The sequence below is a fragment of the Miniopterus natalensis genome, chromosome 3 (genome assembly GCF_054644295.1).
Source record: "Miniopterus natalensis isolate mMinNat1 chromosome 3, mMinNat1.hap1, whole genome shotgun sequence".
In the NCBI taxonomy this organism is placed as follows: domain Eukaryota; kingdom Metazoa; phylum Chordata; class Mammalia; order Chiroptera; family Miniopteridae; genus Miniopterus; species Miniopterus natalensis.
The window spans coordinates 74072029-74132357 of NC_142083.1; the positions used below are offsets into that span (position 1 = coordinate 74072029).

At 47.9% G+C, this 60329-nt stretch overlaps 2 protein-coding genes across 2 annotated transcripts in view; both read left to right on the top strand.

Annotated features, from left to right (window-relative positions):
• The window catches only part of LOC107526549 (uncharacterized), a 17888-nt gene extending 11161 nt beyond the window's left edge, over positions 1–6727 (top strand). Inside the window, exons 3-13 of the mRNA XM_087815198.1 lie at positions 1–2373; positions 2461–2649; positions 3611–3726; positions 3842–3900; positions 4517–4662; positions 5092–5160; positions 5478–5640; positions 5849–6019; positions 6105–6199; positions 6465–6517; positions 6686–6727. The exon at positions 1–2373 is cut by the window's left edge and continues 4383 nt beyond it. Of these exons, the coding sequence (XP_087671324.1) occupies positions 1–2373; positions 2461–2649; positions 3611–3726; positions 3842–3900; positions 4517–4662; positions 5092–5160; positions 5478–5640; positions 5849–6019; positions 6105–6199; positions 6465–6517; positions 6686–6727 (3476 nt within the window). The remainder of the gene's footprint in view (positions 2374–2460; positions 2650–3610; positions 3727–3841; positions 3901–4516; positions 4663–5091; positions 5161–5477; positions 5641–5848; positions 6020–6104; positions 6200–6464; positions 6518–6685) is intronic.
• Positions 6728–25673: 18946 nt separating this feature from the next.
• Positions 25674–49654, top strand: LOC148093522 (uncharacterized). The gene is made up of 12 exons (XM_087815199.1): positions 25674–25755; positions 33496–36801; positions 39238–39426; positions 39932–40062; positions 40435–40493; positions 42858–43009; positions 43490–43558; positions 43647–43809; positions 44849–45010; positions 45174–45271; positions 48126–48205; positions 49613–49654. Exons 1-12 carry the CDS (start codon positions 25674–25676, stop codon positions 49652–49654), a joined length of 4533 nt encoding a protein of 1510 aa, XP_087671325.1.
• Positions 49655–60329: the final 10675 nt, after the last annotated feature.

A 60329-nucleotide genomic window follows, 5' to 3' on the forward strand; every position in this document is an offset into this window, starting at 1 on the left:
CCTCATCTGCAACCGGCATCAACACACTGAGCACAACCACTGGATCCACCCCGGCCCCCACCACAACCGGTCCAGACTCGACAGCCACAACCACAACCCCAGGAACACCGTCCTCCACGGCAACCCCTACAAAGACAGACAAGACGACCGTCACAACCTCTCATGCCCCATCTACCTGGAAAACCACACCGACCCCTACCAGTGACGTTTCTACAGAGTCTGCCACGACACAGGCAACCTCCACTCCCCCAACCACGTCCTCAGTCACACCCACGAGCACAGTCAGTTCTCCGACATCCACCACCTCTACTGCAGTGAGCGCCAGCACCTTGACAACGACCACCACTGTGCTTCCGACTTCTTCACCTGTTTCAACCACCACACCAGTGTCGACTCTCACCCCAAGCACCACCCCCGTGTCTACAGAGATTACGACGCACTCTACTACCCAGGCCACGACCACCCCTACATCTCCCTCCAGTACCGTCACCATGGCCACAACTGATTTGACTACTTCCGCTGACACTTCAGCCCCTGCCACCTCGATCACAACCACGTTGCCCCCTCCCTCCACTCTGGCAACATCCCCGACTTCTACCACCAACGTGGGAACAACACTCACCACGCATGCTACTCAGAGTACCCCAGGCGTCACTGCTTCAAAGAGCTCCTCCACAGGTAGCACACCCACGTCCACAGTGACCCCAACTGCCTCTACGTCTGGCACCGTGCAGACATCCACAACCGCAACTCCGTCTGCCCCCATCACCCACATTACCGAAACAACCTCCGAGGGCCGCTCAACTTCTGCCACGACGCCCTCTATGACAGCCACGCTCACCACCACCCACAGCACTCCAACTCCCAGTCTCCCAACAAGCACTTCAGTGACATCTGCAGACTCCTCTTCCATGTCCACCAGCCCTGGCAGGACCACTCACACAGTGACTCCCGCCTCATCTGCAACCGGCATCAACACACTGAGCACAACCACTGGATCCACCCCGGCCCCCACCACAACCGGTCCAGACTCGACAGCCAGAACCACAACCCCAGGAACACCGTCCTCCACGGCAGCCCCTACAAAGACAGACAAGACGACCGTCACAACCTCTCATGCCCCATCTACCTGGAAAACCACACCGACCCCTACCAGTGACGTTTCTACAGAGTCTGCCACGACACAGGCAACCTCCACTCCCCCAACCACGTCCTCAGTCACACCCACGAGCACAGTCAGTTCTCCGACATCCACCACCTCTACTGCAGTGAGCGCCAGTACCTTGACAACGACCACCACTGTGCTTCCGACTTCTCCACCTGTTTCAACCACCACACCAGTGTCGACTCTCACCCCAAGTACTACCCCCGTGTCCACAGAGATTACGACCCACTCTACTAACCCAGTAACTGTTAATGCTACCATCAATAATGCCACAAGTCCCACCTCGGTAACATTGCATAGTTCTTCAAGTGTTTCTTCAAATTCATCTCTTCCCACAATGAGTACATCCACAAATGCAATAACCACCTCCTTTAGTACCATTGTCTCCTCCTCAATACCGTATATAACAATGTCCTCTCCTGTCTCCCTCACTAGTGAAAATTCAATGCTCACTACTACCATTAACCTCACTCCTCCTACTACTACCTCCTCACATTCCCTCAGTACAATAAGTACAACTTCTTCTGTCACCGGTTTTCCTACTTTTTCCTCTGAAACTACAAGGACTTCTCCAACTACGCCTTCTCTTATACCCTCTTCTACTAAAGTAACCAGCAGTGTTGTAATTTCCCCCACTACCCCTTGTCCAGAATCTATATCTGTTACAATAGTGCTTACTTCTCCCACTACTCCATGCATAGAAATTGATTCAAATGAAGTTACATCTACACCCACCATCCCATTATCAGTCTTTACTTCTACTACTGAGAGGGCCACCACCTCTTCTCAGTCCACCAGTATGACAATTGTATTTCCCACACATACAGACACTTCTACTTCATTTCAGGAAACTGACCCCACAAGCATTACAACTGACGCTCCTAGTTCTATCAGCACTGGAACTGTCCCCATTAATACAAGTTTGACGAGCACACCAAGACCCACCAGTGGGACCAGGATGAGCACCTACTCTGTAACCACATCACATGTGTCCAACTTCACTAGCCTCCCACTGACCACGAAACCAAGCAGCAGTTTTCCAACTGCCATGATGACATCAAGCAAGTTTACGCACCCCACCCCAACCATCCCAAGAACTCCAGAGACATCAGTGGCCACCACTCAGACTCTCACCACTTTTACATCACCCAGGACAACTTCGACCTCTACTCAGATGACCACACAGTCTAGATTGACCACCACTTCAGGTTGGATTTGCTCTTTCCCCTACTAAATTCCCATGTCACCAATGTCAAGCTCTATCCTGAACTTCCCTTTCTTCCTGTGTTGCCCAGGCACCTGTTACAATGGTGGCACCTGGATACAGGGTCACTGCCTCTGCCTCTCGGGGTTCTCTGGGGACCACTGTGAGCTCCAGGAGATAATTTGCCAGAATGGAGGTCAATGGGATGGCCTTAAGTGCCGCTGCCCCAGTACCTTCTATGGCATCCACTGTGAGTTTGCTGTGGAACAGGTGGAACTGGGTAAGTAACCAGGGTCCTACCCTATGCACTTTATCTCCCTGGGCCCAGTTCTGTGGTTGGCCTGGAGGCACCCATGCCTTTTTGCCCAATACCTCCATTCCTGCCTTCTCTCCCATGCCCTCCCTTATCCCATCTCATGCCTCTTCTCTACCCTCACCTTCAGGAGATGGCTGCAACCACAGTACTTTTGGGGCCTCCTCCCAGTCTGGGCTGCTCAGAGCTATATTAGTTTCTAATTACTGTTCTAACAAATTACCACAAACTTAGTGGCTAAAACAAAACAAATTTCTTATCTTATGGTTCTGTAGATTAGAAGTCCAACATGGGTCTTGCTGGAATAAAATTAAGGTTTTGGCAGGGCTGTGCTCTTTTTCAAAGAATCCATTTCTTCTCCCTTTCCAGCTTCTGGAGTCTTCCACATTCCTTGTCTCAAGGGCCCCTCTCTCCATATTCAAAACCAGCAACATTGCATCTGTGATTTTTTCCTTACTCACCTCATCCTCTGATTCTGACCTTTCCCACTCCCTCGTCCACTGTTCAAGACTTTGTGATTATATTGGGCCCACCTGGATAATTGATGTTAATTTTTACATATTAAAGTGAGCTGATTAGTAACCTTAATTACATCTGTAACTTTGGTTCCTCCTTGCCACATAGCATAACATATTCACAGGTTCTGGAGATTAGGAAATAGACATTTTTGGGGATCATTATTCTGCCTCTCACTGGGGCAGACAAGGGAGAGACCACAGGCTTGACTTCTGTGCGTCCTAACTTTATTCCCCCCCCCATCTCAGGATAACTCATCCCAGAATTCCTACCTCTATGCCTCCTGCTATTCAGTCAGTACTCAGGGAACATGAAGAGGGGCCATGGGAGGAACCTCTGGGTTGGGGTGGTGGTGGTGATGTCAGACAGGAGTGGAAGGTGAAGTGACTAGAGCAGGGCATGCTGTGTGTAGACAAGGTGGATGCTGAAGTGGGCATGGAGGTGTCTATACAACAGGAATTCTCCCCGGAGCTCAATGACAACACTTCCAAGGCCTACATGGATTTCAGCAACACCTTCAAGAATCAGGTGAGGGGAAATATAAGGGGATTCAAGGGTTCTCACCTGGAGTTGAGCTTGGACTTCTGGTGACCTTAGGTCTACAGTGGTTCAGATGTGAGCCCAGGGATACTTGGTATTTCAGATGCAGAAGGTTTACCAAAACGTGCAGGAGTTCAAGGATGTGGAGATCCTGTCCCTGAGGTAGGAGACTCTTCTGGGGCTGTGGAAGTAGTGTTAGGTGGGAGGAGGGGGTGTGAAGAAAGGCTGGAGAAGCCATCACTTGCTTTTGGAATCAGAGTTCACAAAGAGAGGGACAAAGGGAGTATGCAAGGGAATCACTCCATGGGGGACTTTTGAGATCATTTTCTGGGATAATTTCTCTGTAACAGGGAGACCATCCCTACTTTTTAAGTGCATTGGAAGGAAAGGGATTGCATGGGATATGCAGCGAGGTGGTGCATTCAGGTTGGTGGAAAGCCTAGTATCTGAATGGTAGCTGGCCTCTCTCTGGCTGGCACCTGGTCTGCTGGGTGGGTCAGCATGAGCAAGGTAGAGAGCTCAGGATGGCCTGGTTTGATAATGGCTTGAGGCAATGCAAGAGAATGACAATCATTCCTTGTCCTGCCTTCCCAGGCTGACCACCTCAGGGATGCTGGCAGCTCCTTCTGGATATAATGTGTCTGGCATCTCAACTCATTGCCTCTGCTCCCCTTCCTCCCAACACCTGTGCACCCATGGTTTGTCCTGTGTCGTACTAATGATCTATGTGCCCCAGGCCTGGACACCTTTTAAGGCTCTCTGACCTCCTTGATCTCAGGAATGGCAGCATCATGGTGGACTATCTGGTTCTGTTGGAGTTGCCCTTCAGTGTCCACCTGGAGAGTGAGTATGAGAAGATGAAGACAGTCCTGAAGGAGGAGCTCCAGAATGTCAGCCAGAACCAGGATCACTGCCAGGATGACAGTGAGTTGAGGCTGGTGGCCTCAGGCTGGAGGGATGGGTCAGGGTCACAACCACCATCCCAGTCTGCTCCAGCTTAGACAGGGGCCTCCCGGGCTCAGGTGTCAACCCTGTGGTACCTCCAGCAGGTTTTGAGAAGGGACACAGGCCAACAGCCAACTAGGTAGGTAAAGAATGGGGCTAAGGAGAAACTTGCCAGAATTTGGGTGCTGGGAAAGATACCCCCTGGCAGTTCTCAAGGTTTCCAGGATGGCTGAGGATCCCTAATTATTCGGGGGACATGAGGGAGGCCAAAGGAGACTTCCTTTGCAGCCCACCCACACATCCCCCTTACTGACAGAGCCCTTGGTGTCCTTCCCTGTGCTTGCCCTGCTTCCCTGGCCCTGAACCCTTGGCCTTCCCTACCCAATTCCACCTGTGCCTGTGTCCCAGCAGCCCTGTGTTTTAAGCCTGACTCCATCAAGGTGGACAACACCACCAGGACAGAGCTAACTGTGGAAGGTAAGGGAAGGGCAAAGGTCTGAGTGGCCCCACGAGGCCAAGACCCCTCCCACCAGGGACATCGGCCCATTGAAATTCCCTGGGGAGGATGGGGAGATCTTTTGGGGCGGCAAGATCTTTTGGGAGGGAAAGGTGAGAAGAGGGTGAGGATCTTGGGGGCCTGCCCTCCCTTCATCTAATCCCAGGGTCTACCCCATGACATCCCACTATATCGGAAATGTAGTCCTCCCACCCATTTTCAGAATAATTATAACCTGGCCCCTGAGCAGAGTGGGTAAGATCCCTGTCTGTCTGCACCTCCTGTCCCCACCCCACAGCCATCTGTCGCCGCTCCGCTGCCCCGGGTTATGAGGATTTTTACTTCCCCCTGGTGGAGGAGAACAGGCTCCGCTGCGTCACCAACTGCACCTCAGGTGTGGCCGGCGCCATTAACTGTAACCAGGGCCAGTGCCTTCTGGAGAGGAGTGGTCCCACTTGCCGGTGAGGCCCCGGCCCAAGCCCGAGTCCTGTCCACACCCCGCTAGGTCTTCCAATAGGCCCCGCCCTCCCAGCCCCCCTTCTATGTCCCCCCTCCCATTGGCCTTAGGGGGGAGCCCCGCCCACCCGCTAGCACCTGCAGGGTCTGGGCCCTGAATGGACCTTGCCAGGGAGGTGGTGAAGGTCTGTGACCTGCGGCTCCCTCCTCCAGCTGCTTCTCCACGGACACGCACTGGTTCTCGGGCGCGCGCTGTGAGGTGTCCATTGCCTGGAAGGCCCTGGTTGGGGGCCTAGCGGGGGCTCTGGCGCTACTGCTGCTGCTGGGGGCGCTCAGCGTCTTCATGGTGCGCTCCCGGGAGAGGCGCGGCCGCGGCAGAGGCTGGTGAGTGCTCTGGAGGTTGGTGGTGAAGGTGGCAAAGGGGTCTCAGACGAGCAGCCCTGCCCTGACTGCATGCATCCTGATCCAGGTCCTGGGACTACAGTGACAGGAAATGGTTCGAGATATGTGATGAGAGCACAGTGGGGACTTTCACAAACTTGGGCTTAGAGGAGGACGGAACAGGTGAGTCCTGGCTCCTGGAGGAGTGAGCGGGGCAGGGGCTTCCTTGGACACCATTGGGGCCTGGACACGACCCCAAGGCTTCTCTTGCCCAGGATAGACATATATCTCTTGCTAGGGAGCTTAGCTTGCTGCTTGCCCACGTCCCTCCTGCAAAAGGCCAATGTCCTGCACAAGCCACCGCAGCAGCAGGCACAGTGGCACCTGCTTAACTCAGGTTTCTTTCCCTCCACGTGTTTTTTCCTTCCTCTTTTCTCTCTCTCTCTAGACAAGGAGGAAAACTTCCACGTGGCCTTGGAGACTGTGGACACCAATATAAGGGTGAGGGGGCCAAAGGGGGATGGATGGTAAGGAGCTCTCCCAGGTCCAGCTCCACATGCCCTACTCCCCCAGGGCAGGGTTCTGAGTTATAGGAGGCAGAGACCTCCCAGCCAGTCCAAGCAGAGTGGGTCCCTCTTCTCACTCCCTCTCTCACACACTCTGTGGCAGGTACACACCCAGAGACCTGAGGTGGATTTGTCCCATCTGTGAGCCCTGCGCCACCCCCTCCACACTGCTCCAGACAGCAAGAAGGAACCACCTACACTGCATCCATTTCAAAAGATGACCCAGGTCTAATGCAGCTCAGTGTCCTGGTTTCCTTGGGCAAAATCAGACCGTCCTCTGACCTCCATCCTTCTCGCGCCATGGGTGAAACCCACCTGGAGACCCAGTTCAGATCCAGGCTCTTCCACTGTTGGACCTTGGGAAGTCAGTAACTTCTCTGAACCTGTAGAATGAGTATATAGCATACTTGTTCTAATATCTTATATAGTTATTGTGAAAACCAGAAGTGCTCAGTCAATTCTCTGTCCCAATACCCCTTGTTGTGTCAGCCTTCAAGCTTAGATGGCTTCTCTCAGGCCCTCAGTCCCCACATCCTTGGCTGGGTCTCAGGCCATAATCTTTATTTTCGTACGAGCATTCCATACTACCTATGCCTCACCCTATACCCGTAGGGAGCCCGCAGCCCATCCCAGACTCCTTCCCTCCTTATATTACTCCCTGCCATACCCCTTGCTCCTATTCCTTAAATCCTCTCGCCCTTTGAAGCCACTTCTCCCCCACATCCCAGTCCCCAGCCCTGATCTCCTCTAGTACCTGTACTCTCCCCTCCCCCATCCTTGTACCCTCAACCCTAAGTCTTTACTCTCCACCCCAGTGTCCCAGTCCTTCCTCCCCCACACCCCTGTCTCTAGTTAGGTACAGATGCCCTCGTCATCTTAGAACCCCCCAGCTGTATTTCCCAGACTCTGGCCCCCCATTCTGAGGCTCCATTCCTTTTCCTCCCCCCTAAGGGCCCTGGATTCCCATGGGTGGGATGGTTGGGATGCGGGTTCCCCCAGGTCCTCAAGGGTGAGGGAAGTGGGGCCCTGAGGTAGAGAAGCTCCCTCAGCCCCCTTCTCCTCATTCCCCTCATTCTCCCTCCCCTCCTTACTGCCTCACTCACCTTCTACCCTCTTCCCAGCTCCTCTTCCTCACCCTCTTCCTGCCCCCACCCCTGTCCCTCCAGTAACCTCTGAGGCCAGAAGCCCCCAGCCTCCTCGGCAGGAAGGTCTCTTTTGGGGACCAGAAGTCTCCAGTTCTCTCATGGAACACAATATAACATTTATTGCAAAAGAAGCTGTTCTGTGTCTTTCTCCTTCTCACTTCCTGGTGCCTTCACTTGGCTACAGAACGGGGTCATCTGGAGGAGATAGATGTAGGAGAGCCTGGGAAAGCTAGTTTCTCCCAGTGAGGAAGGAAGGGGTCCCTCATAGGGAATGTAGAAACTGGGAGGCCCATTGTCTTAGGGAGTGGGAAGCGTCTCCATTAGTAGCACATGGGGCCTGTTGAATTTGTTATCTGTTTCCTTCCCTTCTTGACATCAGGAGTTTAGGGTTGGGTCAGGGAGGTGGGTAGTCCAGACTGGATGAGCTGCCATTTGCGCTGATGGGTAAGCTGGGCCTCCCTAAAGACCTTGAGCCTTGAGTCTCCCCAAGCCTGGGTGGCGGACACCCTCACACGAGGGCATGCCATGCCCAGGACTTGGGCCCTTCTGTTCCCCCTATTGTGGGTAGCTAGGCCTGCTGGACTGGAGCTGAGCATGGTCTGGGCTGACAGTGTGAGGTTCTTTGGATGGGGGTTTGGGACAGGTTCCTGGGAACTTTTCCTGGGACAGTCAAGGGACTGGCAGTGGCCAGGGGTGTAGACCAGGACCATAAAGGCTCAGGTGTGAATGGAGCCCCACTCCGGAGAGGGGCTGGTGGTTGGAGGCTCTGGGGAAGGTGTGCACTACTTTGAAAGGGTCCAGCTTGAGGTGGATGACGGGAAAGGAAGGCTGGAGGAAAGAGGAGCCTCTCAGGGGTTGGGGTGGAGGGTCCTTCATTAACCCCTGCCTGTTGCTGGCTGCTTCTCCCAGAGTTTGTCACCCCCTCCCTCTCCCTGGCACTCACCCTCTCCCTGGTATTTCTTGGCCCCATCACACACTCACACCTCTGGCTTCCTGTCCCTCCTTCTGGCTCTGCCCTACCTGTGACTCTGGCTTTCTAGAAAGACCCTGGCTCTGGGGGGGTCAGCTCTCCAGGAGTTAGAGGGGAAGAGGGTTGACAGGATGCCCTTTGTGCAATTCCTTGTGCTCCATTACTGCACCCTCACCCTGGGCCAGGCTCTGTCTTTCCTTAAAGCAAAGATCCCCAGGATCCTTTTTATAGCTGACCCCTCCCTGGGAGGTGCTCATTTCTTTGTCTCTCCTGATGGGGAGGGATCCTGCAGCCAGGGCCCCCCTCTGTAGGGTATGTTGGTGATTTGGATCTTGTCCCTGGCTCTCTGGCTCTGGGCACCCACTGCTGCCACAACACCTGTGAGTGAGACCCAGCCTGGCCTGGAAATCTCTGGTGGTCCCAGCAAGTGTGGGCCTCAGGCAGGGCTGCAGGTGGCTGGCCTCCCTACTTCCCCCTCTCCCACCCTTTGCAGGGGATGGAGCTGCTAAAGGGCTGGATACCAGCTGTGACCTCATCCTGCCTTTGGGGATGCAAACGTGGTCACCCTGGACACCTGTGGGTGCAGAGGAAGGGGCATGGCTGGTTGTGCAGTTGATGGCCAGTACCAAGCCCCTTGGTACTAAGTGGGGGCTGGAATTCACCCCCTCTGCTCTCCAGGTTTCCCCTGGGATAAGGGACTTTTTCCTTATCTAAACAGTGGTCTCTGCCTGCCTCATCCTCGGGGCTACCTCTGTCCAGAGGGCCAGGTTTTTCTGACCTCACAGCTGTACTCACTGTACAAGCTGCCAGCCCTGGATGGGGAGTGAAGGGGTCCACGGGCATTTGACAGCATCCCTGCTTGCTTGGGAAGAGCCTCAGAGGCCCCTAGTTAAGCCCCTCTAGTTAGACATTGCTGAAGGACTGAGGAGGAGACAGGTTCTGGGGTCCTTGTTGAACCTTGTCAGGGCCATTTGTCTGGGAAGTGACTGATTGCAAGCTGATTTCCAGATTAGAACACTCTTGATTCCCCAGAGATAAGGAGGAGATCTGGAGAAGGGGTGGGCAGGGCAGATACTGGAGCCAGGAACAACGGATAGAACCTAGAGTCCCAGGTAAAAGAGGCAGCTCTTGAGTTAAAGGACCTGCAAAGTGTGTGGAGAAGGACAGCCAGTAGGCAGGGGTCTCTGCAGGAGGGAACGTAGGCCCTTGGAGTCCACCTTAGCCCCCTGTGCCCTGACATACCTACTTTTGCCCTATCCAGACATGCTGGGGGGCAGTGGCAGAGGCCAGGAGCTAAGGGAAGAGGAGCATGGGCTGCGAGTGTAAAGTATGTGAATTTAGGGACATTATAAAAATACATTAATTACAAATATATTAGCTCTAAGGTAATAAACAGAATAGGAAGCTATGGGGGGGTAGAGGGGTCCTCCCTGCCTCCACTCCTCCAGCAGACTCCGGACCTCTCTCTGGCCAGGTTATCTGAGGAGAGGGATGGTGGTGGTGGTGGTGATGATGATGAAGGGCCCAACAGTCAGCAAGTACACAGCCTCTGTGTGTCCAGCCATGCATTAGAGACAGCCACCATCAGAAGTAAAGACTCTTTGTTACACCCAACTTACCTGAGACTAATTCACACAGAGACTAAACTGAGCGTTTGGAAATTTATTAGCTGGCGGCTGCGAGCAGACTCCTGTCCTAAACAAACTCGCAGCCCCGAACAGTCTTTGCAGGGAGAATATAAAGGCAAAACCTATGTCCTGGTTGGCATGGAGACTGGTGGTAGCCTAGCAAAGCAATGCACAGAAGCCAAGGTGAGCATTGTTTAATCATTATGGTTGGCTATTTCCTAGCACTAGCTTGTAACTGTTAGTTCAGGGTTATAAAACAGGGTTGGCAGTTAGATTAAAAATGAGGGTTACATGCTTCATGATTAAAAAATGAGAGTTACATGCTTCACTTGTTCCTAAGCATTGACACATGTGAATCCATCAGCATGCAAAAGAATAAAAAAGCATCTCTCTGTGATAAGTGCAGATAGCTGCCAGAGGAGGGGAGGTCAGGCAAATAGAGCCATTCCAAGGGGACTCCTGAGAGCCCGATGATTACCCAGAGGCCACCTGTCCCCACTCACAGAAGGCTCTGCTATTTACAAAGCCATTTCAGAGGAGGTAGCTCACAAGGAAGACCGTGTAAGGAAGTGAAGACAGACAGGAAATTAAGGCTCAGAGAGGGTGAATGATCTACCTGGGCCCACACAGCAAATAATTAACATGACGTTACCCATTCAATATCAGGTTTGTGCTTCTCATCCCCACACTGGAGGACCTCAGCCCTCTGCAACATCCCCACCCCCTGAATGTATTCTGGGTCCTCAGGGAGGGGTTCAGATGGGTCAGAGATCACAGTGGCATCTGTAGGTTTCTTTGTTTCTAATCTGCACCCGCCTCTGGATACTCCAGTTCACTATGAGGACTGATGAGGTTTTGGACAAGTAAGGAGAAAGAATTCCAGTCTGAGAAGGTAGGAAAAACACATGCATGACTGTGCAGGGGAACAGAGGCTTAGGAGTGCCTGGAAGGCAAGGGGGCATGTACTGGGTGGGTATAAATTTCGGTATAAATTCACGTTTAGTGATGAGGGAGCATCTTTGGGTGACAGGAGCATTAAAGCCAAGTGGAGGCTTTTAGACACCAGAGGACCTCCTTGAGTGGGTTGCCCCTGTTAGAGCAGATCTGAAGAGAGGCACTGAGAGCCATCCGGGCATGAGGCCAAGAGGGTTCAGCTGGGGACCCAACTCCCCTGGAAATGAAGAGGAAGTTTCTCTTTGATGATGGGTTGTGGGGGCACCAAGGCAGATGGTTCTAGGTCCATCGTGACTGGGATGGCAGGGGACTCTTTTTGGTGGTTGACAATGGCCTCTAGGTGGGCCTGTCGAGTTTGAGGTGACCATGGGTTTCTGGGTGGAGCTGTCCTGGAGGCCTGGGGCTCAGCAGGGAGCACAGGAATAGAATTCTACATTCTCCATAAGCTGCAGAGGCCACAAAGTTCCGACAATGCAGGATCAACTTGAGGATTTGAGACTGTATCCTGATTTGTGTACATAAAGTTCCAAAGGGCTTACAGTAAGGGTGGGGAGGGGAGATCCTCAGGATGGCAGTCAGGGACAGGGACTGTCCTGGAGGGGTTGGGGCAGGAGCTGAAAGGAGTCAGAGAAATAAAAATTATGAACAAGTAAAAAATCAGGAAGAGTGTGGTAACAGTGAGAACAGATTTGTTTACAGTAAACAGAGAGACAGCCTTTGAAACTTGTGTGATGTAAATTTGGAGCAGTTAAACGCAAATGCTATCTTATATGATAGTAATAAACTTACTCATTCAGCAAACATTCCCAGGCTGGCTTGACCTGGCCAGGTGCTGGGTGCTCTGGATGAGGCAGAATGAATAAAAGTTTATCACTGAGTTTTGAGGTGGGGACATGTGAATGGCACCGAAAAACCCACAACCCAAGCCTGGTGCTGAGGCTCTGAAAGGGGCCCAGGATTATGGAGGAGTGTGGAGATGGGCCTCAGGGGCTGCTCTTGCCTAGGCTGATCCGGGAGGCTGCATTAGAATTTGGAGGGAGAGGTGGCATTAGAGTTTGGTGGTTGTTGAGTAGTAGAGGGAGAAAGTACTAATAGTTGCTCAAAAACCTTAAACAAAATCTGAACCCACAAAGCCATATATAGCTATAGAGAGAATTGGAATATTGATTTAAAAATTCCCTGGGGTACAGCAAATTGGGAAGCCATACTGACCCTGTAGTCTGGCTATTATATTAATCATCAAAATTGCTGACGTTCACTGAGGGTCTGCCACCGTTCTAAACATCTATGATCTCATTTAACTTTCGCCACAACCGAAGAGGAAGTGTTACTGATTTCTGTTTTATATGTGGGGAAACTGAGGCTCAGAGATGTTAAATTACTTGTTTAAGGTCACCCATCCAGCAAGTGGAGGAACCAGAATTTAAACCCAAGCTGCCTGACTCCAGAGCCCACATTCTCAACCACCTGCTATAATCTAGGGTGCCCATGTTAGTTAGTTTCCTGTGGCTGCTATAACAAATTACCACAAACTTGGTGGCTTCAAAGAACAGAAATATAGTCTCTCACAGTTGTGGAGGCCAGAAATCTGAAAAAAGGTATCATCAGGGCCCACTCCCTTCGCCTAGGGGAAGCTCCTTCCTTGCCTCTTCCAGCTGCTGGTGGCTCCTGTGTTCCTTGACTGTAGTGGCATAAACTCGACTCTCTACCTCTGTCATAGCCTTTCCTGTGTGTTGAATCTCTTTTTTTCTTTTATAAGGACACCAGTATTTGGATTTAAAGCCCACCCTAAATCCAAGATGATCTGATCTTGAAATCCTTAATTACATCTGCAGAGACCCTATTTCCAAGTAAGATCACATTCACAGGTACCAGGGGTTAGGACTTGGACATAGCTTTGGGGGATCCAATTCAATCCACTATATCATGCTTCAGCAGCAACCAGCTGCTCTCTCTCCAGAAAGGCAGGGGGCAAGGGGCAGGTGGCACTGTCAGCTCGCACTAGAAAGCCAAGAAACCCATCCATTTGACACAGATGGGTGCAGGGAGGAGGAGAAAGAGCCAACTCTGCCAGGTGGGAATGACCTTATAGAAAAGGAGCCAGGCCCGAGCCACTGAGCTTGATCATGGCACGGCTGAATGTGCACCCAGCACTGGGTGACTGAAACACATCCCAGTGGCCTCACTGCTTCTCTTGTAGAATATTCTAGAATGAGCAGTGTGGTCAGGGCAGCCATCATTCATCACCATTTCCCAGAGGAAATGACAGTTCAGAAAGGTTAGCTGCATAAGACCCCCAGTAGCCACTTAGCTGCTGATCCTGGAGCCACTCCCGGGCTCCCACACTTTGGGGCTGCTCCTGTGAACCCAGCTGACTGAGTTCACCACAAGCAGAAGTGTGTTTTGGAGGTGGTAGGAGGGCCAGTTTTATAGTACAGTAGTGGTCTTCAGACTTCTTGTCCCGAGATACCTTCCAGGGCCTTTCCCCATGTGAAAGACTTGCCCGCAAACCAACTGCCTTACTCAAATGGTTATCTTTTAAATAAAAATCTAAATAGATGTATTGTGTAGAAGCAATAAAAACCACAAACAGAGCAAAGAAGTACCAAATTTTAATTGTTTGGTCGGAGAGCTTGTGTCTTTGATAGCAAGTGTGGTTACACCCCAGGCAAATCATTTTTTGTTAAGCCTTTTGACCACAGGGGTGTGGAGAACTCCAGTGTGGGAATCATTCCAGTGGGTGATTTTCCCTGGGTTCTCCAACATACTGGGCACACCTTATGTTTTTTAACAGCATATACATTTTATTGTGTTTTAAACGTTATAACATGAATGCATATTTGTTGTAGAACATTTAGATAATATAGACAAACAAAAGGAAGAAAATCTTGCTCAACCTTACCACTCAGTTAAACATTGTTAACATTTTGGTCTATTTCCGAATATGTATTTAGGTTTACTCTACACGCAGTTCATATTTTAATGGCTGGTTAATATTCCATCCTATGGAATGCCATCGTCATCTAACTAGTCTTCCATTCTTTGATTCTTGGACATGTTCACCCTAGTTTTTCACTGTAATAAATAATGATGTAATAAATGTGCTTTTATAAAAGTTTTTTTGACATGCACCAGATTATTTTGGGATCAGTAACTAGAAATGGAATCATTAGAATGGTATGCCTCTATCCATGGCCCCTGATATATATTTTCAGATCATCCTTTACAAATATGATACCAAATTAACAACCATTGGCATCCTGTGAGAATGCCCCCACCAACACTAGTTATTATCACCTAACATCACTGAAGGGGCACAATTTTTAGGGAAAAAGAAATAATATCTTGCTTTGTTTTGAATTTCTCTGCTTACTGGTGAATTTGATTTACTATTTTCTTATCATAGGCTTGTTGGCCATTTGAGTATCTTTCTTTGGAAAGAAATGTCTATGCCTTTCTTTGCTCAGTTTCCTACTTAAGCATCCCTGACCCTGGAGGTTAACTTTGGGAAGGACAGCCTCACCTACTCTGCTACATCCTTTGAGTATGCCATTGCCATCAACACTTGGACAGGAAGGGGTCTGAAGGTCTTCACCCAGGACACTGTTTAGAGCAGCATTTCCTTGTCCCTCCCAGGAATGAGTGAAAGCTTTGGGCACAGAAGGGTTTGCCTGCCTGGAGGCCGGGGGTGCAACAGAGCCTTTAGCTTAGGGCTTCCACTTAGACAGTAAACAGGGAAGAAGAGCAGAAGTGAGGAGAAGGAGGAGTAGGAGGCAGTGGTGTCTTGGGACCTGAAGGAGCAGAGAGATTCCAGAGGAGGAAGGGCAGCTTGGTGAGATGGACCTGGACTAGGGCCCTCAGAGCTCATGGGTGTTCCCTGAGAGGCAGCTATTGTAGAAAAGTGGATGGTTAAGGACAGACTGAGTAGCAACAAAACAGAGTAAGTAATAACTAGATCAGTAACTAGAAATGGGATCATTAAAATGGTATACCCAGGGATAAATACAAGAGAGTAGGGTGTCCAGAGCCCATCCCTGTGAGTATCCTGGCTTCGTTGGGCCCCAGGTAGCCCAGAATGTCGCTGCCATGGTCTCATCGATCTCCCTGCTTCTGCCTTCATTGCCCTGTCAGTCCAGGCACAGTTGGGATCATGGCATTTTACTGGACATTCTTTTTTTTTCTTTTTTTAAAATTTATCTTTATTGTTGGAAGTATTACAGATGTCTCCTTTTTCCCCCCATTGATCTCCTCCACCCCACACCACCCCCAGGCCTTCCCCATACCAATGTCTGTGTCCATGGGTTATGCTTATAAACATATTAGTTCTTTGATTAATCTCTCCCCACCCACTCCCTCACCCCCACCTTCCCTCTGAGATCTCTCAGCCTGTTCCATGCTTCTATGTCTCTGGATCTATTCTGTTCATCAGTTTATTTTGTTTATTACATTCCACATATGAGTGAGATCATGTGATATTTGTCTTTTGCTGCCTGTCTTATTTCACTTAGCATAATACTCTCCAGGTCCCACCATGCTGGCTCAAGGGGTATGAGATCCTTCTTTTTTACAGCTGTGTAGTATTCCGTGGTGTAAATGTCCCACAACTTTTTTCCCACTCATCTGCTGATGGGCACTTGGGCTGTTTCCAGCAAAAATGTTTTTTAAAAGAAGAGCCTTGAGCTCCTGAGAGTGAGGACTCTGAGGGCCTTTGGGAACCTCTGGGGCGGCTGCCGAGGTTGGATCCAAATGGGAAGCAGAAGCCATTCATGTAGGTGTACTCCTTGCAAGTTTGGTGCAGGGTGGGGCTGCAGGCCAGCAGCCGGAAAAGGTTGCTGGCAAATGCCAGAGACAGACCCAAGGACGTGTTCACAGCCTCTGGGGGTACCTGCAGCTGGACGGGCTCACAGGTGGCCGTGCTGTAGTCACACTGGTAGAGACCTCTTGTTTGGTTGGCAGTCTTTATCTCCTGGGGGGCTCCAACCACCACCCGGGATCCCTCAAGCTGGACCACACTTTGCCCGAAGCTCCTTGCATTATCTTGAAAGATCACTGGGTTTTCAGTGTCCAGTTGAACCCATGACACAAGGCCAAGGCACTTCTGTTCACATTTCATTGGCCAGAGAAGTCAGATGTTCACTCCCAACTTCAGGGAGCAGGGAAGTGGAACTGTCTTCGCTCTCGATGCTCCTTCAATTCCCTGGTTGTAGGGCTTCTGTTCAGCCAGATTTCAGGAGGCTCTGAGTGATGGAGGTTCTGTATTTTAGTTGTAATTTTGATGTGGTTGCGGGAGGCGGCGGGTGCAGCTGTTACCTACGCCGCATCTTGTTTTTCCTTGCTGGACATTCTTAACTGCTGCTCAGTCAACTCCAAAGTTGGTACCTACATTGTTAGCTTTCCCTCTGCCTCCACTCCTCTCTCAGTGTTTAGCTGGACCCCAAGCACCCTGGGCTTCTATACATGCTGTTCTCTCAGCTTGAAAACTTTTCCTTCCTCTACTCTCCAAACCCTTTCCCTGTGCTAAAAGTAAAAGCACCTTTAGATTGTACTTAAATTCTAACTTACCAGCTGGCTGAACTAGGAAAGTATTTAACCTTCAGAACCTCAGTTCATGTGTAAAACAGAAATAGTAATGTCAACCTCACAGGATCATATGTGTGTGTGTGTGTGTGTGTGTGTATCCTCACCTGAGGATATGTTCATTGACTTGAGAGAGGGAGAGAGAGAGAGAAACATCGATGTGAGAGAGAAACATTGATCAGCTGCTTCCTATACACATCCTGACTGGGAATTGAACCCAAAACATTTTAGTGTACAGGACGACCTTCCAACCAACTCCCCCACCTGGCCAGGCTCACAGGATTATATTAAATAACTAAGAGAAAGCATCTGGTAGAATTTCCAGTATTCAATTACTTCAGAAGTGCTCCCTGAGCACCTGCTCTGGGTCAGGCTAAAGGGAATAGGAATGTCCTCTCCTCTCAGGGAGACTCCCTGCTCCCAGAGGGGCAAAGGTGCTCCATAGGCCACGGAGTCCACAGTCATTCAGTTACAGCCATGACGGGACAAATATGGGAATCTGATAGGCGGCCAGCAAGTTCCACCTCACCCCACCCCTATTCATTCTTTGTGATTCACTCAGGGACATAACCATAACCGCCTATATATGCCTTTTCATTGTTTGACTTGTTTACTTTTATAACTTAAAAATCCATAAAATTTATAATGCCTAAATTCCTGAAACTCCTTTCTAAAGAGGAGGAGGAGGAGGGAGGAAAGAAGGGGGAAGAGGAGGGGGATGGGGAAGAGGGGGAGGAGGAGGAGGAGGAAGAGGAAGAGGAGAGGAGGGGGGAAGGAGGGGGGAGCGGAAGAGAAGAAGAAGAAGGAGAAGAAGAAGAGGAAGAAATTACTTTCTTTTTGAAGCTTTCCTCAACAAAAAAGGCAGAGGGGATATTCCTTCCCCTCCTCCCTCCCAGACCCGTTGTCTCCCGCTCTCCCTTTATGAGGGCCTCAGCTATACCTGCATTGGGTCAGGAGCCCAGTGAGGAGTGGGGGCTCATTTGTCTTTGATCCCCAGGGCTAGCGTGGTTCTGGTGGTCACAAGTAGCTGTTGTTGAATGAAAGCCTGAACAGGTGGGCTGCAGAGCTGAGAAGTGGCTTTCCTGTGGGTGCACAAAGGCAGGGAGGCTGAGGACTGTGGCTGTCTCTAGGTGAGATCCGGAAGGTGCTTCCGAGGGGCAAGTGGAGGAGGCCCCCTCAGAGGCCATGAGGGCAGAGTGGCTCTTCGTTCAAAAGAGAGACAAGTGAGAGAAGAAGGCAGCTCTGAAGTCCTACCTCCTGGCCTGGGTTTACTCTGAGCCCTGTTACCCTCTGCTTTGGGTTGGCCGGAGCCCACTAGTGCGCTTTCTCCCTGATCCTCCTCATACCCATGGCTCAGGGATTCCCCACCGCCATCCTTCACAGCCTTCCCAGTTCAGCGTCTCTGCTTCCACAGCTAAATTAGACTAAACCTAACTCAGAAGATTGAGCAAAACGAACATAACTACTGGCTTACAAACAACCAAGGAATCTTTTCAATTATTTTTCATTAATTTAGAATTCCAAAAATCTTAGGCATTATTGCACCTTCCACCTCAACTGCATTAATCAACCATTGATGGTGCTCTTCCCCTGATGTTTTTTGTTTTTTAAAAAATATGTCGTGCTTGGCCAGGCGTGGCTCAGCGATTGAGCGTTGACCCAGGATCCAGGCGATCGGGGTTCGATTCCTGGTCAGGGCACATGCCCATGTTGCTGGCTTGATCCCCAGTTGGGGGCGTGCAAGAGGCAGCCAATCAATGACTCTCTCATCATTGATGTTTCTATCTCTCTCTCTCCCTCTCCTTTCCTCTCTCTGAAATCAATAAAGATATATTTTAAAAATAAAATAAAAAAAAATAAAAATATGTCTTTATTGATTTCAGAGAGAGGAAGGGAGAGGGAGAGAGAGAGAGATGACCTCCATCTCCTGGGTCAGAGGTTGATGCTCAACCACTGAACCATGCCGGCTGGGCTCCCCTGATGTTTGATGGTGGTCTACAAAGACAAAGATCCAGAACTGTTGATGTGGATGAACTGTTGACTAAGTTGTTCACTCCCTGCCTATCTTGGCGTCCAGTCCTGGTCCAACTCCCGGCCTCTCCATGAGACTGTCTGTCTCTTTCAGAACCCCATGAAAATGGGGTAATATGGGATGGTGGAGGATGCCACTTCCTCCTATCTTGAATAGTCAGAGTATCAGTACCAGTTGCTGCAGGGCTGGGGGCCATAGGGGTCCCCAGCCCTGCAGCAACATCTGAGTGCTCTGAGGCCAGTCTTTCATTCATTTATTCATCATTCATCCATTCAACAAACATGTATTGAAAGCCTACTCAGTGTTAGATGCTGGGAACACAGTGGTCCCAGTGTTCATGGAGCTTAGAATGGCAGAGCACAGAAAGCAAAATTGTTGTGCAGCCTGCTTAGAGTTATAGTAAGGATGCACGGGGTGTAATGGGAGAGGTCCCGGATGCAAGCTTGGTGAGGTGGAGGAAAATCTTCCTGGAAGAAGTAACAGCTAGGTTGTAAAGATAAGGAGAAATGGGCCAGGTAGAGGGAAAGGAGGGGGAGGGTGTTACAGCAGAGGGAATGGATGATGAGCCTAGAGGTGAAAGAGAAGAGGGCAGATTGCAGGAATATAAAGAATAGTTGGCTGCTTGAGGGCAAAGGGGTCATGGTGAGATGGGGTTGGAAAGGTGGCGCCTATCAAGTTATTCAGACTTCAAGAATCAACAGTTTCAGCCCACGTGGGATAGTATCTGATTTGCACAGCAGACAGCACAAAGTCTGGCTGCTGGACTGAAAATGGGTGGAAGGATGAAATGATGGTGGCCTAGACCGAGAGATGACAGTGCAGAAGAAAAGTAGTCTGGTATGAAAAGTCTTTAGGAGGCAGGACCAACAGATCATAAGGTTTTGATGGGTGAGAGGAGAGGAGAAATGACACCAGATTTCTGGGGTGCTAGGAGTGTGAAGTGCTTTTGCTGAGACGGGAAACCTAAAGAGGAGTAGAGTGGAGGAAGAAGACGGTAAATTCAATGTGGGCCATGTCAAGTCTCAAGCACCCAGGGCCCAGCCATATTGAGTGATTGAGTGATGGAGCAGCCCGCAGTCGAACATGTGATGGACAAGTGTCCGAGTGGAGACACTTGTGTTGGCTTCCCTGAAATCCCTGGGAGTAGATGGCCCAGCAATGGTCCCAGCACAGTAATGATGTTCCAGGAAAGAAGCACAAGAAGCACCAGCACCTAAGGGATAGGCAGGAGAAACAAAGCTCCCATAGGAGAGTAGAAAGAAGCAGACAAAGTGGGTGGAGAGAGAGCAGCCAACTATTCTTTATATTCCTGCAATCTGCCTTCCTCTCTCTCACCTTGTCATATTCCAGCATCCGGGGGAAGAAAGGGTTTCAGGAAGGAGAGAGATCCACATTGTCAAGAGCCCTGGGGTTCCATGGCTCAGGGTCTTCCACCCCTACCATCTCCCCCCACCCAGCATCAGCACCATTGTCTCCATCTCCATTTTGGCTCAGGATACTTTTGGTTCAAGTCTTTCTGGGTCCTGTTCCTGACTTCTCTGTCACAATGGCTGTGAGCGATGACTGATCTTCTCTCAAGGTCTCTCCCCTTAGCAGCATTGCTGGCCATCTAACAAGAAGCTTCTATGTTGGAAAGCAATGTTTCTAAAGTGACCTTATGGGGGTTTCAACATCACCTGCTCTGCCTCCTGTCTCTCCTCCCTCTGGAACTTCAGAGACCTCCCTAAAAGGATCTAGAAGCCAGGCCCGGGTGCCTTCCCAGACCCTGCAGTGCTCCCAGCAGCCCCTTCCAGTCCCAGACTGAGGTTGTCACCAGCCTTGATGTCCCCATTTGAGTTTGTTCCCAGGCCCAGGCTCATCTAAGGTTGGGCCAAGACCCTAGTAGTCTTGTTTCAGCATGGAGTGCATAGTACAGAAGAAAGAGGCTGACTACCCCCAGGGGTGAGAGGGCAACATCTCTGTTTTGTGCCTTTCCACCATCCTTGGCAGGCTCCCCTGTTCTATGCTTCCATGAGGAGGTCACCACCATGAATGAGACTTTGAAGTTGGGCTGTGATCTGTAAGGTAAGCAACCCCATGGAGTAGTGGGCATGGGGGAGCAGAGTGTGGGCAGTAAACGTGGGAGCTATGGGCACATTAACCAGACTAACTCTTGCTGTCCACCCCTCACCCCAGAGAACTGCACTCAGAAGTCTGCAAAAGACTATGCCCAATTCTACTATGTGGATGAGGTGGACGGAAATGCACCTGTGTGACCAAATGCACCTGTGGACGAAGTAGAAACTGTGTCTATTGTACGTTTTCTTATGTCAACCCAGCCACAGTGCCATTGTTACTTCTATCAGTAAGTTCAGGAGACCATAAATTAAAGTACAACAACCAAAACATGATAACAGGCTCAGAAAGGTGACTGCCAGCTACTTAGAATTTAGATGTGTGAATATCCTGTGTGTGAGACGAAACACCCAACTTTCTCAGATTCTGAATTCGTGCTCTGCAGTCCTGGAGCCTGTTTACCCCCTCACTACCCCTTAGCCTTGGGGAGTCAGGGAGGGCACTCAGCACCTATCCTCAAATGGAAAGCTGGTTTCCTGTGCTTCAACATTGATTTTTTTTCTTTTGAGAGAGTGGGTGTGAGGGATGTCGCTGGGCTGGCACCAGATGTCTGAACTCAGGCATGCACTGGTACTGGGGAGAAACCTTTGAACTAAGTGCCGACAAAAGCCTCATGTATGGGAGTGTGGGGGCCCATGCTGGTACTGCTGTTGGTCATGGTGGTTGTCCTGACTGTCTTCTTTGGATGATCCTAGAGGAAATTGCACAGGTGAGATTCTGGCACTGGGCCTTGTAAGGAAATCAGGATGTCAGCCAAGGGCCACATGGTCCAGCCCCTCCCAGTTCTGGGTACAGCAAAGAACAGACTGCTGTTCTGGCAGAGAAATGGAACCTAACACTTATGTACTGAAACTGAATGCTATAATAAAACTACCTGGAATTTGTAATCACCTTGGCTGCCACAGAGTCAAGGACACTGGGACACTTGGAATGCACTGACTGGTGTTACTTTACCCAGCTGTAAAATAAATAAGATCCACCCAAGAAGGTTGCTGTGAAATGCAACTCAGCACAGGCCTTGGTCAACAGTCAGCAAAGGGAGCCTCTCTGACTCTAGTCCAATGCCCCATCTCACAGATCAGGGAACTGAGGCCCATTGAGGAGAGTGAAGGGGAAGCAGGTCATGGTGATTCCCACAGGCAGACTCTTTGTTTTGAGCAGCCCCTCCCTGACTTAGGACTTGGTCATGATCAGATCCATCTGGAAGCTGAGTGTTAGGGCCTCCTGAGCACCCTCTTCTGCCTCCCTGCCACCAGCTGCCCACAGCCTTCCTCTTGACAGGCAGGAATACAATGTGTCTTGAGAATGGCAAAGAGAAGCCATTCTTGGCAGTTTCAAGAACACAGGCATCTGGGAAGGTACCTCTTGTCTGAGGCAAAGGTGAGAGCTAAGCTGGAGGGTGAAAGGCTGAGAAGGCACCTCAGCCAGAACTAGTGTGGCTATGGGTGACACTCATCCTGCCAACCCACCTCACATCTGCTCTGACAGCAGTTACTCTCCTCCTAACCTTGAGCTCCCTGATCACCTCCAGTCTTTTCTTGGCTTCTCCAATTCGTGCACAGCCCATGATTTTCCCTCTTCCATATCTTTGCTCTACCACATTGCTGTCTGGAAGGTACCCCTCATCCAAGTCTCTGTACCCCCCAACCCCACTCTTTTTCCAAGATCAGGTTCAAACACTGCCTCTCCATGGAACCTCCTGTGTGTTAAGCCTCCTCTGGCTCCCAGAGTCCTTTGCAGTCCCTGGCCCAGCTGCTATGGAAAACAGTCATGTCACTGCTGTCCACTCCCATCCCCACCCCTGAGAGTATCCTGCCTCCCCAGTTCTTCTTGAAAAACACTATGGAGGGGCTGCAGGGAAGGCTGAGAGCTGGCTCCTGCTCCCAGAGACCACCCCTGGTGAGGTCATCAGACACAGACAGTGAATGGGATAATGGGGTTATGCCCAGAGGTCTGCCTGACCCAGTCTGGGCAGAGGATGTTGCCAAATTCTCTGATTCACTGTGGGCCCGAGGCATTGCTACCTACCCACTGGTGTGTAAAGCTGTGTGCTTTCTGCTTCCATAAATGCAGAGCCCAGTGAGGAACAAGGCCTTATCCCAGTGAGAAGGGAAAGGGCTTTCCAGGCATGGAGGTGAGAAAAAGCATGGCCTGTGCTGGAACTATAGGCAGGCCAGTGGACATGAGGTTGGTAGAGCCAGGTCATAGAGGTCTTTATGGGACGTGATGAGGGGACCCACTGCAGGGGTTTAAGGGCGGAAGCCAGATGTGCATTTTGAGCAGTTCACTCAGGTGAATTTGAGGAGATAGCACTACAGCGGGGAGACCAGGGGAGTGGCTTCACAGTAACACAGGTGAGGGACTACAAGGCTAAGTGGAGGTAGTGGGGGTGGGGAGAAGTGGACAGCAGATGAAATAGTTAAGCTGGGCAGGGCTTGTTACTTGCAGGCATGGGGAAAGAGAAGGCCTGGATGCAGCCGTGGGGGTGAGGGGTGGGAGGTGAGGGGTGGGAGAATGCCTGAGACAGAGCACACGAGGGAGAAGCAGCAGGTGAGGCATGCTGAGTGGGGGTCTGGTGGGGGCTGACAGAGGATGAGGTGCCACAGGCTCTGGACTGTCTGAAACCTGGGACGAGGCCTGTGGCTTGTGGGCAGAATGTGGGTATGGTAAGAGAGGAGGGCACAGGCAGGGGAGACCCTGAAAAAGGCTGAGAGGAAGGTGCCCTTGGCCTCAGACAGATGAAGGAGTTGCCTGAAAGACTTAGGAAGTGGGTGCCAAACATGCGCCCATCAAAGGAGAAGATTCCAGGCACAGCTGGTTTCTGCGTGCCCTGGTAACAGTCGCTGTGACTGTGCACTGGTGACCCCTGAGCAGTCCCTTCCTCCTGCTCCACCCTGATCCCAGTCACCTCTGCACCCACCCATGGCCCACGTTTGTCATGGCCATGACTTTTGACACCAAGGCACATTAGTGTGCTGCTGCTCTGGTTCCCTCCTGTTCCCTCATCACACTGGGCCTGCCTTCCAGGCTCCAGAGTTGTCAAGACCCCCCCCTAATAGATAAGCTACAATGGATGGGCCGTGGGATGTGCAGCTTAGAGCAGATATAGGACTATTCCTTTTACTGGAAAAATTCCCAGCCCCGCGCCCCCCCACCCCCGTGTCTCTCCAGCCTCCCCCAGGCTCACTCTCACCCCAGTACCTCTCCCCACAGATGAGAATATGAAGGACAAATTCAGCCTTGAAAACGCCTATAGCTGCTTCTCACCCTCCCGGAAGAATGTTGACTGCAGAGGTGACTCAGGCCCCCCCCCCCCCCCCCCCCCCCCCCCCCCCCGCAGCTAGGAGCTGCTCCCATTTCCCCACCCCTGCCCTGCACCACCCTGGGGCTTCCAGAAAAGGGAAGGGCACACAATGTCACTCTAACTAGACATTGCCATCACTGCAGGTCCTCTTGGCTTCACCTCCTCTCTCCCACCCCCCAGCTGCACATTTAGAGGCCCAGGGAGGTGACAACTTCTCAGCGAGTGGGGCAAGGGCTCCCAACCCTCACCCAGATCTGGACAACAAGACAGCAGCAGACAGAGAGCCCACCACAGGTCAAGAGGAAACAGATGTCAAAGCCAAGGCTTCAGCTCAGAGCTGGCAGGCTGGGCCTGACCCCTGCTGCGAGTCCCTCTCAGTTCCCTCCCTCCACGTAGGAGTCCCAGGGCTGCCCAGATACTTCCCCATCCTTGTCTGCTCCATCCACGGTGACTCCACACTTTGGAATTTTCCTTACTATAAAGAAAGTCTAAAGAGCAGAGTGTGGGGTGTTTTCTTCCTCTCCTGCAGGGGCCTGATGCAAGCCTGGGTCTCTGGAAAGATACTTCCTGGGACAGCACTCCTCTAAGAGTTGGGTGTCAAGTCTGGACATGGGATGCTTTCGGCCCCTTCTTGTGCCCACATGTGGAATATGGAGCCCCTCGCCTGCTTTAGGCTGGGCAGGGCCAGGCCCACCTCTGCCTGGGGTAGCTACGGCAGAGGGGTCTAGGGCCAGGTTCAGGGAAGGAAGTGGACCTCTGGTCCAGGGAGTCAGGGGGAGAACAAGGCATAAACACTTGGCTCTGCTGACCTTGAGGGGGTGTCCAGGTCAGCCCAGGTGGCCATGGGGGGCTATGTCCACCTGTGAACCCACAGATCTCTGAGCTCACAGGCACAAGAATTCTTAGTCATCCCAGAATGATGTGGCAATGATCTATACCCTATGTCCTGGGGCGGGGCTGAGGGTGATGCACAGGAGCAGTGAAGAGGGCTTGAACAGAGGGATGGAGTCAAACACAGGGTACCTTTCTATTTTGGGGCTCAAGCCCATTCCTCTCTCCTCCACTCTTCACCTCCCCCAAGGGGCCTCCTCAGTTCTCCTAGGCTGCTTCAGATCCCATGTCTACCCCTTTATTGGGAGGTGCCTATGTGCTGTCTGTCTAGGGAGAGTCTCCCCATCCCACTGCCCTTTGGCCTGTCATGTGTAAAGCTCCCAGACTGGCTCAGATTCAGCCCTGCCCCCAGATCTCCAATGTCTCAGGGATCAAAGTGCTCTAGGGCTTATTTATTTCTAAGGTTCCCTGGCTGATGTTTATTTCACTCACTTCTGATAGGGTAGAGGACAGGTGCGTGCCACTCTGAGCATCGATGCCGAGACTGATGACACTGAGAGTCTGCCTGCTGCTCCTTGTCCTCCAACTCCTGTCTCTCCATGCAACTGCTGGGCAAGGTGAGTGACTCCTGGCTTTGCTACCCTGGCAGCCCCAGCCTCAGCCCCAGCCCCAGCCCCAGCAGCAACTCTCAGATCTGCTAACACCCTAGGGAGGGCTGCTGCCTGCTGGCAGAGGGCTACTCTCTGCCTGGAGCACAGCTTCATGTCCCTCCTTCTCTTCTACCCTCCCCAGTGAGATCTGAGGGAAGAGCAAGGGCTTTGGAACTCATCCAAGTTAGCTTCTCTCAGCCTCAGTTTCCTCTCCAGAAAGCGAGAATAAGAAGGCCGACTTGTGTGCCGACCAGGTGGCTCAGTTGGTTGGAGTGTTGTCCCCTACAAGAAAAAGGTTGTGGTTTGATTCCTGGTCAGGGCACATACCTAGGTTGTGGGTTCCATCCTGGGGCGGGGCGCGTATGAGAGGCAACAGATTGATGTTTATCGCTCACATCGATGTTTCTCTCTCTCTCTGTTTCCCTCTCTCTCCCTTCCTCTCTTTAAAATAAAATCAATAGAATATATTCTTCGGTGATGATTTTAAAAAAAAAGAATGTCAACTTGTTAGTACTAGAGAATTAGATGGAACCCCCTGGGCACAATCCCTGGCCTATGACAGATACTCTTAAGATATGTCCTTACCTTGTGAGTGTGCTCTTCCAAGCCCCTCTCACCTCTCATCCCTGCACCAAATGCCCATGGTCTTTTTTATATAACATGATACAAATGCCTTAAATCTCTGCTCGAACTCTTGTCCTGGTCATTTCTGCATCATCCCACCCTGCTTCATGTCCCAACGATGTCACAAGCCTGTCAGGTGTCCCAGAACCAGGAGAGAGGCCACTGCTGTAGCCAAATGGGCACAAGATGGAGTTTCAGGAGCTCCAGATTCTAATCCTCTTATGAAACTGCTGTTGCCCAGTGGGGCAGCTTGGTTCATCTCGGGCCTGTTTCTTACCGTGAAGGACAAGGGCCCTTGAGGGTCCTTACAACTCAGCTGCTCCAGGCTCCATGACTGTGGGGAACATACTTAGGTTGGCAGAGGACAAAAGCAGGTCCTTTCTGGACCTTCCAGGAGCTCCCTCTGCCCCTCCCTGCCTCCAGAGGAAGAGGGACAGGAACCAAGGCAGAAACCAAACCAAGGGACTCAAGACTCTCAGCGCCTTGAAATGCCTTCTTGGGGTGGCCTGAGCAAGGATGGAAGGGAGTTTGGAGGCAAAAGTAGGGACTTCATACTAGGTTCTGTGAATGTCATTTAAATCATCATGTCCTAGACTTTGTCCTGCCCTGAACTCAGACACTAGGAGCAGTGGGAGCTCCTGGTGCCCTAGCCCCAGACCCTTGCCAGCTCTTCTCCCAGGAGGAAATGGGGTGGGAGAGGGGAAGAAAGTACACCTGAGCTTTTGGAACCTGTATGCTCCTTAGCCCAAACCCACCCATAGGGGCAAGGCCTTCTGAGGACCAAGCTGAGGGCTGACCAGGGGAATGAAGAGGATGGGGGAGGCAGGGGGAGAGAGGCTGGGGCAGGGTGGGGCAGTGGCTTGGCTTGCTCTAAAGGCCTGGCTCACTGATCTGAGCTCTGCACCATTTGGCACAGAACCACCAATGTGACATTACCTGGGGGTACTATTTTATTAGTATTAAGAATGACACCCTTGCCTGGCTAGCATGGTTCAGAGGTTGAACATCACCCTATGATCCAGGAAATTAAGTTTCGATTCCCAGTCGGCACAGGCTGGGCTGCAGGCTCGATCCCCAGTAGGGGGTGTGCTGGAGGCAGATCAATGACTTTCTTATCATTGATGTTTTTATCTCTCTCTCCCCCTTCCTCTTCTCTCTGATATCAATAAAATCATTTATTTATTATTTTTTTTAAAAATGACACCCTGTTCTTGGAGCCCTTTCTAGATCTTCTGGGCTCTTAGTCACTTGATCTCTAATGGCATTTTAGTAGGGGAAGATCTTTCCAGGCCCCTCTCATCCCTCCACCTTCCTTCCCTCTCCTTTCTCCCTGCTTTTCCCTTCCCTCTCCAGTTCTTCTCCCCCTTCCTCTCCCTCTCTTGGCTTTATTCTCCTCCTTCTTTCCCCCACTCCACCCTTGGCCTCTTCCACATATTACGCACTCTGTGGTTCATTGCATCTCTAGTTTCTGTGAAATGGGGCCTTTCAGATTCTCTGTTGTACTCTTCAGGATGCTGTGTTCAACCTCTGGGCCTGGCATTGGCTGGTCTATAGAGCCCTGGCCAGCTTTGAGTGGCATCTGACTCTCCCCTGTCCCCTCTCTGGGGACCCAGATACCACATCCTTCCTCAGGCTACTGAACTGGGGAGGCCTCCACCTGGCTTTTCCTGGCAGATACACCCTCTTGCCACTGCCCAACTCTCCTCCTTCTAGCACACCTGGTTATATTGTAAACCAACAAAATGCAATGTCCTCTCCACCCAACCCACCCCTGCCCAGGCTTTGGAAGGGTTCTCTCACCTCCCCACCTAGCGGAAATGCTCAGCCACCTGTCTTTAACGTGTCCCTCTGCCTTTTCCACCCTCCCCTGCCCACGCCTGTCCTGGGGCTTTGCACCCACCATTTCCACCACCATCCTACCTTTGTTCTCCTCCTGAGGGAGTTTAAAGAGCACACACTCAAGTGCCAACCCTTTCCACTCTCCCACCCCTACTCCCACTCCATCAACAAGGCCTACCTCCTCTGAGGAGTCTTCCTGGGTATCTCCGCTAACTTCTCCCCTCAAAGTCACCCCTGCAACCACAGGTGACCAGAAAGAAAGTGCAATAGCTTCCTAGAGCTGCAGTAATAAATTAGCACAACCTGGGTGGCTTAGGACAAGAAAGTTTTTGTCTCATATTTCTGGGTGCCAGAAGTCCAAAACCAAGTTGTCAGCAGAGCTGTGCTCCTTCTGAAGGTAACAGGGAAGGATCTGTTCCAGGTCTCTCCCTTGGCTTCTGGTGATTTGCTGGAGATCTCGGCATTCCCTGACTTGTAGGCACATCACCCATCCCTACCTTTGTCTTTACATGCCGTTCTCCCTGTGCTCATGTCTGTGTCCAAACTTCCCCTTTTTATATGACATCAGTCCTTTTGGATTAGGGTCCACTCTACTCCAGTGTAACCTCATCTTAACTAATTACAGCCACAAAGACTCTATTTCCAAATAGGTCACTTTCTGTGATGCTAGGGGTTAGGATTTCACCATACAAATCTAGGGAGAGGGACATAATTCAACCCATAACAGAGGCCACAGAGGGTTTAAAGCATGGAAGTAATCTGATGCGTGCATATTGAAAAGATCCCCCTAGCTGGGGTGTGGAGGACTGGTTGGCATGGAGTAGGAAGCAGGGAGAGGAGGAGGGAAGCCATGGCAATACTCTGGGTGAGAGCTGATGGCATCACTGACTCAGCACTTACAGGAGAAATGGAAAGAAGTGGATGTGTTCAGGGTATGCTCTGTAGGAAGCACCAGCAGGCCTGGTGGATGGAGCAGATGTGGGGTGTGAAGGGGGAAAGAGACCTAGGATGCCTTCAGAGGAGCTGGGATGATTTCTGAGAGGGGACTAGAAGAGTAATCAAGGGTCTTGTTTTGAATAAGTCTGGGGTACCTAATTAATATCACTTGGAGATGTCAAGTAGAAAATAGGAATCACAAGTCTGCCATTAAGAAGGGAGGCCAGAGCTAGAGACACGCCGGAATCGTTGGAATGTGGATGGTGTGAAAAGCCGTGAGCTCCCCCTGGAGGGGAGAGTAGGCAGGAAGCTCAGGGCAGAGCCCCAGGATAAGCCCAGATCTCCCACAAGGAGGTCTAGAAGGAATGGCCCAAGGGATGGGAGGAAAACTGAGAGACTGCAGTAACCCAGAAGCCAAGAGAAGACAGTCTTTCAAGAAGGAGAGGGTGTAGACAAGAGATTAAAATCCACACTACTGTCCTCTACCCATGATATGACTGGAACCCATTAGTTTACTAAGGCTGCTGTAACAAAGTACCACAAATTGTGTGACTTAAAACAACAGAAATTTATTGTCCTACAGTTCTTGAGACCAGAAGTCTCAGGGCCCCATTTCACCTGATGGCTCTGGGTTGGATCCCTCCTTGCTTCCTCTTCCTGGTGTTTGCCGGCCATTCTTGAGGTTCTGTGGCCTGCAGAGGGATCCCTTCTGTCGCATGGTTGTCTTCTCTCTGTGTGTCTTCACACTGTCTTCACTCTCCGTGTCCAAATTTCCTATTTTTCTAAGGATACCAGACATGGGTTAGGGCCCACCCTAATGACCTGACTTCAACTTGACCACCTCTGTGAAGATCAGTCTCCAAATAGGGGCATTTTCTGAGGTGCTGGGGATTAGGATTTAAATATATCTTTTTTAGAGGACACAATTCAACCCATAATAATTGCTCTAAATCAAAAGGCCTATTGGTTGTTGAGGGTGTGAGAAACAGGCACTGTCACAGAGAGGTGGAGGGAGTGCAACTTGTACAATTTTACAGAAGGTCATTTAGAAAGAAGTAACACAGTGTTGAGTGCTTCTGCTCTTTCACCTGGAAGTTTCCATGTTTAGGAGTTTACCCCGTGAATATACTCGCACACACCCGCACAAAGTCATGTGTACAAGGATATCCATATTCACCTGACAGCACCTGCCTATTGTTTTTCTATTGCTGCCATGACTAAGTGCTGAGCACTTAGTCACATAAAATACTGTTTGATAATCTTACAGTTTCATGGGCCAGAAGTTGGGACGCAGGTGTGGTTCAGCTGGGTTTTCTGCTTACGATCTCACCAGACTGAAATCAAGAGATCTGCAGGCCTGTGTTATTTTCTGGGGGCTCTGTGAAAGAATCCTCTTCTGAACTCACTCAGGTTGTTGGCAGGATCAAGTTTGGCCCAAGGTCCCTTTCATCTGCAAGCCAGCAATGGCCTGTCCTCATGCTTCAGATTTCTCTTCTGCTCCTGCCTCCCTGCTTTTAAGGGCTCATGAGATAACATTGGGCCTGCTCTGATGATCCAGGATAATCTCATTTTAATTGTTTTTTAACTTGAATTGTACCTACAAAGTTCTTTTTACCATGTAACATATTCTTGGAAGTAACATCAGGGGGTGGAGATAATGGGGGCCAAAATTTTGCCTATTTCACAGCTCAAATATCCATTTCTAGGAGATTGATTAAATAAATTATATAATAAGTTATTGATTATTCAAAAATCAAACCCTTTTCCTCCCCTTCCTCTTCTTCTTCCTCTTCCTCTTGATTCTCAAGATAATTTCCTAGGTCGGTCCTGAGAAATCTCAGGGTAGGGCTGTATTTCCCTTTACTGAATGACCTTCCTGAATACTCTACCCAGCGGCCTGTGAATAAGTTTCTCTGGATTGGCTAGTGGGAGCAGCACTGTTTCCATCCCTATGTGAGCGCCTGGTCCTGGTCCTTCTCATCTTTTCCAGTGGTGTTTCCACGGTCCTGAGTAGTTTCTTTATAAGCAAGCTCTAATCAGTACAGTACTTAATACTCAAAGGACCCTTTGTGGATCCTCAGGGAGCTCTCTGTGCAGCTCTTTCTTCTCCAGTAATTCTGTCCTATGAACTCAAGCTGCCTGGTCTCCTAAGACTCTCCTCTGTATCCCCTTAACTCGGGAAACCTGCTAGGCTCTCCCTGGGTTCTCTCTCCCTGCACTACTGCCTGGAATCTGTTCTTAAGTCAGTAAGCTAGGGTGATTGCAGGGCTCACCCCATTTGTTTCCTGTCTCTCAGGAACCACTGTCCTTTGTTGCCTGACATCAAGTGTATTGAAAATCATCGTTTCATGTCCTTTGTATGCTTATATGGCTAGTTAGGGGCTGGGTGTTGTTTTAGGCAGTAGGGTAAAATTATCCCCCATTACCACTCCATCTTGGCCTGAAGTGAAGTCAGTCCAATAGCTTTGATAAGGATCTTTATTAGTGTTTAATGTAATTTACATACTTGGCTAATTAAGTTCCTTTAACAATTCAAAGTTGCATTTATAAAATGAACACATTATATTTTCTATTTCACGACTTCAAGTGTTTGATTAATAAACAAAACCTTTCCAAGTATACAAGAAGCTCCATGAATCTAATAGTTTAAAACTTCCCCAAAACTTAAGCAAATTTACACACCTAATAAATTAAATATATATGGTGAATCTTAAGTTCTCTTAAATGTTCAAATACTATTTACAACCCTAACAAGATTTTAATGTAAAATGACAAGTCTAAACCCATCACTCAATTATGTATTTTAAGTTGAAACTACAAGGTTGGCATGTTATTCCAATAGACCAACTTCTCTTGAACATTACAAATATAAAGTAATACAAATAAAATATAACACAAATCCTTAATGTGAATAGATTATTTAATACAAAAATATTAATACTAAAGGTTTGAATCTCTTAAGGATGGTGAGAGTAATTGTATCTGTTCTAGCTCTTCCACTATATTAGGATATTTTTGTATCTGCTGTAATATATATGCCCCAAATATATAATGGTTTGACCACAATAGAAAGTGTTGTCTTGCTCATGTAACAACATAAGGCAGATGTTCCTGGTTGGCAGGTAGCTTTCCTTCATGTGCTGATCCAGGGATCTACGTTTCTTCTTTCTGAGAATTCCCTATTCCCTTGGGCCTCTTCACCATTGGCCTCCAACAGGTAGAGCAATTGGGATCATGAGGGAAGTTTTATGGGCCAGGCCTGGAACTGGCACCCATTAATTGTGCTCACATTCCATTGGGAAGGACTTAGTTACAAGTAAACACTTATTTCCCTGAAATCTGACTCCTGAATTGGGCAGGAGTTTTCTGTCCTATACCTGCACCAAGTGACATTGCCCCAACCTCCCCAAAGACCTGTGAAGCCTCATCGCCCACTCCCAATTTTCTTGCTTCACCTGCATGTGGACTTGGTCCTGATGACTGATTTCTAGACTGTGAAACAAGCAAGGTGGTCAAGGTACCAGGTGCCCCTTCCAGAAGAGGATGGGGGAACTCACAAAAGTTTGAAAGAATGAAGGGTCCCTTGCCTGGGAAAGAATGTTATAGCTACAGGAGACTAACTTCCCTTTCTCTCAGTCTTCAGTGAGGGCAGAGCTGTTTGGAATAGAGGACAGTATGTATCTCAGGAGGGCCTCCAGGACCTCCAGTGCCAGCAGAGCAAAAAGCAGGTGAGGCACTGCAGCTCTAGGAGCAGAGCAAAGAGAGCCTCAGCATTCAAAGAATTGGATTAACCTTTGATAGGCTGCCATGGGAAGCAGATTTTACAGCCCATGGCTGATTGGTTGCGGGGGACTTACCAAGAATCTTTAAGGGTGGAGGGAACCAGCCACAGTCTGTGGAAGGGAGGTTAGGCTCAACCTGACACAAACAACTTAGAAGACAGGGTAAAAAAAACAAATATGCCGGCAAAAATATTTCCAGTTAATGTCAGACAAACTTTGACACCTAAATTTCTCTGAAAAATATCTTTTACAGGCAGCAATGCAACAGATATTATACTTTCAAAAGCTGATGCTGATGGATCCAACTATACAAAACCTATTAGAAACACTAGTACACTTACTACAACTCCTACTGACAACAAAACACAGATGGAAAACAATACAGGCACAAGTACATTTTCAGGACCTCTTACTCAGAAAACCATCCCTACGACACAATATAAAGAACCTAATTCACCTTCAACAGCTCAGACTGGCAGCACCTCCTCTGGTTCAACCTCAACGGGAGATAACACCTCTTCTACAGAGCCTACTGCAACCAGCAGCCCTGTAACATCTACTGCAGAGGCTACTACATCCTCAACAACGCCTTCTGGTGGCACCACTTCCCTCACAACCTCTACTGATGCCACTGTCTCTTTAGCATCTTCTACACCTAGTGCCACCACTATGACAACGTCTACAGATGCTGGTGCAACTTCAGCAACTTCTGCTGAAAGTGCAACTACCATGACAACGTCTACACCAGCTACCACTGCATCCGCTACCAATCCTACTGACACCACCACCCAGATGACTACTTCTACAGAATCCAGTTCATCTTCAACAGCTCAGACTGGCAGCACCTCCTCTGGTACAACCTCAACGGGAGATAGCACCTCTTCTACAGAGCCTACTGCAACCAGCAGCCCTGTAACATCTACTGCAGAGGCTACTAAATCCTCAACAATGCCTTCTGGTAGCACCACTCCCCTGACTACCTCTACTGAGGCCACTGTCTCTTCATCTTCTACACACAGTGCCACCACTATGACAATGTCGACAGACTCTGGTGCATCTTCAGCAACTACTACTGACAGTGCAACTACCATGACAACTTCTACACAGGCTACCACTGCATCCGCTACAACTCCCACTGACACCACCACCCAGATGACTACTTCTACAGAATCAGGTTCATCTTCAACAGCTCAGACTGGCAGCACCTCCTCTGGTACAACCTCAGCGGGAGATAGCACCTCTTCTACAATGCCTACTGCAACCAGCAGCCCTGTAACATCTACTGCAGAGGCTACTACATCCTCAACAACGCCTTCTGGTGGCACCACTCCCCTCACAACCTCTACTGAGGCCACTGTCTCTTCATCTTCTACACCTAGTGCCACCACTATGACAACGTCTACAGATGCTGGTGCAACTTCAGCAACTTCTGCTGAAAGTGCAACTACCATGACAACTTCTACACAGGCTACCACTGCATCTGCTACAACTCCCACTGACACCACCACCCAGATGACTACTTCTACAGAATCCAGTTCATCTTCAACAGCTCAGACTGGCAGCACCTCCTCTGGTACAACCTCAACGGGAGATAGCACCTCTTCTACAGAGCCTACTGCAACCAGCAGCCCTGTAACATCTACTGCAGAGGCTACTACATCCTCAACAACGCCTCCTGGTGGCACCACTCCCCTCACAACCTCTACTGAGGCCACTGTCTCTTCATCTTCTACACACAGTGCCACCACTATGACAATGTCGACAGACTCTGGTGCATCTTCAGCAACTACTACTGACAGTGCAACTACCATGACAACTTCTACACAGGCTACCACTGCGTCCGCTACCAATCCTACTGACACCACCACCCAGATGACTACTTCTACAGAATCAGGTTCATCTTCAACAGCTCAGACTGGCAGCACCTCCTCTGGTACAACCTCAACGGGAGATAGCACCTCTTCTACAGAGCCTACTGCAACCAGCAACCCTGTAACATCTACTGCAGAGGCTACTACATCCTCAACAACGTCTCCTGGTGGCACCACTCCCCTCACAACCTCTACTGAGGCCACTGTCTCTTCATCTTCTACACCTAGTGCCACCACTATGACAACGTCTACAGATGCTGGTGCAACTTCAGCAACTTCTGCTGAAAGTGCAACTACCATGACAACGTCTACACCAGCTACCACTGCATCCGCTACCAATCCTACTGACACCACCACCCAGATGACTACTTCTACAGAATCAGGTTCATCTTCAACAGCTCAGACTGGCAGCACCTCCTCTGGTACAACCTCAACGGGAGATAGCACCTCTTCTACAGAGCCTACTGCAACCAGCAGCCCTGTAACATCTACTGCAGAGGCTACTACATCCTCAACAACGCCTTCTGGTGGCACCACTCCCCTCACAACCTCTACTGAGGCCACTGTCTCTTCATCTTCTACACCTAGTGCCACCACTATGACAACGTCTACAGATGCTGGTGCAACTTCAGCAACTTCTGCTGAAAGTGCAACTACCATGACAACTTCTACACAGGCTACCACTGCATCTGCTACAACTCCCACTGACACCACCACCCAGATGACTACTTCTACAGAATCCAGTTCATCTTCAACAGCTCAGACTGGCAGCACCTCCTCTGGTACAACCTCAACAGGAGATAGCACCTCTTCTACAGAGCCTACTGCAACCAGCAGCCCTGTAACATCTACTGCAGAGGCTACTACATCCTCAACAACGCCTCCTGGTGGCACCACTCCCCTCACAACCTCTACTGAGGCCACTGTCTCTTCATCTTCTACACACAGTGCCACCACTATGACAATGTCGACAGACTCTGGTGCATCTTCAGCAACTACTACTGACAGTGCAACTACCATGACAACTTCTACACAGGCTACCACTGCATCCGCTACCAATCCTACTGACACCACCACCCAGATGACTACTTCTACAGAATCAGGTTCATCTTCAACAGCTCAGACTGGCAGCACCTCCTCTGGTACAACCTCAACGGGAGATAGCACCTCTTCTACAATGCCTACTGCAACCAGCAGCCCTGTAACATCTACTGCAGAGGCTACTACATCCTCAACAACGCCTCCTGGTGGCACCACTCCCCTCACAACCTCTACTGAGGCCACTGTCTCTTCATCTTCTACACCTAGTGCCACCACTATGACAACGTCTACAGATGCTGGTGCAACTTCAGCAACTTCTGCTGAAAGTGCAACTACCATGACAACGTCTACACCAGCTACCACTGCATCCGCTACCAATCCTACTGACACCACCACCCAGATGACTACTTCTACAGAATCAGGTTCATCTTCAACAGCTCAGACTGGCAGCACCTCCTCTGGTACAACCTCAACGGGAGATAGCACCTCTTCTACAATGCCTACTGCAACCAGCAGCCCTGTAACATCTACTGCAGAGGCTACTACATCCTCAACAACGCCTTCTGGTGGCACCACTCCCCTGACAACCTCTACAGAGGCCACTGTCTCTTCAACATCTTCTACAGACAATGTACCTACCACATCTACTTTTGCTACCACCTCTTCTGCGGTGAGTCCCTCAGACACCAGCACATTTTCAACAATTGGTTCTGACACCACCTCACATATGTCTACTCCTGGCCACTCCAACCCTCCAACAACCTCTGCCTCCTCCACTTCTGTGACCTCTGACATTGTCACCACCCCAACTTTGTCAACTTCAACAGCTGGAACAAAACCTAGCACACAGAGTGCTACCTCCACTGCTGTGATGAAAAGCACTCCTACCCCAACTCCTAGTGCTCTACCAACCTTACCAGGTAAGTAATTTCCTGAATTCACCTTTTTGAAACCTAAATTTCTTTTCAATCTTCTCCCTTTGTGGTTTTCTCCTTAAAATTTTTACTTTCACTTCTTATGCTCTTATTTGTTTTCATTAGATAAACCCCTCTACAGTCCTAGTACTCTCCCATTTATTTCTGTGTATGTCTTGCTGTTTCTAGCACTACGTTGCTCTTTTGTACAACCCAATTTATCCTTCTTTGCCTGGACACCTTCAATCCCCAATAAGGTGTCCGCACATTCTGTTTTCACCCTCTTATACTCTACAATTGCCTGTCCCATTGCCTTTTATATACTATAATCTCATTTACTTTGTATTTTTCATTTACATCTTTACATCTTTTTAGAGAGGTTTTAGCTCATTGATTTTGCGCATGCTTAAGTGCAAAGTTTTGTTTTGCTTTGTTTTGTTTTTGCAGGAGGATGTTGCCAATAGTATTCACATATACCTTTGGCAGCTATCTCTCTGCCACCATTCACTTTTATTTTATCTTATTTTTTGCCATTTTATGTTACCTTATGCATCCACCATAGAAGCAAAAGAAGATTCACTTTTATCAGCCCTGAACTCTACCTTCATGTCCTTGAATGTTTATCCTTATGCCTTCTTCTCTCCGACTCGAGCTTTCACTCAGCTCCCTTAGCTCTGATTAGAATAAGACCTGCCCCACTCCATACCTACTGTTATAATATATACTATTATTATATATTATTTGGTATACCATTATACCTGTCAGTATTGTTATCAGATTGGGAAAGGATATTTAGCATGCATTAAAGAAAATACAGCAGGTCCTTGAATAATGTCTCATTCAATGTTGTTTTATTATAACATTAATGAGATGCCATAGGAACTTGTTTATATCAATCAACTTACGGTAAAATTGGCTTCATTATATATTATTTCACTTCACAGAACCTATTGAGGGTGTTAAGTGAGGACTTACTACATATTAGTTAACATACTTGAAAGCTTTACTGATTTAAATAAACTATAGATATGCTCACAGACATATGACCTGTGTCTGTCCAGGCCACTGTCCAGTCTGACTAGAACTGATAAAGATGAAAGGTGGTTCTTCAGCTTTTGGCTGCTGAATTCTCTCAGGGTTTTGTGAATTCTTCCTATGTTGAGTTCTACTTTGCCTGGCCTTTCTATTATGTGGCTTTGTTCTCTGATTTTTCTCCAATGTGTCTTTGTCTTGGAGAGTTTGCTCTGGTTTTCAGGCGATGGGCTGAGCATCTTCAGAAGGGCAGTCTAGACCTTGTGTTGCCAGGAAATCCTACAGTTGTTTCACAGCAAATGTCAGGTGGCTGCATGACTGCTGAGACCAGAGATAGTTTTGGTCATCTCCCTGAAGGCAGATGGTCCCCTTCTGTCTTATTCCTGTCCCCTGGAGATTGGCTTTCTTTTTAGACTGTTGGGCACACACCCTAGCAGTTCCTTTTGCTGTTTACTCACAAGCCTGGGCTTAAGCACTTAGATCAGATATGAACATTCTTTAGGAAATAGAGAGAGAGAGAGGGAGAGAGAGAGAAAGAGAAGGAGGGAGAGAGAAAAGGTGGGGAGAAAGAAAAAGAGAGGATTTATAGGTTTCCAGTGCCCAGGATTCTTGTGTCATCTCTTCCATTCTTTCAGAATGTCTTAGACCAAAGGCTGTAAACAGAGGCTGTGTGATATGAGTGCCCCGGGTGCAGACCCAGCTCTCTGAGTCTGGTGGGGGTAGACCAGGAGGCAGAGGTCTTCGTAGAGTATATGCACACCTCGTGTGCCTCCCCAGAAGAACCACACCTCAAGTACTGGTCTGCACAAGCACAGCTCTTTTCAAGAAAAGTCAAGTAGAACAGGGTTTTGAATTTTTGGCATAGATATTTGAGAGTTGCCTTTAACCACTTCCTATCTATTTAAACTAAGTCTACACTCCTCTCTCAAACTCCATGTTCCAGCAAATAAAAATGAGTCAAAAACCGTCACAGCAGCAATAATTTCCAGGACAAGCTCTTCTGAAGCAGGCATCGAAGGGACAATGCCTTGCTTATGCTCAGTCTGGGTGGACTCCAGACTGGCTCAATCCCCCCAGGCTCTCTCCCAGTCTCTGTCTCCCTTTTTCCCACCCTCAGTCTTGACTGTGTCTCCCCTCCTTCTCACAACACCAGGTTTTTCTTCCCTTGCTTTTTAGAGCTAAAGTAAAGTGTGCTGGAAGTAGGACTCCACAACCAGGTAAACTCTGCTTCCATGTGGAACCTTAGCCTCTCTCCACCTCACTTCTCCCATCTGTAAAGTAGATATGATACTGTCCTGCCTGCCCAGGGCTCATGAGAATATCAGATTAGACTGTGTCTGTGAAAATATGTTGCAAGCTATAAAATATTGTGCAAATACATGTGGTTGAGCTGGGCCTTGTCCCTTTCAGTGACCTGCGAAAACGGAGGGACCTGGAACGGAAAGGTCTGCCAATGCCCCCCTGGCTATGGAGGAGATAAGTGCCAGTACGAGGTCATGGTCTGCCAGAATGGAGGCTACTGGAATGGGAACAAGTGTGTGTGCACCAGCCTCTACCAGGGGCTGAAGTGTGAGGATGTGGTCCAGAGCATTGAGATAGGTGAGTAAAACCACAGGGCCCTTTCTTCCCCAACTCTGGGCTGCACCTCCATGCTGGGTACTCATTCCTACTCCTCCTTGGCTGGGAATATGGCTTCTTCCTGGGGCAAGCATTTTACCCAGCAATACGAAAGTAAAAATATTTTTTTAAATGAATAAATCAAAAGATATAGTTTGGAACAAAATATAAATTTGGTACAGAATTTTATCATGAGATATACTGAAAATAAGTGAGTATATGATGGAGCAGAATATAAAAAGTGTATAGAATTCTCTAGTAGAATATAAAACCCAAGGTCTCTTGGGCTCCATTCCAAAGCCATGAGGAGTACAATGTACCCCCCTCTCTCCAGAGGAACTCTGGTGTTACCTGAGTGAAGGTTGGGGGTGGGGGACCCAAGCTATACCCTTACCCAGGGCAGAATTCCTAGAGGTATGGGTCTCGTTGGCAGAGAATTCAGTGAGTGCTGCCCTCAGTAAGTGATGCTGTTGTTTGACTCCCTCAGAATCTCCTCCAGAGACTGTCTCTGCCCAGGTGGAACTGACTGTGACAGTGACCAATATGAATTTCAGCCAAGATCTGCAGAACCAGTCTTCTCAGGAATTCCAGAAGTTCAATAAAACATTCACAGAACAGGTGGGTCTGGGAGAGGAAGTCCCCATTGCCACACAGATCCCTCCAGGGAAAAATCTCTACGTGCTAAGAAAGTAGATGAAGGCCTCATTAGAGGTGTGTGTTTCTCAGCTCACCATTTCCTCAGGGCTTGCAAGGGAAGGAGGGGAAAGACAAAGCAAAATTCCACCTGGGGCTTCCCAGGGGCCTCAGGGGCCACAAGGGCTGGTCTCTGGAAAGAAACTGCTTTGTTGGGACAGTGTGCCCCTGCCAGCTGGGGATGGGAACTGGGAAATGCTGCATATCCATCCTCTGCCCTCCTAAAATTTTAAAGAAAGGCCGGGAAGGCCCCAGGTGAGGCCTCTAGGATAACACAGTGACTTCCTTGCCTTTCAGATGGACCAAGTTTATATCGGAATCCCTGAATATGCAGGGGTTATCATCACAAATTTGACGTAAGTATCTGGGTCTCCTAGGAAGATGTCTATGGAGTGGAAGCTATAGTGTAATTATAAAGACAGTTGTAACTATATCCCCTGTCTGCTAGGGCTGTCATAACAAAATATCCCAGACTGGGTGGCTTAAACAACAGGTATTTATTTCTCATGATTCTGGAGGCTGGAAGTCCAAGATCAAGGTGTAGCAAGTTGGTTTCTTTTGAGGCCTCTCTCCTTGGATTACAGACAGTCACCTTCTTGCTGTGTCCTCACATGGCCTTTCCTCTGTTCATGTGCATCCCTGGGATCTCTTTGTGTAACCAAATTTCCTCTTTTTTAAAAAAAATGATTTTTATTGATTTTAGAGAGAGAGGAAGGGAGATATTGAGAGAGAAAAGAAATATTGATTGGCTGCCTCCTATACATCCCCTACTGGAGATCAAGCCTGAAACCAGGCATGTGCCCTGACCCGGGAATTGAACTGGCAACCTTTTGGGGAACTGGCAACCTTTTGGGGAACACTCAACCAACTGTGCCACACCGGCCAGGGCAAATTTTCTCTTCTTATAAGGACCCTGGTCAGATTGGATTAGGGTGTACTCTAACAACCTCATTTAAACTTAATCATTTCTGTGAAAGCTCTATCCCCAAATACAGACACATTGTGAGGTACTAAGGAATAAGGGTTTCAGCATATGGATTTGAGGGAACACAGTTCAGCCCATAAAACCCTCCAACAATTAGAGTTTCACATACATTTTCCAGTTGAAAGCTCATAACCACCCTGTGAGTGAGGCCAGTAGGGCTGTTCCCAATGTGCCGATGAAGAAACTGAGGCTTAGAGAGAAGCAGTGAGTTGCTTGAAGGATCATTTATAGAGTGCTAATGCCAAGACACAACAGGCCAGAACACCTGGAGGTTACAACTTGTGTGATGGACACCTCATTAGTCTTCAATGGTGAAGCCAAATAACTTAGCTTGCAAAGGGAAACCCCCAGGACAAGAGGGGCAGAAGTCCACAGTTGTCCTGTACTCCCTTCCACTCACCTAGGATAGGATTTTGCCCCCACAGAATCTTTACCCTACTATTGATCCCAACTTTATGAAATCCTTTGGAACACAGGGAGATATTCTTTCTCATGGTTTACAGAGTCACCATTGATGATTTTCAAAAGGAACTTATAACCAAGAGAAAAAAAATTGTACAAAAATCACAGAAAAATACTGTTTACCAGCCTTCATTTTTCTTCCTCCCTTAATTCTGTCTAACACACAAGAGAGGCCACCCCAGGTAGGACTGGGTGGGGTTCCCAAGCCCCCTCCTGGGGTCAACCTCAGGGTAGGTCATGTCTGCTCTTCAGCAGCTTAGCTACCCTGGAAGAGAACAACATTTTTCCTTTCTGCCCCTAAAACTCCTCTCTAGGACTGGCATGTGTTGATCCTGCAGGGCTCTCTCTTTGCCCCTGGGGTGGGGGTGGGGAGCTCTGTAGTGCCAGTCTTCATCTCTGTATTGCACTTGTCCCTCAGTCTCTCAGGCAATAGGGGGAGGATGATGGGCTCTGTGGGCCAGGCACTGAGCCAGCGCCTTCATGGTCCTGCCTAAAGGCATCATGGGTTTTCATCTGTTCCACTGCCTTAGGTGGATAGGAAGAGAGCTGGGCTCTGAGGGCTGTGAGAAAGCCTGGCAGGAAAGTGATTCTTGCTCAGAGAGTGGGGGACTGGGAGCCAGGGACGAGAAGAGGAAGCATTGGAAAGCTGTGAGCATGTCTGAGGCCCTGGCTCCTCTTAACTCCTGAGCAGGGAATAGGGAAAGAATTTTGATGAGAATTTTAGCTTTTTAGGTATCAGAAATTCCATTTAGAATTGACAAATATTTGTGGGAGTAGAAAAAATGGACATATGCACCTTGAAATTTTTGCATACAGTTTTAAGAGGCTCACAGACCTCCTGCGGCCAGCCTACCACCTACAGATTCATAAATCCCATAGGAGTCTCCGGTGCAGCCTCCTCCCCTGTGGCCAATGGCCCCTTATGGATACCTTGCCAGCAGCTGCCCAGTCTCCTGCTTAAGTACATATAGTAACACCTTAGGGATGACCTCTTCCATGGTGCCGCCTCTCTGTTAATCTTCATCCCTGAGCCTTCTCTGAGTTTTCCACCTTTGTAGACGGTCCTCTTAGGCACAGGGGATATGGGTCCTATAGTACCTGGAATAGGACCTTCACACAGTAGACACTGAGTCTTCATTTTCAACGGTCCTCCCCCAGCTCTGCCTTTCCATGGGGGCAGAGAGGGCAAAGCTCGCCTGGGGAAAGGTTGGAGAGGTGAGCACCCATTAGCACCCAGGAGGATAACCAAAGACATCTTTCTCTCGCTCCTCAGTCATGGCAGTGTGGTGGTGCAGCATGACGTCATCCTGAAGGCCAAGTTCAACCCAGAATACAAGGAAGTTTTTAAGAATGTCACCCAGATAATAGAGGAAAAAATTATGCATGTAACCCAAGAGCAAGTATACAAGAATTTCACCTGCGAAAGTAAATTCCTAGGCTTCTGGGGAGGGGCATGAGGAGGCCTTCAAAGACTCTTTAAGCTTTGTCATGCCTGGGGTGGGGGAGGGAAGAGAGGCAGACGGGAGAAACAGAACACTGAGAGACCTGGAATCAGTCCCAGAGCTTGTCACTCAGACTGGCAGGTGCCAAGAGAGGCCCTGAAAGGAGGGTGCCAAAGCAGGTGTGCTAAATCCTGAGTCTGCAGGAAAATGAGGGTGCACCTGACTTATTCCCCAGTGTAGATGTTTCTCAATGCAATGAGCAGAATGGGGATCTTGGCCAAGGAGGGTGTGGGAGAAAAATGACACTCAGAGAATCATGGCTCTGGAGAGCTGAATGTGAGGCTAGAATTCCCTCTTTTAGGGACAGATTTCCACATCCCCCATTACAGCCCCACATCCTCCCCCCACACACACCTGAGCCCCCTCTAAACAAGCTCATTGGGGTTTCGTGTCTCCTTCACAGCCATACTGTGCTTCAATGAGAATGCCACAGAGGTGAAAAACATTTCAGTAACCCCATACAACCCTGAAGGTAGGTGACCCAGGGGCTTCAAGTAGGGCTGGGAGGGGGGCAGGCAGCCCTCCCAGCCTTTCAATCATGTGCCTCCATGTCCCCTCAGAGGATTGCCGGAAGAAGGCTGGGAAAGACTTTGCTGACTACTTCTTTGTGGAGTACAAGGACCAGAAACCAAATTGCATCAACCGCTGCATGCCTGGTTTCAAAGCCTCCATGGACTGCAACTTTGGTACATGCAAGCTGGAGCGCAGTGGCCCGAAATGCTAGTGAGTGTCCCATTGCCCCATCCCAGGCCTGCTACCCTCTTCCTTGCCCCCCTCCCTACCCGGAATTTCACTCCTCAAAACTCTACCTGGAGACCAAGGTAATGAAGTGAGTCCTGGGGACTTTCCTAAATGTAGCCAGCCACAAAGGACACTCCTGGCCAGAGTCCCAAGACCAGGTCCAGAATGGACTGAGAGTGGTTCAGTAACCTGGGGTATGTGTCCAGTGAGGCTGAGGACAGTGTCAAGCTCTGAGGAAGCAGAAGGAAGGTCCTGGCTTCAGGAAGTTCCCAGTCAGATGGGGAGGACAGGGCCTTGTTTCCAGGGAGAGTTGAACATCCCCGGCTGCTGAAATGGAGACAGAAGACCACACCTACATGGGAAGGGTGGAAAGCCTGTAAAAGCCGAGGGAGTAGGAAAGCAAAGAAAGGCATTGCCTGCTGAAACTAAACCAAAGAGACCAGCTGGACCATGAGGTATGAGGAAAGGAGTCACACATATGCAAAAGCCTGAGTAGTTATTCTGTGAAGGCTTCCTGGAAGAGGAGTTTACAGGCTGTCACAGGGAGGAAATGAACAGGGCTTAGAAGGGGCATCTCCAGGGAGGGGAAGTTGCTTCAGAGATGGAGTGTGTGTTCTGGATCAGGCATTGGGATTGTTCTTCCTGATTGGGAGGGAGGCTGAACATGAAGGTGATTAATGTGTGGGTGAAAGGGTCTCTGTTGGGTTGTCAAGTTCTTGGGTGCAGCCCAGGGAAGCCCCAGAGTTGGGCCAACTGTTTTAGGTTTTGGGTTGCAAAACCTGAAGGCCTAGAGTTGGGTATTAGGCCTAATTAAGCCACCCCCCATGGAAGCTGAACTTTGTCTCTTTTCATCCCCTCAGGGTGCCTTGCTCTGCACCCCGGCAATCTCTTCTTCACCTTCCCCTCATTAAGCACCCATGAGGTCAGGGTCGGTTCTGAGACTGGGGGACTGCAAGCATTGGCTGGCCCTGACTCTGAATGACTCCCTCTCCCGCCTGCCTGCTCCTTCTCTCCACCTCAGCTGCCTGACCACAGACACTGACTGGTACAGCGGGGAAACCTGTGAGGTCCGCACCAAGAAGAGCCTGGTGTACGGGCTCCTGGGGGCAGCAGGCACAGTGCTGCTGGTTGTCCTGGTCATCCTCCTGGTGTTCGTGCTCCACTCCAAGAGAGAGGTGAAAAGGTGAGCCGCAGCCACCACCTCTTCCAGGTGCCTCGGGCGCCTCCTCCTTTTCTGATCCCTCTGCCTTTAATCATTTTATCCTTGGGGTGGACAGAGCCCGTCCCCAGATTCTAGTTCCCATTGTCTACTTAAAATGGGATCTCCCTGGTGTTTCTATCAACAGGCAAAAGTCCAAAATGACTCAGTTGTACAACTGGCATAAGGAGGATGGTGGACCAGCCCCTGGGACCTACGAAAACATTGGCTTTGACATCCCTGAAGGTATTAGAAATTCTCAGTGGCATGTGGGAGGGCTTGAAGGAACAAAGGGGAAAAGCATTTTCATCTCCAAAACATTTTGTTCCATGTCTGCAGCCCTATATCCACCACTGGCTCCTGCAAGACCCTGGATGGGGAACAAGTATGGGCACAGCATAATTAGGCCATGCATGTGGGGGGGATGTCACAGGTTATTCAATGGCCATAGATTTCTCTAGAACACAAACTGTGCATATGTGGAAACAGATAAGCACCTAAGATTGGTAAGCTCATGAACAGGTGGGTTATAGCTCAGTAAAGTGATTAACTACAGATTTCAGTACATTAAATGTACATGTTAAAATGTCTAGAAATCGAGTCTTTAAATTCTAAAGAAGGAAAAAATGGAATGAAAATATTTCTAAAAATTGTCTTTAAATTCTAAAGAAGGGGAAAATTGGAATGAGGAGAACATTTTAGTCTATCCACAAAAAGGCAAGAAAGGGGAAATTAAAATGGGAAAAGGAATACGACAAATAGCACGAAATAAGATAGAAAATAATTCAACCATATCAATAACTATACTAAATATAAGTGAGTTAGACACTCCAATTAAAAGAGTAGATTTTTAAAAATCTGTTCACTGTGGATGAAAGGCACATATAAAATAGAAGCACAGAGTAAGGATGAAAATAGAAGAATGGAGAAAGACAAAACAGAAAAATACCAAAATAGCTGTTGTTCTATATATAGCTATATTCACTGTGGGCAAATAAACTCTAAGGCTAAAAGAATTACTAGGGATAAAAGTGATCAATATCTACTGGGAAATGGTTTACTTTGTTAAGAAGATATACTAAGTCTAACTTGTGAGTCCTATTAATACAGCTTTAAAATATATAGAGCAAAAATTGACAAAACTACAAGTAAAAATTGATGAATCCACCAACAGGGTGATAGATTAAAAAAACACACACCACTTCTCTTAGTACTTGATTGATCAAGCAGGCAAAAAAGGCATCAAGGATATAGAACTTTCATACAAAATAAATAATAGCCTTAATATAATTTTCATAAACAGACTGCATTCAACATCTGGAAAGTATATGTTGGTTACAAGAGTATATAGAAAACTTGTAAGAATCACCACACACAAAGCCAGAAAAAAAGTCTCAATAATATTTTTAAACATTATTTAAATCAGGCTATATTATCTGACTACAATGCAAGTGAGTTAGAAACCAATAACAAAAAACATTTCTTAAGCCCGGTAGGGCATCACTCAGCAGTTGAGCATCGACCTATGATCCAGGAGATCAAGGTTCCATTCCCGGTCAGGGCACATGCCCAGGATGCTAGCTCGATCCCCAGTTGGGATCGTGCAGGAGGCAGCCGATCAGTGACGATTCTCTCATCATTGATGTTTTTCTCTGCCTTCCTCTCTCTGAAATCAATAAAGATATATATATTTTTAAAAATTTCTTAAAAACTAAACTAAAAATCCTATATCTTTGGGAAAATTTTTAAGTTTCTAAATAACACATAGGCCAAAATGTAAAGACCAAACTCACTGTGCACATAGATACAAAGATGCTAAACAAAAAATTAGCACATCATATCCAGCAGGTATAAAAAACACGACTAGTTGAGTTTATTCTAGGAAACAGAGTTAGGTCAAGATTAGAAAATCTATTTATAAATTCCCCAGATTACTAGAATAAGAAGAAAACTATGATCACCTCAATGGATGCAAAATAAAGAATTTAATAAATATCCATATCTGCTCTTTATAAAAACTCATCCAATTAGGAAAGGAATTCCCATTTTCTGGTAAAGGCATCCACACAAACACACAAAAATCATTCTTATTGAAAAGACATTAAAAGTCATTCAATTTATCCAGGGGTTGGCAAACTTTTTACAAAGGGTATATTTTGGGCTTGGATATATGATCTCTGTCACAGCTACTCAACTTTGCTGATGTTGCACGAAAGCAGACAGAGACAATACATAAACGAATGAGTGTGTTTTTGTTCCAATAAAACTTTTCCCACCTCTTAAGAATTTTTAAAAATTCTTAGCTCTGGGACACAAAAATAAGTGGCAGGCTGAATTTGGCTCACAGGCGGAAGTTTGTCAATCCCTGTATTGAACCAGAAGCAATCACAGATGTCCTCTGTCATCAATTCTATTAATTATTGTTCTTGGTATCCTCATCAGCATAATAAAAAAATAAAAAGAAAGTGTTTAAAGATTGGAAAGAAAAAATGAATTGCTGACGTGGTTGTATTACATAAAACCCAAAAGAATGTTAAATCACTAAGATGAATAGAATTTAACAAAGTTGCCAGATATAAGATCAATTTTTATAAGGTGAATTGCATTTCTATGTATCAGCAACAAACAGATAATGTAAAATAAAAATACTCTATACAGCACCTAGAAATATATTTAACAAAGGATGTTTAAAACTTTTCAGTGGAAAATGATAAAACTTTATTTTAAAATATTGTAGAAACTCTACACAAAAGAAAATCCACGTGTTCATGAATTGGGGAAGTCAATACCCTATTGCTATCAAATAGCACCTCAAGCCAGGTCAAATCTGAATGGACTTCATGAACTTGAGAAAGTTCATGCTTGCAAAGTGCTTATGGTTTTTCTTTGATTTTAAAATGTGATTTTTTATGTTTTTCAAGAATCAATCAAACCATTTGCTGAGGTCAGGTGAGTTAGGTAGCCTCTCACGTTTGCAATAGTTTTCAGGTTCCTGGGAAGTGGGAACACACCCCTCACTGGGCAGTGGGTGGGATTAGAGGGAAAGATGAGAGCTTGTCTTCCTAACCATGTGTTTACCTGGGGCTTTCTTGCTGTATAGAACCAGAGAACTCCGTCAACCTGGACTCCGTCTATAGTAACTTCCAGCCTTCCCTGAGCCACATAGACTCTAAAACAAAGGTAAGAAGGGTCTGCATGAGATGCTCATCTCTCCCTGCTCTGAGACCCCATCTCCTCTCCTACCATGGTAGGATCTTCAGGAAAGCAAAGTCATGTTTATGATTTGTTAGTGCAGGTGATTATCCAGGCCTGCACTGCTGGGAAATGGATATAACTCAGGATGGCAGCAGGTGGGAGAGGAGAGCTAAGCAGCAAGGTGGGGCCTACCCTTTTTAGACCACTGCAGCTTCAGATTCAAGAGGCTTCTTTCTGCACTTTTATGTTCTTGATGGCCAATTTATTTCGTTATTTTAATTTTCAAACACACATGAAAGTCAAAATACTAGTGCAGTAAGTACCTATATACCTCATCTAAATCAATAATGTTTAACATGTTGCCATATATATTCACAATTTTTGTTGAACCATTTGGAAGTCAGTTGCAAACATTATGACACTTGATTGCTAAACACATTAGTACATACTCTCAAATACCATTATCACACCTAATATGTTGATAATTCAAGAATATCATCCAATATCCATTTTTCCCATTAACCCAAGAACATCTTATTACCAGTTTTTTCAAATGTGAATACCATAAAATTTCACTCACTAACTTCTGCTGTGTCTCTTTGGTCTTTTAACCTACTACTGGCTCCTACCTTTTTTTAACATACAGGGGTGGGCAAAAGTAGGTTTTTAGTTTTTGTATAGAAAATAATACAATGATTAATAAATAATAATATAAGAATAAACTGTGTTTTGCATAATCACAACTGTAAACCTACTTTTGCCAACCCAGTATTGGTTTTTGTAAGAGTCTAAGACGGTTGTCTTAAGAAATGTTACCACATTCTGGATTTGTCTCATTATTTCCTTATGATGTCACTTAACATGTCCCTCAATCTTCTGTATTTCCTATAAACTGGCACTTTGGACTACAGGCTTGATTACACTCAGCGTAACCATTTTTGTTAAGCATACATCATAGACAATGGTCTTGCATCACCTTGAGAGGTACATAATGTTAAGTTGTCTCACTATGATTGAAGCCAAGGTAGATCACTTGAGCAAGGGATGACAACTCCTTGATTGGCACTTTTATTTTAACTGGGTGGATATTTGAGGGCAGAAGAAATACCATCAGAGCATTCATACCTCAGAAGAAGTGTGATTGGCTTCAGGCACTGGCTCTCTTCCCTAGAGTCAACCTTGTTGCAGAGGTGAACTCCTTAGCCAGGGCACTTTTAAATCTATCTAACTTGGGGGTCGGTTAGAGTGGAGAGATACAGTTCATTTGTACTAGACTCTAGGTATTAGAATAAGTTCTAAACTGAGTGCTTCCCTTGTCCCAAGACTCATATGCTTCCAAATTCCAGGTTTCTCATGGGCTCAGCCCTGACCTAGTTCTAACTCTATTTCCAGATCAAAATTCAGAGGCCTGAGGTAATGATGACATCATTTTAAAGCAGAGGAAATTTCACATGGATCTGTGGGGTCTGGAAATGAGGAGACCTCAGTTCAGCTAAGTTTCATGGAACATTCCCCCATTGAGAGCATTACACAGGAACATGACAAGAAATAAGGAAGAAGAGGAGAGAGACCAGAGCTCTGAGAATCTCAAATAGAAACTCCACTGGGCTTGTCATGACCTCAGGCGAGTCCCTTCTGCTCATTCTGGGGAGGTTCTTCCTCCTCCTTGCCCAGCTTCAGCACCAAGGACAGCATTCTCATCAACGGGTTTACAATGGTGATCCTTCAAATACTGGGACTGCACTTTCTGTTGTACAAAATAATCTTTCCTGTAAGATTTATTGAATTTTCTCTTCATGAAAAACATTTATTAATATATAGCACTTGGGGGTATATAAGATTATGGGTATTTTTAAAGTTCTTTTTATCTACAGATTTTGTTTCTTATTAGTCAATATAATCATATACTTTTTATAACTAAAAACAACACAAGCAATTTTATTAAATTTTTCATGCTTCCCATACCATTCTCCAGTCAACACCCATACAAGCTCATATTTCTCACCTGCCAGGCTCTCTCCTCCTCTTATTCTCTCCTCCAGGATGTAGGGTCTGGTAAATTTGGCCTCAAGATGACAAAAGCTAAATCTGCAGCCTAGAAGAGTGCCATCTCTGTCCTTCCCTGGCATCACTTGCTGGCCACCGAGGATGCCATGAGGATCCCACGCACACTCACCCACATGACACAGGGACTCACTTCCTACTGAGAGAGAACCAAGTTCTCCTTCTGGAAATCGGCTGTTTCCATAGATCTGAAGAGATGGAGTCTTGGGCCCTATTTCCAGATTTCTCATTAACTCCCTTGGTTAAATTTGGGAAAATCATATTTGACCATTTGGACTTAGTCTTGCCTTCTGCTGAATAAGGACTAGGTTGTTTTTAAAGTCCCCTTCATCACTGCGATTTTTAACATTTTTAGAATGCTTTATTAGTATTCCTGCCATGCAGCTCAGGATCCATTTTGTGCTGGAAGGTCTTTTCCACCGACCACCCCACTTTAACCTTAATCTAAGAAAGAGCCTAGAATCTGCTGCCCCCTCATGGAATTTTAGAGCATCTGCAGGTACCATTCAGCAGCTCCATGCCATTCCCTCCTGGCCTCACCTATTAGAGATCTTTAGGCTTCATTTGCTTCATTCCCTATTTGCCATAAAAATCTCCAGCTCCTCTTTGTCTCGTACACCAAAGGGCAGATTCAATTCCTGGTCAGGGCACATACTCAGGCTGCAATTTGATCCCCAGTCAGGGCACATGCAGGAGGCAGCCAATGACTGTGTCTCTCACATTGATTCTCTCTCTCTCTCTCTCTCTCTCTCTCTCTCTCTCTCTCTCTAAAAATCAATTTAAAATTAAAAAAAAAATCCCCAGTTCCTAAAACTGGGCTGTCTTAGTTTGTTCAGTCTTCTGTTACAGAATACAGTAGATTGGTGGCTTATAAACAACAAACATTTATTTCTCACAGTTCTGGAAGCTGAAAAGTCTAAGATCACAGTAAGGGCAGATCTGGTGTCCAGTGAGCACCTGCTTCTTGTTCTAAGTGCTGTATATTTTAACTCATATATTCCTTACAAACCTGTGGAGTGGGAACTATCATCATCCCCATGACATAGGTGAGGGAACTGAGGCAAAGAGACAGCCAGTATCTTGCCCAAGATCATGCAGTCAGTGGGGTGTAAAGCTGAGACTATAAACCAGTCATGTCTGTGTTCCTGACCATCCCTGTGGGGAAGCTCTTGGGGTTAACTGGGTTAATACATGCAGTCTTTGGAACAAGGCCTGGCTCATAGCCGTGGCTGGTGTGACTCAGTGGTTAGAACGTCGGCCTGTGCATGGAAAGGTTTGATTCCCGGCCAAGGGCACATACCTCAGTTGCAGGTTCAATCCCCAACCCAGTCCAGGGACATGTGGGAGGCAACCAATTAATGTGTCTCTCTCACATAGATGTTTCTCTGTCTCTCTCCCCCTCCCTAGCCCTCCCTCCTTTCCACTCTCTCTCAATGGAAACAATGTCTTCAGGTGAGGATTAACCAAAAAAAAAGAGAGAGAGAGAGAGAAAGGAAAAGAAAGAAAGAAGAAAGAAAGGAAGGAAGGAAGGGAGGAAGGAAGGAAGGAAGAGAAGTGAAGCCTGGCTCATAGAAAGTTCTAGAAAGAATTATTACCTCAGCTTTCTCCCTCACAGTTCTCTCTCTTCATATCCTTTCTATTTTAAGTCTCTTCTTCCTCTCCTCTTCCAACCCTAGAAGAGGGATGGGTTTGACTAGGGGCAAGATGAAAAGAAAGCCCTGCCACTTTGCAGAAACAGGGAAATCGAAGTACACAGAGATGCACAAAAGAAGATTGGAGGTGGATACACCAAGGCACAGAGAGGGGGATCTGGTGGGGGTTTAAAAGCAAAGAGGAGTTTGAGAACCATCTCTCCAGGCTCACCTCTCCACCTACATCACCCCCAAGTCACACAGTTCCATGTGCCATGGCTTCCCTTTTGGTACTGTTCATGCCCAGATGGCATCACCTCTGGCCCAGCACATTGCCTTGTCTGCCTCATGGTTACTCTCCCTATGGCCTGCCCTCCTGACAATCACTCCTTTCTGCTGCAACCACTGGCTCTTTACCATATGATTATTCTGTTCACCTGCTCTTATTAAAACAAGATCTACACTCCTCAGAGTGGTTTTCAAGGTCCCCAGAATTGGGACCCACCTTCCCTCACGGCTCCATCTCTCCACTGCGTGTTCTGCTGAAACGTCACCCTCACCTCAGCTGCTTCTTCAGCCCGAAATGCCTTTCCCACACCTTCCTCTCTATAATCCGATTCACCCTGCAACTATAATTCCACTTCCTCCAGGAAGCCCTCTCTGATACAACCCTTCACAATTAACCTCTCTCATCTGTGTCTTCTTGTCTTAGTCAGCTCAGGCTGCCATAACAAAATATCATATACTGGGTGGTTTAAACAACAGCTATTCATTTTCTTGAAGTTCTGGAGGCTGAAAGTCCAAGATTAGGATGCCAGCAAGACCTTGTTCTGGTAAAGGCTTTCTTCCTCACTTGTAGATGGCCACATTCTCACTGTGTGGTCACATGACTGTGTGTGTGTGTGTGTGTGTGTGTGTGTGTGTGTGTGTGTGTGTGTGTGTGCGCGCGCGCACACACACACAGGAGAAGTGGGGTTGAGCGCACACACAGGAGAAGTGGGGTTAGAGAGGAACAAGCTCTCTGGTGTCTCTTTTTATAAAGGGACTAATCCCATCAGACCAGGGCCCCACCTTCATGGCTCTGTCTTCACAGGCCATCACATTGGGAATTAGGGCTGGGGGTGGGAGCACACAAGCATTCAGACCAGAGCACTCCTTAACACTGTTATGTATATTTTTCATGTCACATTTATAATCTTCCCTACATATCTGTCTGCACAGGTCATGCATGGGGCTTTGCTTCCCTCTGTATCACCACAGTACCTAACACAGTGCCTTGTGCGTAGAAGATGCTATTAAACAGTTGTTAAATTTAAATTGAATCAAGACCCATCTCCACAATGTTTTTTAAGTGTCTCCTGTCACATTCATCCCACTTTCTCTAGCTTTTTGGCTTGTGTCAATAGAAGTGAACTCTTACCTGTTCGCTGATTGTTTCATACACGCTTACCCCCCATCCTATGGAGAGTGCCACAGTTGGGGCCACAGAATCTAGCACAGGCCGCCCTCGCCCAGGGCATTACACTTTCTGGTTTCCTCTTTTCTCCCTTTCTACCACAGCCAAGCCTCACTCTCCCTGGAAGAGATCAAGATGGAAGAAATGGTCAGCAGAGCTTTTTTCTCCATCCCAGGGGGCCCTGGGTTTGGGACTAAATACAGCATCCTGGTCTTCCCCCTCTTTCAGTCACCCAGAGACCCTGGGGCTGGGACAAGTATGAAATGAAGATGAAAGTTCAAGGGCTAGTCTTTGATGATTAACAAGAAGTAATGCCTCTAGCCCACCCTCAGAATGTGTAGAGATGAAGGAAATAATTTCCAAAGCATCCTTTAAAATTCAGCTCTCTCCCAGACATTTTAGAGCATATTTTTTGGGAAAACAGTAAGGGTCTTGGGATTCAGAACCTCAAAGATTTTATTAAACCTGGGAAGATGTGACAAATGTGACTTTGGAGGTGGTGTTTAGATGACACCCCTGGGGTCAAGCAGGCCTGATTCATCTGTGATGATACAGCAGGCTGGGGTGGTGGGGGCTGGGTGCTGACTTCCTAAGGCAGGCTGCCTGACAAGAGGCAGGGCTCGCAGGGAGCCAGGCGGCTAAGGAAATTTACTGTGTGTTGTAACCAGTGACAGTGGAATTGGACCTGGGGGATAATCAGCCTGATTAGCTCAGTGCCTCCTGGAGAGAGCCATGGTCAGGACACAGTGTGGGATGGGGGTGGGAGGAAAGGTCAGCCAACATCAAGGTGAAGCCTCAGGGGCTGCAATTGGCTAAGGTCAAGAACAACTGGGGCCCCAAGAAGGGAATAAAGCAACAGACCCAAAGAAAACAAGTCCAGTACCCAGTAGCCCAATTGTGGTAGTTAGAGTAGGTCAGAGTGAACAAAAGTCTGGGGTGGGGGCACAGGCATGGGTGGTGGAGAAGCCAGGATCGAGGGGAAGGACTGCAGACAGAGCTGGGGTGCCCATAACGCCTCCTCACTGGGTGCTGGCTGAAGGGCAGGCACTGGCCAGGTTAAAAATTCAAAATCTGCCATCAGCAGCCCCCTCTCCAGCCTCTCAGACTCAGCCTCTGCTGTGTGTGCCAGGCATGAGCAGAGCTCACTGGTGTTGATCTTGGTGATAGGCCACAAGGTTCTTGTAGGGCAACTGCAGGAGCTTCTGGAGCTCTGGCCTGTGGGTAGAACTGTAGCCTGCTGTTTCTGCTCTCCCCCACCCCCCTTTCCATAGGACTAAAATTTTGAATCTTTGGGAAAACAGGGCCCATTATGCCTGGTGAGGATTGAATGATTTTGTTCTTTACAACTGTTATAGGCCATTGATGGGCCCCTCCCAGGTGGCATCTCCAAACTTCCAAATTGTCCAGATCACAGTCACAGTTCAACCATTTGTGAGCCCTTAGTAAATGCCATCATGGTGCCAACCATGCATATGCACTAATTCATAGCTTCCCAACCTGGGAGAGAGGGAGCCCCCAGCCCTTCAACCATCGGCAGGGCTTGCCAGAGGCTAGTCCCTCACCCCGCACTGCTGTAGGTAACTTATGGCCTCTGCCCTGACCAATGCAATCATTTTTCACATATGGCAGATGAAAAAGGCTTGAAAACACACCTTTATTTTATTGAATTCTCACAATACCCAATGAGGAAGTACCTTTAGTTCCTTTTTTACAGATGAGGAAACTGAGGAGTTGAAGGGCAAAGTGGCTTGCCTGTGGTCACCCAGAGAGGGAAGGGTAGGTTTACACTGGGCATGCTTAGTTTGAAAGCCTACTATGTGAACAAGCCTAAGGACAGCAGATTGTTCTTTCTCCAACACTGGGTCCAACATCAACAGGTCATAATAGCTAGCTCTCTCCCAACACATCCACGAGGATGGAGGTTGCCTGCCTGGGAAGGGTGGGGGCCTCTTTCAACAGGATTAGAGGTGCCCATTTCTATGCCACAGGGTAGGCCAGATGGAAACAAAAAGGAAGATGCTCCTGAGCACTCTCATGCCCAGGGTTGAGCAAAACCTTCCGGAGGTGGGGGGTACTCAAGCACTAAGCTGCTTTTTAAAAATATATGTTTTTATTGATTTTAGAGAGAGGAAGGGAGAGGGAGAGAGAGAGAGACATCAATGAGAGAAAAACATGGGTACCCCCCACTTGGGATGGAGCACACAACCCAGGCATGTACTCTGACCGGGAACCAAACCAGTGATCTCTTGATGCATGGGGTCAATGCTCAACCACTGAGCCACGCCGGCTGGGCTAAGCTGTTTCCTTTCGCTCTTCCTCCCTTACCAGAATGGAGCTGCCTGCACTGCAGAGGCCCATATTGAGAATATCCAGGCCTGGGATTTGGTGCTGGTGCAAGAAGTCAGAGACATCTGATTCAATGCTAAAGTCACTGAGGGTTTGCTGCAGCTTTGCTCTTACACGTGGAGGGCAAGCTGAGCTAGATACCCTGCTGGTGAGTTCCTCTCAGGAACAGGCCCACAGTCCTGGCTGAGCCCACAGGACTCACTCACCAGGCAGCAGATCAAGACCTCCGACACATGCCAAGGAGGGGCTAACCCCTCTAATTGTTTCCTAGGGCTGCTGTAATAAAGTACCCTGAACAAAGTGGCTTAAACAGCAGAAATTTATTCTCTAACAATTCTGGAGGCCAGAATCCAAGATCAGGGTGTCAGCAGTTGGTTCCTTCTCAGGGCCATGAGGAAGAATCGGTTCCATATCTCTCCCCTGCCTTCCGGTGGTTTGGGGCAATCTTTGGTGTTCTTTGGTTTGTTGACACACCATCCTAGCTCTTCCTTAATCTTCAAGTGGTGTTCCCCCTGTGTGCACGTCAGTGTCCAAACTTCCCCTTTTTATAAGGACACCAGTTATACTGGATTAGAAGCCCACTGTAACTCCGGGATAATCTTATCTCAACTAATTACACCCACAACAACCTTATTTCCAAATAAGGTTACATGCTGGGGTACTGGAGGCTAGGACTTCAACCTATGAATTGGAGGGTGGGGACACAACATAACCCATAATACGGCTCTTCTAGAACAGTGGTTCCCTCACTCGGGTGAGGATCAGAATCACCATCAAAGAACCCAGAGGCTCAAGCTCTCTGATGGAACCTAGGTGATTCTGATCCTCCAAGGTGTGAGCACTGCTCTCCTGGAGGACTTTTAATTGGATGTCAGGTGCAGAGGCCTGAATTGGTTACACATCTCAGATCAATACGGTCAATAGTCTAGCCACGGCTCATCTCTCATCAGATTTCCCCCGCTGTTCCTGTGCTTACTCTCTTCCCTCCTCCATCAGTGCCCACTCCAATATGCTAAATAGATATTAATTATACCTTAATATATTAGTGTAGCCTTGAAAGTTACATTGTTCTTTTTTATCTATGTAAGTGTATGAATGTGTTCTGTGGACCTCATCGTTTTCTGTTTCTTTTAGGTTTTTAAGACCTTTCCACATGAGAGTTTTTCTAGGAGTTGCATTGCTGGGGCATGGGATTTCCACATAAGTTAGTTTCACTGCTTTGCCAAATAGCTCTCCAGAATGTCTGTGCCCATCACCATTCCCACTGAGACAGGGTAGTAAGACGCTAGGAAAATTCCTTAGCAAGTAGAATGGGGAAACTGAGACAGATAGCTGAACAAACTGGCCAAGCGATTTATTGCCAGATACAGGTCACCTCCCTAGAGATAACATCTAGATCTCAGTTGTATTTCAGCTCCAGGCCCAGAAAAGTGGCAACACCAAGTGGGCAAGGCCAGGACCAGCTGCAATGACTAATGACCCCCTGCCCTGGCACTGACCAATCAGTGGAGACCAGGACCCTGAAAGGGCATACTTGAAAAACTGATGTATATTCTGCTGAAATCCTCCCTTGAGATCTCCCCTAAGATTCCAGCAAGGGAGAGATAAAGCCCTCAAGACAAAGGACCCAGTGTGAGCACTATCCCTTCAGAAAGCACACCCATGACTTTCCTTTCCCCCTCTTCTTCCCCCACAGGATTTAATCTCCTAAACTCTAAGGGTCCCCAGGAGATTTGCAACCAGGGAAGCAATGGGCAGCAGAAGCTCTTCCCAGGCTAACCCCTGAACTTGTCTCCAGGGCCCCCTTTTCTCTGACTTCCCAGTGAGCTAAAGCAGCCCCATCCAGGTCTCTCCTGTTGTTTCTTCTATACTAAGCCCTTCCTTGTTTCACTGTCCCCAACTTTAATAAACATACCCTCAAAATCACCTGGACTCATGTTGTGAAATCTTTCCTGCATGAAGTGAAGAACCCACACACTACCGGCGAGCCCTAGGCAGACCTGCTCAGGGCCTTTCCGGTAACAATATGAATTAACAGTCAAATGAAGAGATACATAGGGCAAGTTCCCAAACAAAAGAACTTCTGTCCCTGTGGAGTTTGGGCCTGGGACAGTGGCACATGTAAGTGTTCTGGTTCACCAACCTGGAAGCCCTATGAATCCTGTCCTTTTGGGTTTGTATGGAAGCTTTATTGCAGAGGCATGATTGATTACATCATGGTCACTGGTGATTGATTCAGTCTCCGGTTCCTCGCCCTTCCCTGGAGGTCAAGGGGGGTGGGGGAGTGATACTGAAAGTTCCAACCCTCTAATCACTTGGTTGGCTCTCTTGGCAACCAGTATCCACTCAGGTGATTCAGAAAGTCACCTCAGCCCAGCCAGTGCGGCTAAGTGGTTGAGCATTGGCCCATGAACCTGGAGGTCACGGTTCAATTCCTGGTCAGGGCACATGTCCAGGTTTCGGGTTCAATTCCCTGTAGGAGGCGTGCAGGAGGCAGCCAATAGATGATTCTCTCTCACCATTGATGTTTTTTTTCTGTCTCTCTCTCCCTTCCTCTCTCTGAAATCAATAAAGACATTTTCTTTAAAGTCACCTCATTAACCTAACAAAAGACACCTTTAAGGCTCTCATTGCTTTCCAAAGGTTTTAGGAGCTCTGTGACAGAAACCAGATGAAGACCAAATATATATATATAATTACTATTATAATTATAAATCACAGTATCACAGGGGGGTCACATGGATTCATTGGAGGAAACACTCATTCCCCAATCCTTGTATTTCCCTGTGGCAAGATCTCCACTAGGTGTTTTTTCTGGATCTTGCCTCCGTCTTCCACTTGCAATGGTAAGTAACAGCCATTTATATAAATCTCTTGAATGATTGTGCCAATTCTTAAAAGACTTTACACACTGAAATTCCAGTCTCTTTTTCTTCTCCCTCTTCCCTGAGTAGGATGAGGCAACAGCCAAGAGTAAGTGCCTCTAGTATGTAATCCTTTCTCAGATGGGCTGTCCCAACGCTGGGTCTGGGTAAAGGGGATAGAGAACATTAACAAACCCATTTTGTCACAAATCTTAGCTACATCCTCCAAGCTAGCCTTTATCAGAAATCAAGTGGATATCACTGGGCTCTTGCATTCTTTCTATTAATTCTGAACTTGGGAAATAAACCAGGACTGGCTTTTGAGTATCTTTAGGTCTTAAGATTAAGCAAATGGGGATCATGTAGGTTTTTACTTTGGTGGCATGCAGCTGGTTTTTCCAAGTTGCAGAGTTGGCTTTTGTTTTTTCTTTGACCAAAACCACTTTATGAAGGTATAATTTACATAAGCACTTTTTACACACTCTCATTTTAAGTGCTCAGCTCAATAAATAAGTTTTTAAAAATGTACACATTTGTGTAATCACCACCACAATGAAGATGTAGAATATTTTCACCACCTCAAAGAATTTCCTTCTGCCCTTTACAGTCACATTCCATCCCAGCCCCAGGCAACCGCTGGTCTGCTTTCTGTCACTATAGATTAGTCTGTTCTAGAAACTCATGTAAATGGAATAATACAATATGTATTCTCTTTTGTCTGGCTTCTTTCACACAACAGAACACTTTCTGAGATTCTTCCATAGTGTTGCAGGTGCCAGCAGTGTGCCCTTTTTTATTTTTGTACCACATTCTGCGCTATGGCATACCGTAATTTGTGTATTCATTCACCTCCTAATGTACAGTTGAGTTGTTTCCAGTATTTGGCTATTATGAATCAAGATGCTACAAACATTTTGTACATGCCTTTTGGTGTCTTTTCCATTTACACAGATTTCAAAATCAGGCACACAAAAAAATTATAATGATAGAAGTCAAAATAGTTGTGGCCTTTGAGAAGTAGGGTTTGGCTGGGAGTGAGCTGGGTGATGGAAACGGTCCATATCTTGAGGTGAGTGGTGCTGACATGGATGTACACACGTAAACATTTCTCCAGCTATGCACTTGCGTTTGTTTGCTAGGGCTGCCATAACAAAATACCCCAGACTGGGAGGCTTGAACAACAGAAAGTTATTCCTCACTTTTCTGGAGACTGGAAGTCTGAGATTAAGGTGTCAGGTTTCTCCTGAGGCCTCTCTCCTTGGGTTGCAGATGTAACCTCTAGTATGTAGTCTTTTCTTAGATGGGCTCTCCCAAGGCTAGGTCTGGGGAAAGGGGACAGAGAATGTTAATAAGCCCATTTTGTCACAAATCTTAGCCACATTCTCCAAGCTAGCCTTTATCAGAAATCAAGTGGGTATCACTGGGCTCCTCCAATATCCTCATATGTGCAGCACCCCTGGTGTCTCTCTGTGTGTCCAGATTCCCTCTTCTTATAAGGACCAGTCATATTAGTTTAGGGCCCACCCTAAGAACTCATTTTTAACTTAATCATCTTGTTAAAGGACCTATCTCCAAATATAGTTACATTCTGAGATACTAGGGGTTAAAACTTTAACATGAATTCAGGGGAGACACAATTCAGCCATAAGAAAATTTAATATTGACACACTTCCTCCATTTGCATGCTTTTCTTCCAATTAACATGAATAAAACAAAGAATCTGTAGTGGCTGCTGTGACACGAGGACC

Bases quoted from the DNA above. Each gene is read 5' to 3' on its own strand.
- LOC148093522 (XM_087815199.1), top strand. From the start codon at position 25,674: ATGCCGAGACTGATGACACTGAGAGTCTGCCTGCTGCTCCTTGTCCTC. The intron at 36,802-39,237 runs GTAAGTAATTTC...TGTCCCTTTCAG, and splicing joins TGCTCTACCAACCTTACCAG to TGACCTGCGAAAACGGAGGG. The intron at 43,559-43,646 runs GTAGGTGACCCA...ATGTCCCCTCAG, and splicing joins AACCCCATACAACCCTGAAG to AGGATTGCCGGAAGAAGGCT.